This window comes from Cryptomeria japonica, chromosome 2, assembly GCF_030272615.1.
Source record: "Cryptomeria japonica chromosome 2, Sugi_1.0, whole genome shotgun sequence".
NCBI lineage: Eukaryota > Viridiplantae > Streptophyta > Pinopsida > Cupressales > Cupressaceae > Cryptomeria > Cryptomeria japonica.
Genome location: NC_081406.1, coordinates 570,889,477 through 570,961,565, shown reverse-complemented (window position 1 = coordinate 570,961,565; position 72,089 = coordinate 570,889,477). Strand labels below are relative to the sequence as shown.

The following is a 72,089-nucleotide window of genomic DNA, read 5'->3' as shown; positions in this document are numbered from 1 at the left end:
CACCACACCCCTGTCCAAGGAGGGAAAATGGCACCTTGCCCCTGTCCAAGGAGGACAGTGGCACCACGCCCTTATCCTACCCCTTTCTCCAGGGCAGAATGCAGACGGGGTGATGCAGAGGCCAAAAAAGAAGTTGTTTCCGCAAGCCGAACAATCTCTGGTCTCCGATCAGGCTAGAGGATTTGAGTTCGCATGCGTGAGGACCCTAATGCAGTCAAAAATTGCTAGGGTCACAATTTTACGACACTACATTTAGCCCCCACTTAGCGGGAGTATAAGTGTATGCCAATACTGTCAGTAAAGTACAAGGAAACAAGATTGAAAGACTTTTACCACGTCAAGGAGGAAAGATGTGCCAAGCCCCTAGTGGACTTGGCATTTTATGCCTTCGATAGAAAAAGTAAAAGGGAAGATCAAGAAGGGGAGAACCATGACTGCAAGTAGCAAAGTTCCCTTTACTATGAGTCATGAAAGCAAGGATACTAAATATCACAAATCAACAACAAAGTTCACTAAGCAATTCCAAGTATCACAAGAAGGAAAGAATGAGCGGAGTGTATGCCCCCACATTAAAGCGATCACACACGCCTTATCAAGAGCGATTGCTTTAAGGTAGGATACACCCAAGAGAGATAAGAGAGGGAGCACATTATCACAAGGATTTAGCCCCCAATCGAGGAATAAAACCAAGGATAATGAACATAAAACACAAGGTAGTGTCGCTTAAAACACAAGGTAGTGTTGCTTTCCTCGGGGTCAATATGTTGTATGATAACTCATGTATATCATGTATGTATATTCATATAATAATCTTCATTCCCTAAAGAAGGACACTACCTTAGAAGAAAGGGAAGAGAGGATGTCTTTTGAGTCAACATAAAAGAGACCAAGAGAAGATCTCAATGCTTTGCATCGTCCCCAAGTAGACATTAAGGGAACAATAGAAGAACAGTGATATCATAGAAGAATGGTCACAAAAGAGAAAGAAAGGAGAGGGAGAAAGATCTGCATTGCTAATATTGCTAATCTAGCATGACATTCATCTCTCGATCTTGCTGATCACTATTTCGGGAAGGTGAGCAACAAGCCAGAGGAGCGATATCAAGCATAGCAGATGGAGCTATCACAAGATCCAAACAAGGACTATGCTCATGTTGTAAGTCACTTTGTTCGATTCTAGGAGCTAGGATTAGGGTTTGTGAAAACTCATCCAATAAATGTTTGTCCACATCAACATACTCATACTCACTATTAGAAGCATTAGGAGTTGTATTACCATTATGAATAAATTTTTCACCCATTTCTTCATCAAAGTTTAGAGAAAGAGGAGCAAGAACATGAATAGGAGTAAAACCATCACACGTTTTATGCAACTTATGCTTTGGAGATGTAGGTTGAAACATTGCTTAGGAGAAAAGGAAATCATGTCAAATGTCGGAGTTTAAGGAGACTGAGTATTTTGAGGGATAGCTTCACGAGCTTGAACACGATTTCTTCATCGGCGTTCTCTTGCACAACGATTCCGTCGAGTCTTAGTGGAAGGCCGAGAAGGAGGAGGAACACATGAAAAAGTAGGAATGGTTCTCTCCTTGGTAGTTGAAGGTTTAGGTTGAGGTCTTTTTGGTTGAACAATAGGAGAAGCAAGCCTCTTCTCTCGATAAGAGGAAGGAGGTTGAACTGCGCCATAGAAAGGAGAAATATTAGGTGTAGGAAGGAGACCAGGCCCATCATGAGGAGGAGGTATAGGTCTAACCTTAGGGAAGAATATTGTTGTTCTCCTTAAGAGAAGGTAAAGTCACATCCATAGGGGTAGGTGGATAATTTTCCTTAGGAGGGAGATTAGTTCTATTTGAGAGAGGAAGAAGCTCATCTTGAAGAATAATAGGAATATCAAGTGTTGGAGATCTAGGTTGACTTAAGGATAAGATCATATCATTCTTCCATTTTTTATAAGATTGAAAAAGAGCATCGCTCCTTGATGGAAGAGATTGAAATTGTTTAGGCCAAAAGAGATCAATAGGAACACTGAGGCTTCTTTCAAATGGACAAAATAAGCTATGGTTCACGGTTATGATTTCTCCATTGTGAGGAAATTTAAGACACATGTGGATTGGAGAAGCAATAGACTTCATGGAAGATAGCCAAGGATAGCCCAACTTCACATGGAATTGCTCAGAAGAAGGTATGATAACAAAGTTAACATCCATGGATTTAGTATGAACTTCAATAGGAAGGGTGATAGAGCCAATGGTAGGACAAGAGAAGCCATCGAATAACTTCACAACCACATCAAAAGCATCATATAGTGGCTTATGCAATCATAAAGTGAAAAAATACTCTTTAGTTATGACATTAACCATGCAAGAGGGATCAATCAGGGCACCACGACAAGGGATATCCTTAACCTTCGCAACTATGTATAAAGGGCCATCGGGTGCTCTAATGGTCTCACTATTATCAAATTTAATACAAGGATCCTTAGGCATATCTTATTTTTCTACCATATTAACCAATTTTGGAGCCATAGAGGTAAATTCTTCAGTGAATTCTTCAGAAGTGAGAGAATTATGCACAATCTCGATAACATTAGAGGTATGAGATGGCAAGGGATTAGTGAAAATCTTAAGATTTTGATTAAGAGGAGCAACTGATTTATTCCCTTTATCATTCACACCTGCCACAGATATAGTATTATTATCAATCAAGTCTTGAACCTTATTTTTCAATGCAAAACATTTATCAGTATCATGACCAGGTTGACGATGAAATTGACAAAAAAAAATGTTATCAAAATAAGGAGATGCAAGTTTGGAAGAATCAATTTGTTTTATAGGAGGAAATTTGATAACATTTATGTGCAACAACTAAGACATAATACTATGCAAAGATTCATTCAAAGGAGTGAACTGTCTTTCTCTTTGGAAAAATCTAGAAATAGAAGGCACACCTATTGTAGCATTCACATGGTTGTTGTTGATTGGATCATTGAATTTGATGAAGCTTTTTGTTGGTTTGAACTTCACAAACGGTTGTTGAACACTCCCCCCCTTATCATTCAGAGCCATAGGAGTGGATTGCTCCATTTGACTCACAACCAGTTGATATTTGTGGAGTGTTGCGCACAACTGTGGAAAGGAAGTAAACTCAGACAAAAGAAGTTTTTCCCTGATATCTTTATGTAAATTAGAAATAATCTTTTTTTGAATATCATTATCAGATACATGAAAAGAAATTTGAGCACACAAATGTTTATATCTACCAATGAAATCAATCACTTTTTCTTTAACACCTTGTTTACAATGCATTAAATCAGTCAAAGTGATTTTAGGAGCAATGTTGTTTTGAAATTGTTGGATGAAAGAATTTGCTAGTTGTTGAAAGGAAGTGATAGAATAACAAGGCAGAGAGCAATACCATTGTAAGGCCTTATCTCTTAGTGTTCTTATAAACAATGTTGCAAGCAATCGTTGATCATAAGCAAAATCAGTACACAAGGTTTGAAATGTTTTGACATGCGTAAGAGGATCACCTTTTCCATTGTAAAGTTCTAATTGAGGGATCTCCACATGTTTAGGTGGCACGACTTTAACAATATCAAGAGAAAGTGGGCTCGCAACATCAAAGGTGGGCACACTAAACTTGGATTGACTCATAGAAGCAATTTGTTGTTGTAAACAAGACACGGTTTGAGCAAGATTGTTAATTATCATTTGGGTAGAAGAATTGATGTTAGACATAGGTGATTGAGAAGGTGGTGTGATGCTATTGAAAGAAGGCATGGATTGAGAATAAGCTGGTGGGACATTATGACAAGTAGGCATTGGTGATGATTGGGTAGGAAACATGACACTTAAAGGAGGAATAAAGTTGTTGAAGGAATTGTCCCCTTGTGTCACACTGATTGGTTGAGGAATAATAGGAACACTCATGGAAGACATAAGTAACGATGGAGGATAAATGAAGAAGAGGGATTTCCCCATGACCTATGGTTGTAGGAATGACATTTTGAGTTGAAGTAGCCATGATGTTAGATGTGAAAGTAGGAATACTAGTCATAGGAGTAGTCAAAGGAATTGAATGATTGACTTGTGTTGAAGGTTGTGAATAATCTAGGGTTTCAGCACAACTCTTGATAGGCTTGACATTAGAATCAACAATATGTGCAATGCCACGCAATATATCAATTCTACTCTTATCACTTTGAAGCATGCACTTAAGACCTTCAATTAATGAAAGAGCTTCACTATTAGGGTATTCTTGGGACATCCATTATTGAAAGCTATCAAATTGATTGTCTAATGTAGAAAGTTGATCTAAAGAAACCCTATTTAAAGTTTCTTCTTCATTAAAGAATTCATCAATGGGGTTAATAGGCACATGGTTAGGATGAGAAGAACTAGCATGATCCTCATTAAATAAGTCACCCAAATTAGGCTCCACCTCCTCGGTAATTAAACCTTGGGAAACCTTAATTCTAATGCTTCGTTTAACGGGAATAGGATAGGTAGGACTAATAGTGGTAAAACTCATGCACTAGAGGGAAAATTTGAATTTTGAATTATAAAACAAAGCGTACAAAATTGAGTAATGCAAAATTCAAGAAAATAATGATTACATAATTTGAACTTTGTTGGGGGAAGAGGATGACACAATTTCCAAAAATGAAAGGAAATTGGAATTTTAAAATTAGGGCCAAGGGAATACAACTCAATTTTAAAATTTGAATTTTTAAAATCAGGGCAGACTCTAATTAACCTCTTAATTTTAAAAACTTTTTTAAAAGTTACAATGTTGAATTTTGAAGGTATTTCCGATTCTAGAGGGATAAAAAATCGATAAAATCAACTAATCTTCCAGTTTTAGGCTATTAAATACAGTCATAACAATCTCCCAAAATTTCGAGAAAAAAGTCGAGGACTGTGGCGGGAACGCACATGGTCCGACCAACTTTTTTTGAAAATTTCAGGGATGGATATTACGATGATTTTAAAGATAACCCCCCAAAATTGGTGAATTTTATGATCTCTAGATGGGCGAAATGAAGACAAAAAAGTGAAAATAGGACCCTATTAGAGTTTTGAAGAAAAAAAGGAATTGAATTGCAATTTTTAAAAAGGTCAAACCTAATGGATAGGGACACCTTGGAAAATGTTTAGAAATCTGAATGTAAATGAAATTGATTTGAAATTCACACAAAATCCAACGAATTTTAAAAATTAGAGTTTGATGACCTAACCACTTAATTTTGAAATTTGAATTTTGGGAAAAAGCGGGGAAATTGAAAACAAATATGAGAACAATCAGAAATCTAAAAAATTAAATTGAAATCCAATTTTTGCACAAGTTCAAGATAATGTTTGAAAATTAGGGTTTTAACAAGTAACCTCCCAATTTTGTAAATTTTAATTGTAAATTGAACAAGACAATGAGGAAATTGAATTTGACAATCAAGACAATTTTCAGATCTAAGATAACCACAAGCAATGTTTACAAATCACAAGTTCAATTTGAATTTGAAAAACTAGGGTTTTTAATGAATTAACCACTAAGTTTGCAGAAATTTGAAACTTGTAAATGAAAAATATACAATTTTGTTCAAAGCAAAGCGTGCAAGATGTCGGGTTCACCAAAATGTAATGGTGGGAAAATGGTGAATGATAGATCAATAGGAAAACTCCCCTTTCCCTCAAAGAGAGATGAGAGTTTCACTATTGATTATCCTTCAAGCACTTTTCACCATTACATTAGGAAGGGGAGAGGATAATTCACTAGATTTAATCTCTCCACACAAAGATGGTAGATTGAATTCTGAATGAATTGGGAATGTTAAATTGATCCCCTCTTCCTTGTTTGAAATGGAAAGGAATTGATTGAATTATGTAGTGCAAAAGTGATAAAGAATCTATTATAACTTGAGATCGGAATATGGGATGAAGTTGTGCACTTGGATTTGGCAGTAAAATGTTGAGACAAAGTAACCCTGCGAATTTGAGGAAATGTTATCTGAACCGTGGCGGGAATGCACACGGTCCTTCAAAAAATCCGCGAAACGAAAAGGGTTTTTCCGCCTCTACAAATGAAGCCCGAATCTGAAGTACAGCTGTGCACCTGCAACCTACACATAGAAAAGAGAGGAAAATGGGTTGGGATTGGGGGTTTGCCTTTAGGTCAAACCCCACTTTTAGAATTAACCAAGTAATGAAAGAAAGTACTTGCAAGTAGATGTAAATAAAAGACTGAATTGTAAATCACCTCAAGGGAGGTTGTAGTAGCAATGCTGATAGAAGTGCTTGTGTGGAATTGAATGTTGAAATCAATCTCCTCTTTAATGGTTGGATCCTTGACTTGAATGCAACACCTAGCCTTGAAGAGAGACTTGAGAATGCTCAATGCTGGAAAAGAATGCTTGAATGCTCTTGAATGCTTGGTCGCTTGTGAATACTCCAATCTTATCCAAATTCAACTTATGAAAATGAGAGGATGAATTCCCCTTAAATACATGTTAGTGGATTTGATTTTCTTCATGGGTCGAAATTGGGGGAGTTTCCTGCCCGAGGCACAACCCAAAATGCATGCTCTAGGAAGGGTCCTGCCCAAAAATAGAGTAGGGACAGGGGTGCGACTCCCCTGTCCTAGGAGGACAAGGGCACCACGCCCCTGTCCAAGGGGGGACAGTGGTGCCATGCCCCTATCCTACTCCTTTCTCCAGGGGAGAATGCAGACGGGGTGATGCAGAGGCCAAGAAAGAAGCTGTTTCTGTACGCTGAGCAATCTCTAGTCTCCGATCAGGCTAGAGGATTCGAGTTCGCATGCGTGAGCACCCTAATGTAGTAAAAAATTTCTAGGGTCACAATTTTATGACACTATAGGTACAAATGTTTTTTATTTCACAAAAAACTGCTGCAAGTCAAAGCCCTTTGAAGAGCATTAGGGATCAAAAGGGCACAAATTAGTTCTAAAAAACACTCCCTTCTATTACTACTAACTGGCCTCTCTCTCCCATTATTTGGATATGTAAAACTTCAATTTCATTCACAACGAATAAATATGCTTCAAATTATTGATGTTTTATTCATTCCAAGGTCATAAACATTTAGAAGGAAGACACACTTTGTTTGCTTAGAAAGAATGCATTTATAAGAGGTATCTTGCAAATAAAAAAATAATGGCATTTGGTAACAAGAGGAAGGTGTGAAGTTTGAAACATCACATTTGTCACATAATTCGATAAGTTCGATGATAAAAGGATTAAATAATTTGTTTAGAGAAGTCTTAAAAAAAGAGGCTACCAATCTTTGTGATGTGAAAAAATCAATCGACAAGTAGTTCCAAATTTGTTATAAGGTTTGAAAGGGATATTTCAAATTGTACATGTATTGGAGCAATAAGAAAAATAAGGTATTATAAGAAGATATTTTGATCATATTCTGAAAGGTGTATTTTTGAATGAGCCTTACATCTTAAGAATGATTTTTTTTTATTAATTCATCTTATTCATAAACTTTCAAAGCCATCTTTGCTACACTTGATGATACATTCAAAGACTCATTTTGTGTAATAAAGTCACATTGAAGGTTGGAGGCATTAGAGGCTGGAGGATTTTTCAACATCTCAAGTTAGCTTCTCACTTACAAATGGTACTTTGTATGAGAGGCATATGTTCTTTTGCTTTTCTTTTTTATGCTAACAAAATTGGAAAATGCATATATTATGACATTTTCTTTTTGAAGGCAGGTAAGCATTTGGTGTACTCGATATGGATTCTTGCCCAAATAATTCAAGAGTTGTGGGTCTGGGGAATTATACCCTTCTAAGGATCATGAGATAACTTCACGGAGTGATGGATTGTAGCCCAATCATTTGGAAGATCAGTGATTTGGGAGTTCGATGAGGTGGTAATTCAAGAACTTGGGAACTCAACTCGGGATCTACACCATTATTATTTTTCAAAAAAAAAAAAGTTTCTAAATAATATATATTACTTTGTTTTGATTAGCCTATTTTGTCGTGTGGAATGTAAACCTAGGGGGAAGTTGGAATATTAATGTTTACAACAATAAAGTCAACTTAATGACTTGTATTTTTTCAGTAGTTTATTATTGTTACTAAATATTTAGTTACTTTCATGTAGGTTAGTTATTCAAGGAGTTATGATGGAGAGGCCTTATAAAGATTTTATAAAAGTCATATTGTAATACATTGGAAATCAACTCTCAATAATATAATTGATATCATATTTTTACTGTGCAAATGTAGATGGTCATGATTTTTCAATAGAAACAACATTTTTATCTGCCCACAAAAAAGAGAATAGAGGGCCAACAGTCACATTTAAAAAAAACAAAAACTTTAGATTAGACCTATTTGTATGTTTAGTGAAAGTTTAAATTTTAAGGAATGGAAAATATTTTACAATAACATAATGTTGATAAATCTTTGTATAGTGGTTAGCAAATTATTCTTTTTGAAAAAAAATAGGGTTAATAAATACATGTATATTTGTAACGTCTGCAATGAAACTTGCGTTTTACATGATTTTTTTGAGTTTTCTTCTTTGATTACATACAAGCAAAAAATTGAAATTAACTAGTACACCTATATTTTGCAAAATCTATGTAGAAGTTGTCGAGAGATATCAATTTTGAGGTGTGTATTTGACTGAAAAAATAATCTCATAAAAAAAACTTTAAAAAAGATATATATCAACCATTTACATAATTAAATATCACAAATTTGATCATTCAAACCAAGATATGAACATTCATCCATATGTAGACATAGATACAATAAAGCGAATCAATTGTATCATAAAACTTCAAATAAATCATTACAAAATACAATCTACAATAAATGAGTATTTGTACATCAGTTCCTTTGGAATATCCACCTCCCTTGTATGAAAAATATGAAAGTATGAGTAAATCAGACAAACTGTTTCACAGAATGTCCAAAAAGAAATGTCATTTCGTAGAAATGCAATGGTCATAGGATATTCACATAATAGATGTTTAAATGTCAAAATGAAAGTTTTTAAGAAAATCATAAACTGAAATTTCAATTCCTTGCAAATGGTACAACACTTAAAACCTTTTATTTTAACAATCTGGATCAAATAAAGACTCAATATTATAACACAAGCATGCAATACTATTTCTACCCATGATAGCTCTGATTTTTCAATGTTTTTAAAGGTTACACGCATACAACTACTCATAAAATAGTAATAGAATAACCTTACCACATAGATTTAATTTTTTGTATAATTTAGAGATCTCTTACTTGTGCCATATAAACATTTATTGTATTAAATAGTCAAGGTGTTTGCTGAAAATATTGGGTAGAGACTTGGAAGGAAAACCTGGAACAATACTCTTACCTGTGCTGACAAACTCGTAGCTCCATAACAATGGAAGAATTAATTTTTAGGGCACATTGAAATATTCAATATATTAGTGTAGCATCATAAAATTGCGACCTTGCAATTTTCAACCACATTTGAGTCTTCACATTGGTGAAACAAATCCCTAAGCCTGATTGGAGACCTGAGACATGCTCACATTGTCCGAAGTTTGCATTTCCTTGCCCCTCGCACTCTCCTTTGTTGCTTCCTGTCCTGAATTAGGGTAGGATAGTGGCGTGGCGCCCCTATCCTTACCCTATTTTGGGCCCCCTCTGCATTTATCCTTCATTGGGCTTTGCATTTGGAAAGCGGGAAAAGTTTCCCTATGTCGGCCTATGAAAAAAAATCAGTCAATTAACCCTAATTGGCGAGTATATAAGATGCATTCCTCACTCCTATAAGATAAGATAAGTTCAATAAGAATACATGATGTGGAGATTGTGATCCTAAGTGAAATCAAGCATTGAGCGTTCTCAAGTCTCCTTTCAAGGCTAGGTGTTGCATTCAAGTCAAAGATTCAACCATTGAAAAGGAGATCTCTTGTGACATACAATTCTACATATCCTTTCAAACAACTCTTTCAACATTTCAATTGCATCCTCTCTTGAGGTGAATTCCATTTCAGTCATTTACTTTCATTACTTGCAAGTACTTTTCATCATTTGGTTAATTCCAAAACCGGGGTTTGACTTGAAGGCAAACCCCCAATCCCAACAACATTTCCTCTCTTTTCTCTATGTAGGTTGCATGTGCGCAACTATATTTGCAGATTTAGAATCCATTCTCAGAGGCGAAAAAACCCTTTTCAGCGCACGGATTTTTCGGAGGACCGTGTGCACTTTCAACACGGTCCCGACAACTTTTGCCCAAATTTGCAGGGGAGCTTCATCTCGGCCTTTTACTGCTAATTCCAGGTGCACAACTTCATTTCGCACTTCTATCTCAACTTATAATCATTTCTTTGTCGCTTTTACACTTAGTTTTAAATCACATAATTCAAACTATTGCATTCTAAAAGAGGGGTTACTTTCACTTTCTAAAATTCATTGTCAATTCACTTAGCATTCAATCTCTTGAGATTGGATCTAGTGAATCCGCCCCCCCCCCCCCCCCCCCCCTCTTTTAAATGTAATGTGTGTATGAGAGGTTGAGAGAATCTTTTGCGAAACTTTCACTCCTTTCCTTGAGGAGAGAAAAGCTTTCCTCTTGACTTACATCACCCCTTTTCACCACATTACAATTAGTTATTACCCACATTTAATTCCAACGATACTATTCCACCACCCTATCAACACTGCCTCATTTAATTCATCGTTTCCTTTTTAAGGTGTCCAATCTTCTGACACCCAGTAAGTATTGGTAGTGTTTCATAATCTTTTGACACTTGCAAAGGTCGTATATTTCAATTAATGCAACATAGGTTTATTTTTTTTTATTTTTTATTTTTTTTCTATTCGAGGTTTTTTTACAAATCCCATGCAAAATATAACGACCAAGAGTGGGAATGGAGAAAGCAAATGAAATGACATGCAAAATGTGACGAGTGTCTGTGATTTACTATTATTAGGTAAAACCTAATGTAAGCTCATCTAAGATGGTCTCTTGGCTTAACTGCCTGACGCAACCCACCAGGAATGTCTAATGTTTCTGTCCACTCTTCTGCCAACGCTACTATACTGCCAAGTCAGCAGGTCAATTTTTTGTGGAAAGTGTTTTGTGTTTACAGACAACATTGATCCATTGATCCCATTGTAGATCGCCTCTCGGCGACCTAGAATAACCATTAACTACTGTTATGAACCCTGCTGATATGTGTTATAAATTCTATTGGTTAAAGAAGCCAAAAATGAAATGAATTGCAATGTGTACGATACAGACTCAGATCTAACAAATTACATACAGGTATTTGGATCTCTCTATTTGCTGATTATTATTAGCTGAAATGATTCGATTATTCATAAACACAACACTAGAATAGAAATGAATGACATCAATTATTTCAATTAATGAACAACTTTTAGAAAAGTTAAAATACTTTGTTCAAGAATTGCAACTCACTGTTTCAATTCAGTATAGCAGACCCAAATCGCCTATGTTGATCACCAAAACTATGTGGATTAGTTGGCAACTGCAACTGCAATGAGCACCTTGTCACCAAGTGTGAAATTTGCTACTGTCGATCATGGCGTGACTGGAAATAAACATTCAAATATGCTTGATGTAATGTGTATGTCTAGTCCTTTCCTTCAATTCTGATTATGTTGTTGTACTAGAATTAACCGTATTGCTCAAGGAAGGGGCTTCCTTGCAAAATTAGAGTTAGTTGCAGGTCTAAAAATGAATATTGAGATAGCAAAAAATATTGAAATGGATAGTGGGATATGGTGTAAGTTCCCAAAGGAATTTATTAATGCAAATTCTAGCTAATCTGTTCACTCTAATCTGTTGACTAGATTCTCCTTTTGAAGTTGTCAGTCTCCTTATCGGAATAAATCCAAGCTTCTGTAAAATGCTCAACGTCTGGATTCGATTTTGAACTTCCCTTCTCTTCCTTCGACCTTTCTATTCTCATAATAATATTGCTCTCTGCAAAAAGATTCTGATAATAATATTGCTCTTTGTATGGCAAGAAATAATCTAATGCTAGCCTTCTAAAAATGGTCAGTCTTAAATGCCACACACTAATAAATTAAGTCTAGAGAATGTCAATCAATTGTGAGTGTTCAACACTTTTAAGTCTAAAATTGTAAGCTTAATGTGTGATTTAAGTTGTTTCCTAACTAGTATACTCATATTAAGAAAATATATGTAAAATATGTCGAGAGATATCTTATATTAGAAGAGAATCATTGTAAAATAAATGTTCTTCTAAAACACTAAACACCAAGAATATAAATCCATTAAACTGCTGCAAAAAAGTTGTGAATCTAGTTGGAGACAAGTGGCGAGGCTTCTATTTTATTTGGAGTAATAAAACAACACCTCCACAAAAACTAAAACATGGCATATTTCATGCATTTACCTGTCATTTGCATGTCAAATTGTTTCAAAAATGGATTTTTGTTTATGGACATTTTGATGTCATTGTAGATGCCTCTTGGCATAAAAATGTAAGATAAGATAATGTGAGTTCTCTAAAAATGTAGATATGATAATGCAATCTCCCTCTACATGCATTGTATTTGCCAACACATACTTACTGGCAATGTTGAAAAAAATAATTCTATTCTTACTTAGTTTCTTTCCATAAATTCCTTTGATATAATGGTTGCAAATCTTAAATGGTTATTTCCTTATTATTCAAATTTTCCTACATGGTAACAACTGTGTATAACAGAACGACTTAAACCACACACACTAAGCTTACATTTTTAGGCTTAAAATTGTTAAACACTCAAAGTTGACCGACATTTTCTAGGCTTAATATATTGCTTAATGTGCATGGTCACACTAAGAATACACTTCTAGGCTTAAAAATTGTGTTAAACACTTAGAGTTGACTAACATTCTCTAGGCTTAATATGTTGCTTAGTGTGTATGGTTTAAGGCTAGCCATCTACAACGAAGACTCTGCAAAAATGGTTATTGACATTTAAAATGATACATCCTTACTTAAGAAATGGATGTTACTATTGCAGTGGTAAGCCTTCATACCTTTCACATTGGTTACATTGTTTGTTTCTATGTGTATCGACTTACTAGCTGTGGAAAAATGGTTGACTTGGTAGTGCTTACTCAATTGTCGACTCATGGCATGAGAGATTTACAATTACATTCAATATGAACTCACATATGCAGTAATTGATAGTAAGCCTGCATTTAAATACAATTGACTTCTCGATGAAATAAATGTTTTGATATAATAGGCATGATAAAATGGCAATAAAAAATAAATAGATCTCTATATAAAAATTAATTCCAAAATAAATTGGGATGTGACACTATCATGTCGAAATCATTGTAAGAATTGATTATTATAACTTTAACTAGTAGAGGGTTCTCATCCTCCAACCAACATAAGTGAGTTCTTTGGAAGAAATCCAATAGTATATCATTAAATGGTCAAAGTAGGCATATAGAAATAAGAGCTCAAAACATATATTTATAGGCCATCCTTCAATTTTAAGCCTTTTCTCTCCAAAACCAAAACTTTAAATCCCTAGAAAATTTCAAACTTTTTATCAGATCACAAATAAAATATTTAATTTCCTTTTGTCTCCTTGTAACTCCTAAACATCCCCTTGGGCAAGTAATACAAACTCATAAAATTTAAATACATTTGCTTCACTTAGATGACCCCTCTTTAAAAACAATGTTGTGTTACTAAGCCAATATAGGGATATTTTAAAAAGCACTTTATACGACTTAGTGAATGAAATAAAAATACAACTCTTTTAAAAACAATAAAATTCACCAAGTCTAACTGAACCCCATTGCACTGAATTGCAAAAGGAATTGAGACCATGACCAAGTGCTAAAAATAGTACTTACTAAAAATAGCAATATGCCAGAAATAGTAAACTTGCTGGAAACACTAAAAATCACTGAAAGAGTTCATGTCGAGACACTAATTCCCCTAACCACGTTCACTTAGCCTACAAAAACCCTAGAATAGGTTAATAGAAAACTCACATTGAGCTAGGTGTAAAAAGGGGATATGATAATCCTCCCTCCCTAAGATATTTTTTCCTCAATCAATTGCAACCTAGGATGATATAAAATCTGCTCATTCTCACATGTAGCATCATCCATTGGTAAATTCTTCCACTTCACTAGGTATTCCCTAACAATCTTCTTCCACAAGGTACATTCTTTGTAATCAATTAATGCCTCTGGAACTAGTTTTAACTTTCCTTCCTCATTCAAATGTGTCAACTCTATAAAAGGAAACACATTACACCCAAGTGACTTTTTATGGCAAAATACATGGAAGATGTTGTGCACCTTATTGTTTTCAAGTAGGTGAATCTCATAAGGCACCTCTCCAATTCTCCCAATAACTATAAAAGGCCCATAGAAGCAAGGCTTAAGCTTCTTTGATCCACTCTTTTTGAGAGTGGAATACATGTATCTAGATGCAATCTAAGATAAACTATGTCTGCTACCTCAAATGCCCACTCATTACGATGCTAATCAGTGTACAAATTTTGTTGATTCTAAGCATGTTGTATATTATCCCTCAAATATCTCATGGTATCTTGACTCTCCTAAAGATCTCTAGCTCTACTTGCACTCTTCAATCTCCAAATAGAAAATCAATGAAGTTGGGAGCTTCGTAGCAAAACAAAGCCATGAAAGGAGACATCCTGATAGTCATGTGAAAAGTGGAGTTGTAGCAAAACTCCCCTAAATGCAACCATTTAACCCACACTTTTTGTTGCCTTGAAACATAATTGCACAGGTAGCCTTCCACCCACTTATTGATAATCTTTGTTTGTTCGTCAATCTGAGGATGATAACTAGTGTTAGGAGTCAACTCGTTACCAAACAATTTGAACAACTCTTGCCAAAATAAGCTCACAAACCTTTTGTCCCTGTCACTAACATGATAAATCAATGATCAACGAATAGTACCAAACCGGTACTGAGAGGGGGGGGGGTGAATCAGTACAAGCAAAATACTATCAAAAATCGGTTTGTCAGCAAATACTCCAAGTGACTGGCAAGCGGTGACACTGGTTGAAACAAAGTGCAACCGGTAAGACCCTAAACAACTAAAACAATCATAAACCGGTTACTCACTAGGCTTTCCTCTTAGCTCAATACTATAGTACCATTACACCCTCATGCATGAGTAGGTAAACTATCATCAGATCTTCACATAGTTAGTTCAATATGTTTTGTAGACAGGCATAAAACACAGAACCATCATATGCTCAACAGGTAATAACAAAGCATCACAAGATAAAAGCATCACACATGACACACATATTTTTCACATGGAAACCCAACTGGGAAAAAACCACGGTGGGGATGAATACCCACAAGCTACTTTTTGAACTCTTTAGAAGTTCGCTCTGTTAGAAGCCTTGTCCGGTTAAAGATATTACAATAGGTTCTGCTAGGAATCGATCCTGTTAGGGATCACCCGGTTAAGGGATGGCTACAATACCCGGTTAAGGGTTAAACCCGGTTAGGGTTACCTTGTTAGAGGATTTCAAGAACTCAATAGCTAAAGGATCTCCAGAGCTCTATAGATTCCCAGAACTCAATAACTTCGAGTTACCCTGTTAAGGGATTTGTATCAAGCCGGTTAAGGCTACCCTGTTAAGGGATTTCACAACTGTTGAAGTGGTTAAAGATCAACAGGAATTACAATGATCTGGTAACAACACTCAATGCTAATGCAGATCCGTTTTGGCTCCTCTTCACCTTCTGCACATTCACTTTGCAGGTATCTCTTCTCTCCTTTGGTCTGGCAAGAATCGCGTATCACTTTCCTTGGATACACACATACAACTTTTGCCAACAACCTTAGAAAGAAATGCAACATCGACCTTATAGGAAACAAACAGGTCGCTAGCAAAAACCCTAAACCCTAAACTTGATAGGTTAAGCAATTCAAGCAGTTCAATCCTGACCGTTGAATCATATTGCATTAAATGCAACAATCTTGAATCGATCTCAAGACATTCTCCATCATCCATTATCCACCGATTTCATGGTGGTTGATAACCCATCACGCGTTATCACCGTTTGACAAACTTCGCACATTCCCAAGGTGGATAGGGATAGTCTTCTTCATGCAAGATCCTTCACGCGCATAGGGCTTACGTGGCAACACAATCTGTTCTCCGTTAAACTGCTAACTCATCACACAGAGATCACTGATTGAGTCACACAGGCTTGAGGTACTCCAATCGAAAATCCTGAAGTGGAAACTACCTACCAACCGGTATTCATACAATGGTTCCATGTGCTGGTTCCCATAACTACATGTTGGTTCACCTTGAGCAAATATACCGCTTCACTTTGGCATATATACCGGTTCACACATATGCTGGTTCTCTCTTCTCACATATTGACATCAATGACAACATACAATATCATTATGTCCTTATACCGGTTCACATAATGCCAACATAATAATGTTCTTAGGTGTCACATGGAGTCTAAACACCTCTCTAAAGAACAAATTTACCACCTATATTGTTGTATAACCCGTTGAAATAGCAAAAAGTGATCTTGAAACTTGGTCAATCTGCTTACTACCACATAGATACAATCTCTCCCTTGTACCTTGGAAAGCCCTATGATGAAGTCCATTGCCATACTCTCTCACTTTTGACTCCTTATGTCTAAACCCTTTTGCATGCCACTAGTCCCTCATCAATAAAATTACATGTAGCACCTGTATCTCAATGCAACCAATTGTTGTCCATTAAGTAGTCCTTTGATACATAGGGATTCATTTTTTTTTGTAAACTCTGAAGTTGGGAAAGCTTCCCTTCTTTTGCATTATCTTTTGCAACCCCTTTTGTCTAGACTCTTCCTCTTCTTTCTCACCTGAATCAAATTGTTGGTCTGATTTTTTTGATGAAGATTCCTCTACTGAATAGTATTCTATCTTATTTACCTTCTCCTTTAATGCACACTTATGCCCTAGATTCCAAGGATCCTTACAATAGTAGCATTAATTTTTCTTTTTCAAGTCATTCGGTGTATCTCCATCAAGTCTAGTAACTAATTTTTCTTGTTGATTAGTGTCTTTCATGGAATGTTTCTTGTCCTTCTTGTGTGAAAATTAGGGGAAACCCTCTCCAAACTCCTTGCTTTCTTCATCACTCCATGCAAGGTTGGAGTATCATTTGCCTTAATCCACCCCTTAAGTGGCTCCATAAGTCCCTCACTAAACAAGACCACCAATCCCTTTTACGTTATTCCTAAAACCATGACCAGGAGCCTCTAAAATCTAATACATGTATGCATCCACTATACCATATTGCTTCAATTGTGCTAGCTCCTTAAAATGCAACCCAGGGTCCTTCTTCTCAAATCTCTCAATGAGTTTGGTAGTAAACTTATCATAGGTGGTGATTGACTTGTGACCTAAGGTAATGAGAACATGATACCACAATTTGTGTGCAACTCCATCCAAATACAAAGTGGCAAATTCAATTGCCTCATCTTCAACCATAGGTTTAAGAGCTAAATAGTTATCTAACTTATGCACCCAATCTATAGCTAAACTTTTGTCACTACCATCAAAATGATCAAGTTTTAACTTACCAAAAACATATTGTAAGTCTCTAGACTAAACTACTGGTCCTCTATGATCAACTCTTCCTCCACTCCTCTTTTTCTTTGATTCATGAATTCATTGAAGGTTAAATTATTCTTAAGTGGCTCAAGAAGGGTGTCATACTCAGGATAGGCATGCCTTAACTCATACACCAATTATGTTAGAGGAGTCTCATTAACAACTCGAAAGGCCTCTTTTTGTATGAAATTTGGTTAAAAGGGACCATAAAAAGTATTTGACTTTGTTGTTATAAGTTGCCTTCAACTATAATTTGCTAATTAGTGGATTTACTTTCTGCATTGTTTATTTGATTACTCTGTGAATTAATCCGATTGCCTTGTGTGATGTACATTGTCCAATATTTCCCAACAACTAAGACATCATGTTCATCATAGTGTCGAACTTCATTCCAACTCATGTATTTAAGCTCAAAGATCGAGTTCTCTCCTTGCCTCTGTTTTCCATATTCTCCATTATGTTTTCACTATCTCTGGGAGGTTCTTGATGTATGCCTAATATTTCTAAAACAATCTCTCCCTCTGGAACTAGTGGGGGTTGCTAATGATTGTTCCTCTATTCTCTTTAAAAATATCTTCATGCCCTCTCACTCATAGAAAGTATAAATCTGATTGTGAATGGTCAACATGGGTCGGTAGGATGATTTGTGCTCTAATACCACTATAATGGACCATCCTTGATTTTCTTTTGAAAAAATGTGTTTGTTGCAAGTGTTTTATCAATGAAGTGTTTGTTGTTGTTTACTTTTAGTTTGCATTCAAGGCAAGATAACAACAAATAACATGATATATTGCATTTAAGCATAAAAGAAACAATGTTGGTCATTATATTTCTTTATTAAAAATTCATAAGGTAAGTTCATACATTGCAGATCAAATTTTAAAACTTAATTGCAAACCTAGTATTGACTTTAGAACTCAAAAATGAATGCCCATATCTGTTCCCACGTCCAACCACCATAGTCTAATGACAGGGGCACTTTTCATAAAGGTATTCTAAATCATCAGAGACATATAAATTTTCTCCAATATTATTAGACCCAATTCGAATCGTATTAGGCACCCAAAAGAGAAGAAACCAACCAACTAGAATGGAAGTTTTAGATTTGCAACATATTCAAAAACCCAATTCAAGCTGTACAACTTTCCTAGAGATGAGTGATTGGTCTAGAAAATTCAATTGTTCACCAAATGATGCAAACAACCACTCAAATTGAAATATCGAGCAAAGAGGAAGACTCATAAATCATAGCCATCAATCTTTAAAAGAAATGAGAAAACCTGTCTTCAACTACCTAGAAAAAAGCACTTTCCAAAATTTTGAAAATCAACTCTAGCATTCAAAAAATGGAACCATTTACTTCCAAAAATTACACCACATAGCAAAATCCTACACTACAACCCAAATACCTTAAATCTGCATAAAAAACACTGAGGATATATTCATTATTTCAACTCCAAATCATCCTATCATGCCAAAATCACTGTAATAATTGATGATTGTAACTCCAACCAACTAGGGTGGGTCTATCACCGCCAAAACCAGGTAGCCTATAAAGATTTTTCATCCTCCAACCAAAAGAAGTGAACTTTGTAAGAAATATAGTAGCATATCATTAAGTTATCAAAGCAAACATATAGAAATGAGAGTTCAAAACATGATTTTTAAGGTCATCCTTCAATTTGAAGTATTTTCCCTTCAAAACTAAAACTTTAAATCCCTAGAGAAGTTCAAACTTTTTATGAGCTCACAAATAAAATATGTTTTACTTTTGTCTCCTTATAAGCCCCTATACGTCCCCTTATGCAAATAATATAAAGTCATAAAATTTAAATACATTTCCTTCACTTAGATAGCCTCTCTTTCAAAACAACGTTGTGTTACTAGGCCAAGAGGGGATATTTTAAAAAAGCACTTTATAAGATGTTGAATGAAATACAAATACAACTCTTCTAAAAATAAAAAAAATCACCAAGTTTAATTGAACCCCATTGTATTGAATTGAGGAAGGAATTGAGACCATGGCCAAGTGCTAAAAAAGTACTTACTATAAATAGTAGTAATAGTAAACTTGTTGGAAATACTAAAAATCACCGAAAGAGTTCATGTCAGGACACTGAGTCCCCTAACCACATCCTCTTAGCCTATGGAAACCCTAGAATAAGCTAATAGAAAACTCCCGTTGAGCTAGGTGCAAGAAGGGAACATGACAATCTCTTTCTATTTTGGTCAAGTAAATTTATTTTCTGGTCTACTTCTCTTCCCCTAAGTTACCTTTTGAATGTTTATTCACTAAAATCATGGAATGACACAACGTTTTTATTTCTTCCTTATGTGACATATTAGGAGAAATAGGGCATGTCTAGCAAAATTTGTTTCCACATTCCAATTTCTTATGCCTCAATTTTTCATGAGGTCATCATAGGATCTACCCTATTTCTTCTACCAATAAGGGCATCATTCTTTTGTGTCTCATATTTAGACCTCTCTTATACTCTCTTATGTGTTCTAACCATGTTATCAATTAAATTATTATAAGTGCATTGATTTTTATTTATTGAGTTAATGAATACACCTTCTTTACCCATTGTACATACTAATTATGTATCTTGAGAATTTTGCATAGGTAACTATTTGGAGTTTTTAGCTTTCCAAGTATCTTGTTGTGTCCTTACACTAGCTAAAACTTCTTCTTTCCCTTGTTGATTTATAGGTCAGCTTCTTTCTATTTTTTATTCTTTGACTTGCAATCTAGTTGTAGGTTTGATCTTGAATAAATTTTCCACTCTCCAACTAGGAGACACAAACTTTTATTTATTAGCAAATCCTTTTAAATATCAACCAAGGACATTGTCTTCTTGGTTGTGCCAAGATACTTATTCAACTTAAATTTGGTGAATCACTAGGGTCTCTAAATATCCACCATAGTAAGTCTTCCCCAAAAATGGCACAAAAATGTTGGTGCATAGAGTTGTGCCCCTAAATCCCAAAGGTAAGCTTCTCTTGACTATCAAGGTATCAAACTGTAGCAAGATGGGATCAATGTGAGATTAGTGTAAGTGTAAACAAGTGTAAATAACAATTTTCATTACATATCTAATGTTGTTTGTAATGGGAGTTTGCATCGTTACTTGTATCTCCAAAAAGACATAAATGAAGATAGTGAATAACATGAATTATGCAAACTATAATGACTGAAGTTAGATTGTGGCTAATTTTATTAATTGCTTGTTTGGATCCAACAATTTGCATTATAAGTGGCATAAGCCTTTAATAGTCATGATGATTAAATCTCAAACAATAAATGGTGATGCCCCCTTTTTGTTATGCTTTAGTGGCAACAAATGATAAAATTTAACTGCAACTTGCACAAAATGTGTAGGCACACATTTTACAAGGCTTTACCCATGACATTTTTTTGTCTCCAACCCAATTAGTTCACATTTACTAACATGCTCTAAGACTATGTCAAAATGGAAACTTTTCTAATGAAAATTGGTGACAATTAGGATGATGATTGTTTAGATGTAATGCTCGTTAGGAAATTAGGATGAAATTAGGATGAGTAGTTAGTAAATTTAGGTGCTAGTTAGAGTTTTCATGTTGGAGTTAGGATTGTAGCATCTTAGCTACAACACACAATACATGAACCAATGTTCATTTGCTAACCCATGTGTCTAGATGAGAATGGGTTGTGTTCTAGTTTTGCAATTTTTTAGAATTTGGAAACCAAGATAATTTGACACAACTAACCTTGTTTCAAACTAGGAAGCATCTTCTTCCCAAAGAGAGCCTTAAAGAATGCTTGAAGCATGAAAATTGTGTGTTCATTTAAGGACTACAGATATTTAAAGAAACTAGAATGGTGTCCAAATTAGTGATTCTTGAACCTCCTTATTAGCACAAAAAAGTGGAAACATGAATTTTTTGAAAAAATGCTTCAAAGAGATATGTTCTTGTGGATTGCAATGGTTGCACTATACACATGAAATAAATTTTCTAAAAAATCGATAAAAACCTTTGTGCAAATGCAACTGAGGTGAATAATATGAATACAAATAATTTATTAAGGATTAGAAAATATTTCCTTTTAAATTTGATGGTTCATATAAATATGCTTCAAATCATATTATTTTGATAGTAACTATTAATAAGTTGTACAAATAACTATTAAAAAACTATACAAAATTCATTACTACATGCCTTCATTAACATGAATGTTACCATAAAGATGAAACTCTACAACTAATCATATTATTTTATTTATAAACTAATTAAAAAATATTAATTATAATTTTATCTAGCTAATTTAAAAGAATTAGCTATAATTTTATTTGGCAAAAGCAAATACTACTAGCAATTGTACTTTGGTGTGCAATGGGTATGCCGAAAAGGTGTGGAAGGTCGATTAGGGAAAAATTTGGTCTATTTGTGGCATAAATATGGTTAGTACATGAGGTCAATTGGTAGGCCATGATGTTGTTTGTGTAACAAAGGTCTCAATGGAGAAGTGAAAGCATCAAATCAACTATGCATCTGCTTACAAGGATCCAATCATAACTGAAACAAAACCTTTAAATCAAGAAGATAATCAAGTTTCATTACCAACAAGTTCATGTTATGTTAGAGAGAGAGAGAGAGAGAGAGAGAGAGAGAGAGAGAGAGAGAGAGAGAGAGAGAGAGAGAGAGAGAGAGAGAGAGAGAGAGAGAGAACAATATGTGAATGTAGAGGGGAAGAGATACATGGAGATAAAGATACAGAAAGAAGGTGACAAAGGCAAGTAATGGAGAGAAAGCTTTAGACTTTAGAGCGCAAGAGAGAGAGATAGAGAGGGGAAAAGATAGAGAGATACAATTGATACAAGGTGGGAGAAACATGGAGTGTGTGTATATACTTGCATTAGAGAGAGAAGTAGAGAGATATAAAAAGAGGGAGTGATAGAGAGAGGGAGAGATAAGATAGAAAACGAGAGAGAGAGGGATAAAAAAGAGTGAGAGTAGATACAACTTGTAAAATATAAAGGGGTGAGAGAGAGGGACAAATGGAAGGAGAGAGAAAGGGTGATAGGGAGAAATAGAGATAGAAAGAGTATGATAGTGAGAGAGGGGAGATATAGATATTGAAAAATTGAAAAATAAAGATATAGGAAGTGATATATGGAGAGGTAGAAAGAGGTATAGAGATAGTAGGAGAGATGAAGGAAGATGAGTGTATAAGATCTAGAGATAGAGATAAGGAAGGAGAAATAGGGAGTGTGTGTCTGTGGGTTAATTCACAATAATGGTTCCCACTTTTTTGCCACTTTTGACACTGAGATGTACATTTTTAAAATAATCTTCAACTTCTGAGAACTATAACTTTTAAACTATTAAAAATTTGAAGATGATGTAAATTAGTGATTTCTAGCATTTTGTTTGTAGATTCTATATACATTTTTTTCAAATTTTTTTTGAAGGATTTTGAATTTTTTTTTCCATCTCCCTCGAAAAGTAGTTTTTTACAACAAACTACATTTTTAAGAGTGATGCGCCTCCTGAAATGTAAAACTTTTTTTCTATTAATGATAAAAACTCAATTCTTTCGAATTTTGGTTTGTAACATCAATATCCAGGGCTTGCATTTGGTTTTATAGTGATATGTTCAATATTTTTCATTTTATAAAGTTTTGAAGTTCGACTAGTCATAATTCAGACATAGGTTTACGTTTGAACACATAACTTGTTCTATATAAATCAAAATTCCATATTTTTTTTGGTTAGAAAGAAGACATCAATACTAGGGGCATAGATATTTTTCAGATTTTTTTAAAATTAGTTTCTTATTTTTCTCAATGCATTGAACAGAGAAGTTCATGTTCGGTGAAAAACCAATTTTCCATAAAATTAAAAAAAAAAGAACATAATTCAAAATATAACAAAATTATACTCGTTGGAAAGCTTGCTCCGAGTACTACCATCTAATATTTTTGGGTTATCAAGATTATTTCATTCGTGCTTTGAACCAGAGCTCCAAAGTCATTAATTCTTCAGAACTCTGAAATTTTTTGGGAGAAACCTCTAATTGGAGGGTTCGGATGAACAATACTTCGAGCGAATAAGGTTCGCTCGAACCGTAAGGGGTTCAAGCGAACCCCCATTCGCTCAAACCAATGGGCTTGATTTTAGCCCGTACTTTTTTTTAACGGTCATGTTCGAACGAACCCGACCATTTTTAACTGTGGGGTTTCGTTCGAACTCTGGCTGATGCATTTTTTAATTTTTTTTTCATTTGTGGAGTCGTATAAATGTCCATAATTTTTTTAATTTTTTATCACACAAATGATTAAAATAATTCGCATTTTTGGATGAGAGAAGACATTTGAAAATTATTTTGAGGGCAATAATTTGAAGGTTTTTTGTAAAAGCATGGGGAACAAGAAGAGAAGGCAAAATAAGACTTCAAGGAATTATTCTCCCGAAACAGAAGAAAGATATCGAGAACAAAGAAGACAAAAATATCACAATGCAAGTATGTATTTTTAATTTTATTTCGATTTAATTTAATATGTATTACGTAACAATTAATTAGTTCAATATTTTTTATCTAATATTTTTAATGAAAATTAATTTAAAAAATCTTAATTAAATTAATTGGAAATAATAGGATTAAAAATAATCTTGTTTTAATTAGAAAGCATAATTAATTTGAGATAATACATTTGTATTTGCAAATTTCAAATTCTATCAACTTGCTTGTTGTGTAATTGCATTTTTCTCCTATATAATTAAGTCCATTTATAATAGATAAGACCTATTAAGTCATAAAATTAATAAGACCTATTATGTCATAATTTGTAGGTTCTAAATTATATATATTGAATATTTAATCTACATGTACAAGTAATTTCATGTGATAGGTCCTTTAATATGACATAATATATCTGTCTTAAGGGGAGTTAAGTATATTAATTGTGTAATGTTTTTTCATACGTGGTCATATCGATTTTAATAATAAGGCCTATTAGGACTATTACAATGATTATAGGTCTTAAATGTGACATAAATTTATAAGGTCTATTAAACATGTTGATTAATTTAGGTGAACTATTTATATGACTTCATGTACATGCAAAAACATTTCAGATTAGGAGGTCTATTATGCAATAATAGGTCTTAAATATACACAGATGTGACAAATTATAGTCCACCTACATTATGGTCCATAACAAATTAATATGAGGTCACCTTTATTGTATGCATGCATCAAAATATTTCTACTTTTAATTTTCAAAATTGGAATTTCTAATTTATCAAAATTTTATTTTATGTGTTAAATTAGTGCTCAAAATTAGAGATTGAACTTTAATCCTAACCTAAGAACAAATTGAACTTTAAACCTAAACAGGTAATTTAATTAGAGTTATAACAATAAGGTCCTGAAAGTAATTAAATTTAATAAACCAATTTGAATGGGCTAATTTTAACATGTAAAGCTTTAAGTCAAATTCACCCCTATTCTTAAACCTAATTGAATAATCTCTGATTAATTCAAGAACCTTACACAAACTCTTAAATTATGTGCAGAACGGGCCGGAGAAGAAGGGAGTTCTGAAGCAAGAGTCGAGGCAAACAAACCTGTTGAAAAACACAATATAGTTGATGAACATAGGGAGGAGATTGTCCAAGTTGAACCAATGGAGACCTTTGAAGGAGAGGGGTCGGGCTCCTTACCTCCTACCACTGATATGAATGAGCATATTGTGGATCTAGCTAAATAGGTGAAGAGAAATATTTCTTATAAAAATTTAGATCATTTACTTGAAATGGATGTGGATGAGTTGAAGTGTCTCAATGAAGAACCTAGACATACTAAAAGGAGGTCAATGAATAAAAGTGGAAAAGAAATAATGTCTCATTTCAACAATCTTGATACTACACTAGAAAAAGCTCAATTGTTATCAATTGTACTTACTCATAAAGACTTAATAGATCCAATGAAATTGTTGGGTATAGATACAACAAGTCAAAATAGGAAAACTTCTCAGCTACAAAAATCTATTGTTGATAATGTTAAGAAAGGTTTGGTGAACATTGGTAAAAAATCTCGAAAACTAGATAAGACCATTTCAAGAAGAGTGATGTTGACATCTTTAGTAAATGAAAGATTGCCTCAAAAAAGACAAATCTCTTCATTGTCATCTGAGTTTGGTTTTAGTAGGACAATATCTAAATATGTTAAAAGGAGAAAGAGTTTGGATGATACTACCTCAGAAGGGAATTGGGCAATTATGTGTAGAGCTCCTCGCTCTGATAGAATTGAAGATGTTGTTAGGAACTTTGTGACAAGTTTTTGGAATGATAATACTCGTCCTTCATCAAATAGTAGAGATGTTATCAAGCAAAGGATTGGTCCCGATCGTTATGATCTCCATGTAAAACATTGGATAGACACAACAAAACATGAATTGTATGTATTGTTTACTAAAACAAACCCTCATATAAAGATTGGACAAACCATGTTTGAACGGTTAAGACCATATTATGTGAAGTTAAACAAAGTTTTCGAAACTTGTTGTTGTCATTATCACATTGAATTTGACTTGTACTATCAGGTGTTTCGAAAGATTAGAGAAGATAGTGATGGTTTTGAAAATGCTCCTCCTAAACGAACAAGTCAATTCATAGCATCCATCTTATGTGATAAATCAGATGATAATGCAACCGGTCAAATAAATTGCATAAGAGGAATTTGTGGAACATGTGGGGACTTGGCTAAATTGCCTTTGAGAGATGAAGATACTGATACGAGGAAGATGGTAAATTGCAAGAGTTACAAGTACAAAAAAATTGAAACAAAATTTGGAAAGGAATCTACAAGGCTAGATTATGTAGAAGAGGAAATACCTATTGGAACATTTATGGAAAATTTTCGTAAGTTGATAAAACCATACATATGCCATGGTTTTTTTGCCAAGTGGCAAGCAGAACAATTTAAAAGATTAAGAGACACTTTCCCACTTGGAACTATTCTATTTGTAGTTGACTTCACAGATAATTACTCTTTTGCACATCAAAAAGAGATTCAATCAGAGTATTACTTTTCAAAGCAAATCACTATTTTGGTGTATGTGTGTTATCGACATGCACAGATGAATTTGGATGGTGTTGATAGTACATTTGAAAATCATGTCATTAAGAAAGAGTACCACTTCTATATCAGTGATGATAAGGAGCATGCCACACTTTTTGTACAACATTGCTTTAAGAAGTTTTTTTGAATATTTGAAAGATAGAGGCATAACAATAGTTAAACATTTTGTTTGGTTTGATGGATGTGCAACACAATTTAAATCTTCGAGGCCATTTTATGCACTATGTAGATATCATTGAAATGACAAAATACCACATGTTTGGAGTTTTTTTGAGAGTGGTCATGGAAAGGGTGAACATGATGGTGCAAGAGCTTGTATCAAACGTGCTCTAAGAAAGCATCAAATAAAGTACATAGGAGAATGTATAGAAGATGCACATGATGTTGTTGAATGGTGTAAGAAACACTTTGAGCAACCTAATTATCCTGGGGAATCATCATCAAGAACATACAAACCCATTCCATATAGAGTGTTTTGGGAGATAACCGGTACGTGTTCTCTTTTAGTATTTTATTTAAGTTTTTTTAATTTAAAAAAAAATGTTCCTAGTTCAAATGTTTCAATTTAACAACTTGATCTACATGTACATTCTTGTACACATGTACATTTTGTAGATGTGGATAGAAAATCAATGCATGGATGCAAGAGTGTGGAGAGGACAAGATCTTTGCATTGTGTCATGAGTACAGATAATCGCCCATGGATATTATACACTAGGGATTATTCATGTTTTTGTTCTGAATGCATTTTCGAAAACTATGTTGATTGCAAGAACCAAGAGCTTGGCTATGTTAGTGAATGGAAAATGGTGCCACTAGATGTTTCTGACACGTACGAGGATTCAAATGAGGATGAAAACTTTGAAGACATTCCTTTGATTTATGGTGATTACAATCATATTTCAGGATTGACTAAAAAAGGTACATACATGACGTACACATGTAAATATTTCCTTAAAAATGACATATAACTTAGAATTTATTTAACTTGTGTTAAATTACAGGAGATATTTTTGCAGTTATAGCAGAAGATGGAAATATAGAAGGTGTTAGTTATTATTTATTGCGTTGCACATAAGAGAGAAAGAATTTATCGAAATATGAGATGAGTGATGGAATGTCATTTCCCACAGGTTTGAGTTCTGATTTGAATATGTACATGTACAAATCGCTTACGTGGAAATTTTTAATTTCTCACGTTTCTTATATACATGTACATGCAGGATCAGTTGTAGTGCAAGGGACATATTTCAAACAAGTTAAAATTGTTCAACATGGGATTCATTTCACTGAATACCAAATTGACAACAAGGTATATCAGTATAGTCACTTGGTCATTGTTGTTGGCCTAATTCTTCAAAGAGTTCCACGTCGAGGGCGGTCTCAAAAGTGGAGACTAGATAGTGAAGATCATGACAAAATATTAAGTGTTATTGAAGAGCGTTCTGAACCACTTGATGTGGTATGAACTATATATATATTTAGTAATCCAAAGTACACATGTGGTTCAGCCCACATGAATTGAATTAATACTCAAGATAAATTCTAGATCTCTTAACTTGTTTTGAAACTAAAGGATAAATATTTTTTAAGTTTAAATACATTATATCAAATTAGGATGTATGCAAAGTTAATTCAAGTACATGTACATGTTTAAATGCATGTTTAATTTGTATGTATAAGGTACTGTATCTAATTCTAAATGCATCTAATTTGTAAGGACCACTAGTTAAAATAATTTAATAAAAAAATGCATATTTAAATTAGAATGTAATATGTACATTTGTAAAATTGATATAATATGGAATTAGGACATGTACATGTTGTCAACTATTTAACTACAATATACATACCTAGAAGCTCACATACCATGTGAACTATTCAATACATGACCTATTAAGTTTAGTTTGTTCATTTCATACATACTCTTTTGTTTGAACACGTTCTTTTAAATTTTAATGCATATCTACTTGTATTTCTAACATGTGCACGTGATATATATAATCTAGTCCAGTCCATCGAACATAAAGTACATATATAATCTAACATGTATGTACATGTGCACATGGAATATATAATCTAACACATGTACATGTGCATGAAATATATATAATCTCTAGTCTAAACTTCATATCACATGATGCAGTGGAAATATATATAATCTGATCAAACACAACGGAGATATAAAGTATAATCTAGTCTAAGCTTCATTGTACATGCATGTGGAATATACAATCTAATCAAACATGTATTTAAATCTAATCTAATCAAACATGTATAAATCTAATATAATCAAACATGTATAAATCTAATCTAATCAAACATGTATAAATCTAATATAATCAAACATGTATAATCTGATCAAACACAAACCAGGTATAAAGTATAATCTAGTCTAAACTCCATGTACATGCATGAATATATATATAATATGAAAGTCTATAAAAAGATAAATGTAAATGAGCTATAAAGTCTGGAGCAAATCAATAGGGATCATGTCGGCTACGAATTGAGCGACCATCTGAGGGGGAGTCCTACAAAAGTAGAATTTATTTAAATATTAAATATAATATATCTATCTCTCTAGACGTGCATGTACATCAAATCCAAGTAGAGTTAAATAAAAATTTAAATATAAATTGTAACGTGCATGTATACATACATGTACATATATGTACCAAAAACCATAACTAACCTGTACACTAACATCATCTAAAGAATCTCTCCTATGCACATGCTCAGAGCTCAAGGAAGGAGTGACATGAGCTAACTGTCAATTTAAGGATTAGTCCACAATCAATTTAAATGATCTACAAATTAAAACTTAGAACTCTAGATTATTTATTAAACATTATATATATATATATATATATATATATATATAGAGAGAGAGAGAGAGAGAGAGAGAGAGAGAGAGAGAGAGAGAGAGAGATCTATCCTACAAATTTGCAACATGTATACATATCTTCTAAAAATTTAAATGCACATGTACATGTACATACTTGTGTATCACCTGGAGTAGGCTGTATAGTCTGATCCTATCCTGTGATCATATCAACAACATCACTTGTGCGTGCATATCTCTCTCTAGCTGTATGTATCACTGAGGAGTGCAAGGGGCTAACTAGATGAGTGGGCATCATGGATGAAGTGTCTGACTGTAGTAGCATGTCCATAAATCCAATATGGCTCAAATCTCTTAGCTGATCCTCAAATGAGTCCAAACCCTCATCTGTGATATGGACCTGATCAGCTCGTATCTCCTCCTCAAATGAATCCAAGTGACCCTCATCTGTGATATGGACCTGATCAACTCATAGCTCCTCCTCTGCAGCCACATAGTGATCTGTAGGTGGGTCAATGCCTGGAGCATGCGTAGAGTGATGAGAATGATGTGACTGCCTTGGGGTATGCGTCGATGCTGCTGTAGCCTGACCATCTCTGAGAATCTCCTCTCTAACATCAGCCAATGGTATCCCAAGTCGAGATGAAATAAAACTATAAGCATGTAGTAGGTCCTCGGCTAAATACTGTGACATTTGTACATGTCTACTACCTCCGACTATAGCTGCTACCTCATCTGGGGAGGGGATGCTAGCAGAAATATACCGATCATCTGAATCTAAAGCCCCCTATGACTAGAAGATGCATGATCTGTGGATGATCACGAACGTGGTTGACTCATCATATATCTGCCCACCCTGTCAGAAGATATGGTGGTTGTTGCTGATGTAATCTGTCCAATCCTATCAATTGCTTCTCTCTGAGAAGCAATCACAACATGATCCGCTATGGGTGCCATGGCTGGGACTACTGCAGGAAATCTCTAGCCAACAAGGTCCCTATGTCTAAGCGGAGCTCTATCATGCCTACGATATGCATCTCTATCAGCAATCCTGCCCCTCCCCTATCCATAATATCCTAGAATATCAAGGTAGTTTGGTTTCATCTGACAATGAACCTTAGCATATACCTGCTGTGCAAAGTATAATGGTATCTGGTCGTTATTATGATAACAACCATGGGCAGCTAAGAAGCGTGGGTAAATCAGTGATGCAACCTGTGTGTCGATACATCTAGTAACCTGATATCCCCTCACCTTACTCTTCTCTTGATATTGTGGAAAGCATCTCTCCTTGATGGTCTCCTTCAAGACCACCCCCACCACATCAGCAAAAGAATGAGGACCCCTCACCTCACTCCTCAACTGTCTATATATAGCCTCTATAACCTCAGGTGAGAATGAGGTATGAGAAACTAAGCGGTCCCTTAATGTCCGCAAACTATCAAAAATGGACGTGCATGTACTCTTGTACACGCCATCAGTACGAGGGTCATTTAATATGGCCCTCAACCTATGCAACTCCCGATCACTGTACTGAAAAATAGTAGCAATGTCGGGCAAGGGGGGATCCTACTGTGGAGGATCAACATCATCAATGTGTGGCTCCTGATGTGGAGCTTGCGCAGGTGGATCCTGATCAGGAGCCTACGAAGGTATATCCTGGGATGCCATCTATCTAGGTACATGTCATAAAGTTAAAATAAATACATAAGCAGAGAGAGAGAGATCATTTTCATGAGAGAGAGAGAGAGAGAGCATTTTCATTTTCAAAAAATACATGTAAAAATTTCAAATATTTCAATGAGAGAGAGATAACATATATTTCAGATCTAGAGATAACATATATTTTAGAGAGATAGAGAGATCTAACACGTGTATATTTAAATCTTTGACATACATAAAAAATTCAAGAACGTGATATATAACATTTGGGCCTGGATATGATTATATTTGGGCCCATATGATTATAAAAGTATCAAATCTGCAATATGTGATCTTAATGGGAATGTCATACGACCCCTTAAGACACTATGTGATGGAGTAAGGGGTATGTCGTTCACACTAGGCTTTTATAAGGGGTCATATGCGATTCTAAGGGGTCATGCATATGTTAGGACACTATATGATCCTAAGGGGAATGCCATATGTACAGTAGGATGTTATAAGGGGTCATATGACCCCTTAGGACACATAGGACCCTTTAAGACACCTTGTGATGAACTAAGGGGTATGTCGTTCACACTAGGATTTTATAAGGGGTCATATACGGTTCTAATGGGTCAGGACCACATATGACCCCTTAGGACACTATATGATCCTAAGGGGAATGTCATGTGTATAATAGGATGTTATAAGGGGTCATATGTGACCTACTAAGGGGTCACGCATGTGTTATAACACATGCATGACCCCTCAAGACCACATATGACCCCTTAGGACACATAGAAAATGTCATATGTATAGTAGGATGTTATAAGGGGTCATATGTGACCTACTAAGGGGTCACACATGTGTCAATGCATGCGTGACCCCTTAGGACCACATACGACCCTTTAAGACGCTATGTGATGAACTAAGGGGTATGTCGTTCACACTAGGATTTTATAAGGGGTCATATGCGGTTCTAATGGGTTAGGACCACACATGACCCCTTAGGACACTATATGATCCTAAGGGGAATGTCATATGTACAGTAGGATGTTATAAGGGGTCATATGTGACCTACTAAGGGGTCACGCATGTGCTATAACACATGCGTGACCCCTCAAGACCACATATGACCCCTTAGGACACATAGGAAATGTCATATGTACAGTAGGAATGTCATATGTACAGTAGGATGTTATAAGGGGAATGTCATATGTATAGTAGGAATGTCATATGTGATCCTAAGGGGAATGTCATATGTACACTAGGATGTTATAAGGGGTCCTATGTGACCTACTAAGGGGTCACGCATGTGTTAATGCATGCGTGACCCCTTGGGACCACATACAACCCCTTAAGACACTATGTGATGGACTAAGGGGTATGTCGTTCACACTAGGATTTTATAAAGGATCATATGCGGTTCTAATGGGTCACACATGTGTTAAGACACTATTTGATGGACTAAGGGGTATGTCGTTCACACTACAATTTTATAAGGGGTCATATGCGGTTCTAAGGGGTCACACATGTGTTAACACATGTGTGACCCCTTAGGACCACGTATGATCCCTTAGGACACTATGTGATCCTAAAGGGAATGCCATATGTACACTAGTATGTTATATGTGATCCTCTTTGACCTCCTCAGGGAACGTATAGTGTCATCAGGGCATATGTGGTCTTAAGGGGTCACGTTGTGCATGTAATAGGATGTGAAAATGGGTCACATTGTAGAGGATTTGTTTTGTCTAATTTGTTTAAATTTGTTATCTAAATTTTCTAATGTTTATTTAAATTAAAATTTATTAATTTTTCTAATGTTTAATTTATTATATTTACGTTTGCGACATTTTTCTATTTTTTTTTTTTGCTAATGTTTTTCTAAGTTCTGATTTACTACCTTAGTTTTCTATGTTTTTCATAACAATTTTTTAAAATGTTGAAAAAAATATACATATATACAATTATGTAATTTTAAAAACAAATTGACACATTTCAATCAAAACATTAAATTATCAAACATTTTTCTAAAATAATGAAAAACAATAAATTATCAAACATTTTTCTAAAATGTTGAAAAACAATAACTATATACAATTATTTAATTAAAAAAATAAATTAACAAACAAATTATTTATTAATTTAATAAAAAAAGACATTATTAAACCAAACAAAGGGTTATTTTGTGCACCTGATATAATAAAGGTCGAAAACTGAAATATGAAAAACGCTAGCTGCTACAGACAAAGCTCGGTGATGTGATGCTGACGACTGGTTCGATCCAACCCCCACCAGACAGAAAAAGACAACTTTGATAATGACCCTTTAACTGTCACTTTCGCTATTTATAAATGTTTTAAAAAACCCTAACTGAAAAAGGGTTTGAGCGAAGAGGGGGTTCGCTCGAACCCAAAAGTCACCCGCGGTTCAAGCGAACCCAGGTCCGCAACGTGGTTCGCTCGAATTCCCAGGGGTAGTTCGAGCGAAGACCCCTATTTCGCTCGAACACCTAGAAAATTGAACTTCCCACTTTTGCCAAATTCCTTCGTTGGCAAAAGTGAGAACTAGCTTTGTGAATTCACCCCTGTGTGAGTGAGAGAGATATTGAGATATAGATAAGGAGGGAGAAATAGGGAATGTGTTTGTGACCTTGAAATAAATATGGAGATAGATATAAAGAGGAAGAAAGATGTATAGATAGATAGAGAGGGGGAGAGGTGATATAGAAGTAGAGAGATATAAAAAGAGGAGTGAGGGGGAGAGAGAGGGAGAGATAGATATAGTGGGAAGGATAGAGTGGGAAAAGAAAGAGATACAAGGAGAGGTAAGGAGATATAGATAGGGGAGAGAGATAGAGATGGAGATCATAATCATATGACATGCTACCCTTAGTATAGCTCGCCAAAGGAAAATACTATCCTTAAATTATTGGCATGGAACGAGTAATCAAAAGTTAGTTGCTCTCTTGCTCTAAATGTTTAATTTGGGTTTTAAGTTGACATTTTTTATATTTTTATATAAATTAAAATAAAATTTGAATATAATTATTCTAAAACAAATAAATTTTTTAATAAGACAAAAATATAAATTAAAATAATTCTAATATCTTATTATTATTATTATTTGTAATTTCATAAAAAGACATAAATAATTAAAATAAAATTTTAGCTTGATAAAAAATTAATGCGAAATAAAAAATTAATGCGAAGAAGTAGAAGAATTACAATACATTAAAAAACAACATAAAATATCTAATAAAATAAGGTAAGATTAATCAATATTCTTATCTAAAAAAATAGTAATAAAGAAAGATTTTAATTCAAAATATATTATTTCACAATAATTAATTTTTTTTTTTGATCGGTAATAGTTATATTTTATTTATTTAAACTAAAACGTACATATGCATCAAACTTTCAAAAAGTAAAACCACTCCCTCAAACCACCCCCAACCCCCATCCAATCCTATTGTCTAATACCATGGTATTCCAAGATGTTTACTACTCAGACCCTACCCCACCCCCACATGATCTGAAATAGAAATCAAAATTACATCTTGCCAAACGCTGGCCATTAAGTTTACCGCTTAACAAAAATTAAAGTTTTAAGTTTATCAACTGAAAAGAAAACATCTAGATAAAAAAGATGTGCCCAGAGGTACCCTAATTCAGTGAGATCCTCTTCTTCCCGCTGAGGCGTGTGAATCTCCAGTCCTTCCTTCTGCATCCTCGGCCACCGATTCTCATGCAATCGGTCTCTCTGTCTCACCCCCGCTCCTACCCGCCGCACCACCAACTGCCTCTTGTTTTGCCAATTCCGCTGATAATTTTCGCGTAATCGACCTCCTATATCTCAACTCCTCCGCCACTCTCTCCCCACCTTCTTGCTGAATTTCATCTTCAATATCCATAATCTGGATGAAGATTGTCAACCCTTCCCATCCTCGCTTTGCATCATCTTTAAAGTAGACTCTAGCTTCCTCACGATGACGAAGGAATTGAATTCGTGAGTGCCTCACCCACAACTCCTCATTCTCCTCAGGGATGCTTTTAGCAAGGTTAAAACCCCATTCTGGCACAACCCATTCCAGCAAGGACTCCAAATTTAACAAATACTCTTTTGGAATGATTTTCTTCAACACTTTTCTCACCTCCTCACAAGTTTATCCTAGCTCCAGTCCCCACGCCATGATAAGCGAGTAAATATCTGCTTTGCATCTATCGGTGGTCGATAACCGCCACCTCTTTGCCCAAAACCAGTTAAATTGCCTTTAGAAACAATGGATCTTTTGCCAGGAACATCTTCTCAAGCTTCTCAGGGGGATGGGTCCTCAAAAAGCTGGCATAAGTTTGGAAGATTGCAGGGTGAAATCGGCTTCCATTTCAGTGCTCACTGAAGAAATGCGAAGAATTCCAATTTAATCTGTCAAAAATTGGCTTCACCAACTTACCGACTCTCCTCATTAAATGTGTAGATATTTCAAAATTAGTATTAATATAAATTTACATATACAATTAAAATTAATTTTATAATCTTACATCCTTTCCTTTTGAACCTTTGACTCAAAATCCCTTCAACATAACTAACTCATTCAAACTCAAACCTTACAAAAGATCATTCATTCAAACCCTAACTCCCTTCCTAGAAAAACATGTTAAATGCATTTGACCTTTTTAATTTGAAGGCCCTATTTCTCTCTGGAAAACTGTTAAATGCATTTGACCACTTCAATTTGTAGGAACCAAACAAGTAAATCCCTAGGAATTTGCAAAATTTCGCTGACATCTTTAACTTCAATCAATCCTCTCACATTATCCTTTGTATAGTTAAGGTCTCTAAAATCCTGGCGCAAGGGCATGCATGCCCGGAAGAAGAAAATGACCATGGTAACAAATTACAAGTCAAGGGAAGAACACAGGTGTTGACTTTTTTTTTACAGTGTGCTACGCATAAACATGTTGGGTTGCTGTCCCTTTCACTGAAAAAACTTTCCCTTCATCATAAACAGTCAAGAATTGACTGAGAAACCAAAGATTCTAGAAACAATCAAAGTGAAATCATTTCATTTTAATTAGTCCATAAAGCTGTACTAATTTTGGAGTCTTGAATCTAGATGCTAATGATTTCATTTTCAAAAATATACAGCCCGGCCAATTGCCCGAATGAACAGACTTCCATCTTGTTCTATTGAACGGTGAACTGTTATGAAAGTTGTATATGTGGGTGTCTGTAAAATCCAGTTTATCAAATGAACAGACAACCCTATTGTTCTGTTGATCTCTGCCGAGGAGTGGCGAAAAAGTCTTTCTGTGATTTGGGTATCAGGATTGGGTTTTTTGAACGAAGGAAGTTGCTGCTTGTTCTATTAATCTGTGCTGAGAATTCATAAAAGCCGTCTATTTGGGTATTGGTAAAAAGTATTCCAAGTAAACAGATTTTTTGCTTGTCCTCCTGATCTCTGCGGATAATCGTTTGATAATTTTTTATTTAGGTATCAGACAAAAAGCCATGGGATCTTTTAAGGGGCACGCTCTTCCTGGAAGCATGTTTATATTGGTTGGGTTGTGGCATCTTTGGAGTTGTATAACGAAATATGTTTCCAATCCAAAGTTTCACAGGGTCAGGATATGGCATCCCTTGCCTGGAGTTAGTGGACATCTCAAGTATTTGGAGATATACTTTATTATAATTGGCTCTTTTGTGGATATGAGCATTGAGTTCTTCTATTCTACCCACTTGAAATTTTTTGTTAATGGGCTTCTAAATCCATCACACATGAATGATTTTGAACATGCAGGCATGCTCTTGATGTTCTTCATTTTTGGAATTGCCGTGCTGGTCAGTGAGAGAACAAGGTACTCTTATAATCCTCAGTTTTCAATGTTTAGTGCAGATTTTTTTTATTTTTTTTGTTTATATATACCGTATTAGGATACTTTATCTCAGTGGTTCATGCTGTGGGGTTCTTTAATTTTCTTTTAAACTTCTACTGGTTTTGAAGATTTAGATTGGAACTAATTTTCTGTGATCTGAATCTACACGTTGATTTCTTTCTCTAACATGCTGTATGTTTCTGATTGTTTTCTATTTTTTCTTGATTTGTAAGGTTTTTTTTTTGTAATATGAAAATATTTTATTGACCTGCACCAACATTCAAATAGTCTGCCTCTCTTATTCGTTCTGTGGGACAACAATTAGTTTTGGGGTATTTATTATGTTTTTGGGATAAGGTGTTGGGTATTGACATCATGGTCACCTTTAGGCAAGTGTTAACTTTTAGTCAAGCATTGTCCTAAATCTAGATCTATTGTTATTCATGGCGTTTTACCAAATCTGCCCTGGAGGTTTTTCCTGGTTTTGGAGAAATTTAAACGCAGGTGCTGCTGCCTCTTCCCTTAGTCATGCATATGAAAATTGGGAGGCACCAAGATTAAGGGGGTTAATGCTCTGATTGTGATTGATGAACGCCTTACTTTTTCTAAGCCAAAACCTAATTATATTTAGAGTAGAATCTTTCTTCGCTTGTTGAACAGATTCCAGTATTGATGGAAGCTTTGAACCCGGAGCACAATTTACCCGAAAGGAATATAGTATACAGTTAATCTGGGTCCTCCTTTTGGTCATTATGTCCATTTGCTTTTATATGGGTAGTCTTTCATAGGAGTAATCTTGGTAAGTCTTACATTTCAATACGAACTGAATTAACATCTAAACGTGTTTCCGGAAAAACTGGTTTGGGCTGCTCTTTGAAGCATCTTTTAAGATTTTTTCTTTTAAGCTTGATGCCTTACCAGTTCTTGGATTTATCATGAAATCAGAAATACTGGTTGGCTATTTTATGTTTCTATTTGCAAGAAGTATTATTATTGTAATTGAGCAATCCTAAAGTTAAATGGCTAGCGTAAATTCTCTTCTTTGTTCTAATAATTTGAAATCGAAAGCTATTCGGTGCACATCATTGTGCTTTATTGTTCTTCCTCGTTAACATTCAGATATGATTTTGAGTCTTAATTCTTATTTTATAAAATATAAAGGTCACTACCTTTTTGAAGCAGATTACTGGGCACACAACTGCACCGTACAGTATGTGTAGATTTCTTCTAAATATTATCAGGATGAATCTACACCATTCTATACAGTGTACGGTTGTGCCCAGCTAGACAATATCTCAGTATGGAAGTTTTATCATATTTTCTGGTTATTTGGATTTTGTTCTTCATCTATACTTTGAGCATGTCTCCAATCCTTGTTGCTTTTATTTATGAGCTAATTGTGTTAAATCAAAATGGCTGTGTTGTAACAGGTATCTACCCCTTCCAGATGGGGCACTAGAACTAATAGTAGCAACAGCATTTTGTGCTGAATATCTCTTGTTTGCCTTCCATTCTACTAGTCATGCTGGTCTTGAAGGTCGCTATCATCAACTTTTAGTGCTGCTTGTGGGTCTCTGCATTATTTCTGCAGTATTAGGAGCAGCCTTTCGCACCAGCTTTGTGGTGGATTTGTTGAGTGGTATGGCAATTACAGCGCAGGGTATATGGTTTTATCAGATTGCTTTTGTATTGTATGGTCCAATGATTCCAAATGGATGCAGACTGAAGGCTGGAGAAATATCATGTCACTCCAGGGAGTCTGAAATTCGAGGACAATTCTTGGCAAATTTTCAACTTAGTATGATAGTGCTATTGCTGATAGCAGTTGTGGTGTTTTTGTTTGGATTTGCAGCATCTCGTGGTGGCCATTCAAGTTTATATAAGTCCAACAATGAATCACAAGACACAAAATTGAATCAAAATGGTGTGAAACTACGTGGTTAAGCTTTTAGAAAATAACATATATGGTTTTGTGGATGTCATTGTATATACATCCCTAAGATCGTTGCCTCCTAGATGTTCTGTTTCTATTATGTAAGAATTACGATCTTACCTTGAAAAGCAGATCAGTTATTTCAATTGAATTTCTCTATCGCTCAGCTCTGCCATTATCATTGCACCTTAAGCTTTTTTTGACCTTTGTCTGCATCTTCCGTTTTCCCTTTTTCAGTTTCATCTCTGAGTATTAGATATCTTAATTAATTTAAGTAGGTCTAGGACTCCAAGAGCAACTGAAAAAAGTTTTTTGGCTTGCAAGTTTGCTCTTGCATATGTATATATATATATACATTTTGCTTGAAGTTCTGACCATGCCATTTATTTTCTTTTTTTATTTCCTTTCATTTGTCAGCCATACAAATAAGTTAAGTACACCGTTATTGAGTTTGTGATAAAGTCAAATAACATTTCTGTATACAAGGGAGTTTGGGATTACAAGCTATCTTTTATTTAAAAATCAATATATCAGTAAACTGGAAAACCTTTTACTTTTGGAAGTGAGTACCTGTGCTGGCTTTAATGAATTGGAATGGAAGGCTATGTTTGCAGCCTTGTTTTGTTTGAACATCCTGCCATTAGTAGGGTTCATGGTCAGGTATGTCTCGGAGGTATTCATCTTGCTCTTTCAGTGTTGGAAAGGTCCTTCTGAACTTAAGAGTACTCCTAATCACAGTGAGAATCACTTTTTATCTAAGAATCTTCATCTTAGAGATGAGCATTTTTGTGAACAGTAAAAGCTTTTTAGTTTCTGCCTTAAGCTTAGAATTGAAATGTATATTTTTAATCTGTATTTCCCTAATGAATATTCACATCTACTTGTATGAAAGCTTTGCCAATCCACAAGCAGGCTTCCATTGACATGTTAGCTTCCGCCGTTATTTGGTACTAACATTGTCAGCAGTTTGGGCTATTCTCTCTAACTTGTGGTTGTTATCCATGTGATATGCCAGCTGTTTATTACAGGGGCATATCCCTATCATGAGATTTTGTTTCCGTATTAAGGCTGAAGTCCCATTGAGGGGGCTACCGCAGCTATTCTTTTGCTGCAGGTGGTCCCATGTAACATATTTGAAATTAAAAATTGTTAGAAACAGACTATTTCCTTGATATGCAGAGTGGGCAATTTTTCAGGAAGTCTTTTAGCTACAGCAAGAGGTGGGGGGCTGAAAATCTGTAGTGCCTGCTTCAGTTTTTTAGTGAAAATGTTTTCAGGATGGTAGCTCCCTACAGGCTGATAATTTTCTTATAATTTCGAGATCAGTTTATTTCTATCCCTGTTCGGAAAATGTTGTAGCAAGGAAGGAATTATGACGGACAGAGAGCCATTCTACTGTGAAGTCACTCCTAAAATTTGCAACTGCACTTTTTAAGAAGTTTTGCGGTTGACCCCTCACGTGACCACTGGGTAATACTCTCCTTTCCATCAGGGATACTGTCTGCATTCAATTAATACTCTCCTTTCCATCAGGGATACTGTCTGCATTCAACTATCTTTGTAAGAGAGCTTTGACCTATTCAACAGTTGATGACAACATCTAGAGCCTAGAGACATTTGATCTGAGATTTCTTTTAATTAATGCAAGATGATTGTTTTCTTCCTTTTATGATTTATCTCATTATGATTTCTTATATACGCTATTTATCTCTTAGAGTACTGTGTCTTATGAATTTGATGAATCTCAACAGCTTTTAGGGCCATATCTGTATGCATGCTTGTAAAATCTTAATTTTGGTGATGCCAGTAAGCTGTTTAGTCAGATGTCAGACCTGATTTATCGTGGAATTTTTTGCTTGTATCAGGTGGCAATGGCTACTATGAAATTCAGAGAGATCTTAAATTTCATGTTTATGTTCGTGAATGATATTTAAGGTCCTGTTTTCTCTGTACTTCCACTGTTTTTATGGTTTGAATTTTTATTATTATTTTAAGAATAAAGGAGGGGTAAAAATTTATTAAAGACAAGAAGAAGTACAAAGCAAGGACTTTTCATAGCCCTATCAAGCTCAACTAAGTGAAGCAAATGCTGAGACAAATCAGGGGGTAACCGACCCCAATCCACAACGAATCATGAATATGATCAGAGGCCCACTTGGCCAAACAATCAGCAACCTCATTCCAGTCTCTAGGAATATGGGTAAAAGAATCAGACTCCAGAGAAGCACAGAGGTTGAGAATCTGATCAACAATCAAAGCCAAATGCCAACTAACCTCATCTAAATGCCGCCTATTCAACAAGTTGACCACCACCTGAGAGTCAAACTCACATATAATCCTGCGCCATCCCAATTTACTGGCATACTCCAGAGCTAATAAAATGGCCTGAGCCTCCATTAAATTATTAGTATGAAGACCCATATAAACAGAAAGGATAAACTGAACAACTGTAGAACTATCTCGACCCACACCACCAATTCCAGCATGACCAGGGTTTCCACGGGAAGAGCCATCCATATTAATTTTAAGAACTCCCTGAAGAGGAGGAGCCCATCTTCCCTCTGTTCACTTTCGGAGTAGGGTGTCTACATCTATTGCGCATGAACTGTTGCTGTAGAGGAGGTAGATGAAGACGATTAAAACACCCAACATCACAAGGATCCACCGATTCAGTCATATCACATTTAGCCACAACAGTTTCTCCTAGAGAATGCAAGATCTTCCAGCACAAGTGACGGGCCACCAACCACACATCCTGAAAAAGCTGACGATTTCTCTCCAACCAAAGGTTCCAAATAATGAAGGATGGTCCAATAGCCCAAGCAGCTTGAAGGAAGGAAGTAGAAACAGGGGCCCTGCCACATCGATCCACAAACTCAATACACGAAGAAACATGCCTACAAGGCAAATTCCACACCCTCCACCAAAACTGCCAAATCTCCCTAGCATAAGAACACTGGAAGAAGAGATGAGAGACACTTTTCGCAGCATCACAACAGAGCACACACATTGAGGGACCATTGAAACCACGCTTGCACAAATTATCCCAAGTGAGACACCGGGTTTGAGCTACCAACCACAAGAAGAAATTACACTTGGGCCAAGACAACTTATGCCAAACTTGCTTCCACCGCGAGACCTCAATATCCCCAAACAACTGCCTATCCAGCTGTTTATAACCAGCAGACACAGAGTACTTCCCAGACACATCAGGACCATTCCAGGCCAAAACATCAGAGCCCCGCAAAGAATTACAAACACAGGAAGCCAGAAGCTGAACAAGCTCACGCCTATTTAAGGTGTAAACATGTCCTGCAAACACACAGTTTAAGATAACTTGTGTTCTAGGTTATTTGGCAGCTCTAATCTGAAAATTTTCTTTTCATTCTTACATCCAAAATTTATCCATTCTTTCTCTAATGAGAGACTGAGAGCAGGAGATGATGCTAAATCCCAATTTACATACATGAACTTGTGTTATTCAATTGTTTGGAAGTTCATACAGTTTAATCCATAACTGTTCCAGGCTGAAGTAGTCTGAGTGTTACCCTCATTTTCAGTTGAAAGCTTTCATCATTAGGCTAAGAACATGAAGCAGAATGTCTCATTTCCCAGATTGATGTGTTCCCTCTATCTGGTACTAACATTGCCAGTGAGTTGTGGGCCTTGTCTAGCTTGTGGTTCAATATATGATATCCGATAATTTACAAGCTATTTGAACAGTGCATTATCCTTGTAAATAGTATTTCTTCACATGTTAATACTCTCTCTGAAGGAGAAGCATAACATTCATGATGGAATGGGGCGAGACAACCAGAAACTAACAACAGTGGCAATTGATGCCTAAGGAGCATTTTTATTTACGTAGAACTCAACGCCTTGCTTTGTGCAAATTTTTCTGACCTTATTATTCTACTCAATGGTTTCTGCTTTAATTATGGCTTTGTAGTTACAAATGAGTCGCTTTGATTCCAGCTAATAAGATTTTGTATAGTCCAAAGCGATGTCTGATGGATAGCATGTGTATGTTTATATGTGAGGCGGGGTTGAAATTATCTTGTTGCAATATCTATTGTGATATTTTTAGCTCTCTTTTTCTGGCAAAATTCTCATATTTCATTGTCGTTTTCAACTATTCTTCAATGATAAGTAGCTAATTGATCACTTTTGTTGAGAAAGTCCGATGGGACAGCAAGTCAAAGTTTATTATATTGTATCAGTAGAATAGAGCCAACGAGATCCAACTTTGATTTCACTCTGTAAAATCTTTGGGCCCCCCTTTTCAGGGTGTAGGACCGTTTGGATGCTCTGTTTGTCCTCTCTTAGGCCCTTCTTCCCTTCTGCCCATGGTAATGATGTTTACTAGTCCCACCTGCTCTCTAATGTCTATTCTTGAGCTCTCAGGGCCCCCTTTAAGCCCCTTCCGTATTGATGTTTATTCTTGAGCTCCTGGTGTGCCCTTTAAGCCCTTTTTCTGTGTCATTTTTGGACTATGGTAACAACCTTTTGTTCGTCTCATCAAGCCCATCTCTTGGGAGCATCATTTGACACAGATTAATTTGGCAAGGACTGAGCATTCAATTTGCTTATCGATTGAGATTTGGAGTTTTATATCAAAGCAATTGCAAATCTTACAATTTTTATGCTGAATATATTGAGGCTGTTTGCACAAATTTCTGTCATTTGAAACCCTTAGCATAAGTTTGACTCTTGCGCAATGAGAAATGTTTAGAAATGGGTAAACTTGTACTAAATTAGGATTGACAGATCCTTCTGCCCCTAGAATAATATCAATTTGCGGGGGTTTAAACCCACTTTTTCTCTAACAAAATGAGTTTAAAGGCTAAAAATGCAAAAAGGAACAACTCAGAAGCGAAATGGAATCTCTAAAAATTGCAGTTGCAAACCAAACATAAGCATGGAAAATGAAAATTCTTTGCCACCATGGATTGGATGGAAAATGTATAAACAGTCACAATATGCTAAAGGCTAGTGAAATCCTCGTTTGTCCCCAAACCACAACTCAAGTAATAGACTTTGGGAAAATGCTGGTAGACTCAAAGTTCTTGACCTCTACAGATTGCATATCCATGATCAGCAATTTGACCAAGAGTAGAAGCAAATTCACAATTTAACAATAAAGTGAATATTAATTCGTTTAAACCAATTAACCCATCATTTATAAGCTTCAGCCACAATGTATGAATGCAATTCCATCGAGAATTTTAACTAATCTTCAAATAACAATTGAAATTCTATATTCATTAACAAAACTAAGAGCATTCAAAAACCAATCAGTACAACAGTGTGCAGGACCAATATTGGGTGAAGAGGAGAACTCTAAATTATAAAATTATGAAAACAAAGCTCCACTTGAAGTGATAGAAACTCATTCCTAGTCATATTTTCATATAAAATAAGCTTTTTCTTTTGATATTAGTAAAATAATTCATATTTGAAATACATTGAAGAAGACCTTTATCATTTGCCAATTAGATTTTTAAATGTGTTGCTTGTTTGTTCTATCACGATTAATAAAGAAATTTATTTTCAGTGTTTTCATCTTGCATCTCGGCAAGTAGCTTTAAATTTAAGTTTCTATTTTTTTTATTTCCCACTGCATTGCGATCTTCTAGCTTTTATAAGGTTTTCTGTAAATTTACAAAAAGTTTTTGTTTTTAGAATAAGATGCTTTTAGAGATTAAATTTATAATAAGTTTTTGTTTTTAGAATAAGATGCTTTTAGAGATTAAATTTATAAAAAGTTTTTGTTTTTAGAATAAGATGCTTTGTCTTCTATTTTATTTAGCTTTATGAAATTTAAAGTTTTGTTTTTTCTTTTATTTTTCACCATGTTCTAGATTCTTTAATTTTTTCTAGGGTTTAGTATATTTAGAGAGATTCTAAATTTAAAAAAAAAATGATTCTTAAAAATCTGATTTTTTTTCTTATTTGATTTCTAATTTTATTTTTTTGGACAAAAGCTTACTTTGTTAATTTGATGTCCCAATCGAATTGGATGTGTGTAAAGCTTAAGATCGTGTAGGTGTAAAAGAGATCTTGGCTGTATAAATTATGGTAGCAAAAAAAGACAAAACATAAAAGAATAGTGATTTGAGGATTTTAGTGCTCTTGCTTTGGTGATTGAAGTGATCTAAACATGTGAAAGGTTAAGTGGTGTAATGCCTCAAGTGCTTCAATTGTGTTGATTTGCACTTGTCATAGGTACTTGATGAAAAATTTTCCTAGCTGATATATCCACTTTCAATGTGTTTCAAATGTTGTAGTTATGACTAGTCTCGTTTTCACTGAGTGTGACCACCTAGATGGTGCTTCCAACTTTACACCTTGGAAGTGTGGGTCACTAATACTTATAGAGGAAGTTGTCCCTTGTTATTTGTGAAAATTAAGGTTTTGTCTCTTACTGTTGCTATTCAATTGGCCAAATGTTGGTTCGAAATAATGCCCTAGTAATTGAGACACTTGTCCTTGACCTTAGGGTGCAATTCTTTGCATCACATGGTTACTAATTCATTAACAAAAGCTCATTTACTTGTCAGCACATGAATGTATAGCTTGAAATGGGTCTGCACTATATGTGCACCAAGAAACTCATAAGGAACACTAATTTCAACTTGAAGTAACTTAATGAGGAATTCATGGAAAGCATCAAATTCTAGTGTTATTTACTAATACCAATCTAATCTACTACATGTGAAACCTATAACTCTTACAGAAAATAAACTAACCAGCTCGTGATCATAAAACTCCGTTTTCCTTTGGTTGCAGGAACAAACATAGAATGAAGTTTTTGTGGCTGTAGGACAATCAACTGAAAGATTGAATTGACAAAAATAAACTCACTGATAAACTTACTTAGTAAGTAGCAAAGCAATAAAGATGGAACGCTCCCCAAGTGCCCCCCCTAGATGAGCTTCTAGAATCTTAACCAGGCCTAAGAACTATAATAGCATCTTTAACACATTTATTTCTTTTGACAACAATGATAACATAAATGAAATCTCTTGCTCTTTATTCAAACTGTAAACAAAGTACACTAAGTTTGGAAAAGATAAAATTGCATTATATACTCCATCCTTAGCTAATGGATTTATAAGAGATTCTATAACTAACTTACTACACAGCCGATCCACTCCCAACAAACTAGGAGGACAACTTTTTGTTGGCTGTTCGATGGGTCAGCGCCTCTTGTGGATTCGTGACATGGCTTTCTCCCGCCTCCCGTGGTTCCTTAACTCTGGCCGCACGCCCGTTCACTGACAGTTCAAGCTTTTGGTGTAACGACGACGGTGATTCCAACAAATGGTATCAGAGCGCTAGGTCACGGGTTCGAATCTTTGGAGTTGCCCCTGGAATCCTCAATAGTCGCTGAGGGGGGATTGTTGGCCGTTCGACGGGTCAACGCCTCCTGTGGATTCGTGACATGGCTTTTTCCCACCTCTCGTGGTTCCTTAACTCTGGCCACACGCCTGTTCACTGACAGTTCAAGCTTTTGGTGTAATGGTAGCGGTGATTCCAACACTTTTATTGAAAATAAATACATAGAATGATGAATCATTCCAAGACTTAGTCTTATGCACAAATATAGAACAAGGTTCCCTCTAGATTTCCTCAACATTCCAACACACGTTTTGAAGCAAACAACTGCCTCAACCACAACTAGGAGCCTTGTCATAGTCATCAGCTACCAGCTTGACCGGTTCAACAATCCTATTTGATCATGACTGCAATTCTTCGAAACAACAACATATGTCCTTTGTTGACCCAGTCTCCTTACTAGCTGTATAAACCAAGGTTAACACACACAACATATATTTGCATAATACTACCCTTAATCAACATTCAATCAAGCATTCCCTTATCATTAATATAGATTTCGTATATCATTTATATGGTTGCTCAACAAATAACAAAGTTCACATGTTAAACATAAAAAGGCTTATATCTATCAAAACCATAATGTCTGAGTCATGAAATGACAATCCTAACTTAATGTAAAATTCACATAAAATGACCAAAAACGTGACTCATCACTCCCCCCAACCTAACTAATGCTTGTCCTCAAGCATTGGCATGCTCTTCTAGTGTTTCAACTCTGAAATCAATGAATTTTGTCTCCCCTGTAGCTTGAACAAGTGGATCCCAATAAAAGTCCTGGGTCTCTTCAATTTCCTTCCATCGAGAGTCCTCAACTTCTTTTTCGTAGGTTTGGAGATCCCTCCAATTTGGAATAAGCCACAACAACAATGAAGGGTGAAATGTAAGCGAAATCCATCTCTCCTGCAATGCTCTACCTAACTTAATATAACTTACTTCTCTTTTCAACATTGCATGGCAATTCTAAAGAGAGTGAGGTTGCCACTGCTTTAATTCATCTGGAAATCCATTCCATCTTTGAGCAAGATATCCAAACACCATGCGTGCTGAAGTTTTGGCCATTGTTTCATATTCTTGGTATACTTGTTCCCTTCTTGACAAAACAATGTCCCTGCTTTTCTTGTCACATAAAATCTAGTTCCACTAGCATAACACATTATCTGAATCAGACGTCTCGACTCACAATTCCAATGGGGTAGTTAACTCCAAATCTCTATATTTCCTAAATTGTTGTCCCCAATTATTTTGATTCTGTATGTAGGACATAAATGCCTTGAGCTGAACATCACCAATATATAGCAGAGGATTCCAATGGGTATCAACAGGAACGACATAATTGTGCAGATATAATTCACAAAGCAAATTCTTGTCAACAAAGCTCGCAGTCCCATATGTGCACATAAAAATTCTTTTGGAGTTAAAAGAGAAGAACGTAAAACAAAAAATTCTCTTGATAGCTGATATGAAAGGTATAATTCTTTTAAATGCAGATAATATATCTATGGCAGAGGTCTACATTGAACAATTTGAGGAACTAATTCCATGACCTCTCCTATACTGGTTTTTAGTTTCAAAATTTCTATATCCTTCCTATTGATTTCATTATGTAATTTTTCCTTCTGTCTTCTCCAGTTTTCCCATTCCTCTTGAATAGATTGATGCATTTGAAACAACAACTCTAGCCATAAGAATGATGAAGGAATTGGCAGGTTCATCCTAATTTCTGCTTGACTCGTAGAAGTCATCTCTGCTGCAGCTATTGCAAGCTTATCTAAACCAACCATTTCTTCAGTTCTTGATTGATTTCTACCTTTAAATGGTGCATTTAGTTCAACTGACAATTTTATCTCCTCATTTCCTTCCATGCATACATTCTCTGATGGGGGATCAACATGGAAAGATGGAGAGGTTTGCATCCTGGATGGTGATTTATCATACATCATTTTTACCAATTTGCCTATAGAGTCACTGTCTGACCCGGTTTCACTTTCTATGACCACTTGCTACTGAGCTATCTTCACTTTCCCCTTAGTTTTGACTACATTTCTGGTTCTGCACCTTAAAGGTAGAGCAGAGGTTTCGGGTAACATTATTTTTGCTTTGGCTGCAGGAGGAACTACAGGGAAGGGTTTCATTTTATTTACCTTAGGTTCTTGAGAACTACTCTTCTCAACATCAAATACCCTTTTCTTAGTGTTTTCCTCTCGTTTCCTAACTACTTTCTTTACCTGCACTTGGTCTTCTACAACCCTTTTTTCTGCTTCCTACAAGGGGCTGAGGGAACTAGGGTTTGCGTTTCTTCTATATTTTCAAGGTTTGCTCTTCCCTCTTCAAGAAAAGATTGCTCATCATGAGTTTTTGAAGAGGAGGCTTCTAATGCTGATGTTTGACTTTTTCATCCTAGAAGCAGTGGTTCAAGATACAAGCCCTAAATTATGAATTCTTTCACCCTTGAGGAAACTGTCCCAAGATAACCCAAGATTCGTTTCTTGCAAACTTCTTTCTACCAATAATTTAATCAAACAATGGTGGGTAACATAATTTTCTCTACCTCTTTGCATTTATGTAGCCATCTTTTTCAGCATGTGGTATAGGACACTTGGAACATTCATGTGTTTGCCATGGCAGAGATGAGAGAGCAACTTAAATTGCACAACATGAAGTGTAGATTGTTGACCCTCACAAGTAAGATACTTGATAATGTATACTGCTCTAGGAACCCATTCTTCTGGCAAAGATATTCTACTTGTGCCCTGCCTACTAACTCTCAACAAAGGATCTCCAAGAAGTGTGAATTCGGCCCTTGCTGACTGTGCATCAAATGTGTCTAAACACTTCTCTTCAACTGCTGGTAGCCGAGTTACCTTTGCTATCCGTTCCTTTGTGGCTACTATCTAGATTCCTCGTACCATGGCTTCTCCGTATTAAAATATAGATGCAAATTTATAGGTTACTTCATTGTCAAAGCTCTCAAGTTTGAGAAAATAATCCAGCCATCCATTTGCTCGAAACACAGGTTCACACTCACCATCTGAAAGGAGTTCATGATCTATAGGTTCATGCCTAATAGGTGGTCCTCCCATCTCTACAACTATAAGCCTTTCTCAAAATAGAGCAATTTCCTTCTAACAGAAGCTTACCAAGTTTTGCTACCTTACTACCTGCAACCTTTACATTCTACGGAGTTAATTATAACACTTATGTTGTCACACATATGAACTGAAGATACAGGGTGTCGTGAAGGATAATTTGAAAGAAAACTTGATTCTAGGCTTAAGATAGTTCATAAAAAAAAAACTTTTGCATGCAATATGCAAACTGTTGTATATGCCTTCACAAAGCCTTTTTGTAATATAATAACCCCTCCATCTGAAAGGAGTTCATGATCTACAGGTTCATGCTTAATAGGTGGTCCTCCCATCTCTGCAACAAAGCAATTTTCTTCTAACTAAAGCTTACCAAGTTTTGCTACCTTACTACCCGCAACCTTTACATTCTATGGAGTTAATTATAACACCTATGTTGTCACACATATGAACTAAAGACACAGGGTGGCGTGAAGGAAAATTTGAAAGAAAACATGATTCTAGGCTTAGGATAGTTCATAAAAAGGAAAAACTTTTGCACGCAATATGCAAATTGTTGTATATGCCTTCATAAAGCCTTTTTGTAATATAATAACCCCTCCCCACAACCAAAAATGTCACATGGGTCCACACATGGGAAGGGATATATATATATATATATATATATATATATATATATATATATATATATATATATATATATATAAAATTAGGTTGGGAAATAAATGATAATAAATAATGATAATAGGGAATAGCTGAAATTAAATGCGATTAAAAGTAATAATTACAAAGATATGCACATGTACTTGAGGTAGGGTAATATAAGAAGCAATAAGTACCAGTGTTGATGTGATAATTAAGAAGTGTGCAATGCAACAACTGATCCAAAGAAATCAAGAAATATGGGTACGGATGGAAAGCGAAAGATAGAGATGATGTGGAGTGACGAAGAAAGATGAAGGAAAGTGTTTTCATGCGTCCATGAAAACTTTATTAGGAAGATGTAAAGTTAAAACTTTATTTAGCACGTGGCAAACTAGGAATCCCACCAAATGTTGCTGTAGCAAATTTGAAATTTGAATTGGTCGTGAATTACTGCAGGAATTCTTGTTTAGAACTAGGCAATGATAAGCCGATGGCCATTTACCAACAACTTAAAATGGACTGGATCTATTGTGGTGAGTCGCATAGCACCATTGCCAAAGACTTCAATAATCTCATGTGGCCCCATCGACTGTGTCTGCAACTTCCCTTGACTATCTTGATATTTAGAGTCGTATAACAATGCCCAATCTCCAGGGGCAAATTTCTTGTTCTTGATATGCCTATCATGCCATTTAACACGCTGCTGTTGAATGAGCTATGTGTGATGAAGAGCTTGTTTCGTATATTCATCAAGGGTATTAAGCTACATGATGCACTCTTGTTGAGCCTTAGCAATGTGTATATCTAGATCAAGAGTTTTTCGTAGAGTTTTGTACTCAAATTCAATCGGAAGAACTGTGGTTTTTCCATAAAGAAGTTCAAATGGTGTAAAGCCAGTGGTTGTCTTCCATGTGATTCTATAAGCCCAGACCGCCTCAGGTAATTGAGATGCCCAATCCTTCTTATGAAGAGCCATAATTTTTTGTAAGAATGCTCTTAATTTCCATGTTTGTTACCTTTGCCTGGCCATTGGCTTGGGGATGGTATGGAGTGGATTTCTTATGGTAAATATTATATTCATTCGTCACGGTTGTTATTGAAGTAGAAGTGAATTGTGGTCCTTGATCAGTGACCAATTCCCTAGGGATGCCATATCTAGTAAAAATTTCTTCATAAAGGAACTCTGCTACCTTATTATCCCTAGCATGCTTCATAGCTCTAACCTCTACCCATTTGGTAACATAATCAGCACAAACAAGGATGTAAGATTTACCATTGGAAGGCAGACCAATAGGAGCAATAAAGTCCATTCCTCATTTGTCAAATGGAGTGACGACTACTTGTGACTGCAGAGGCATCTCATTAGACTTAGTTGGCCTCCCCATTCGTTGACATTTTTCACACTTCCTTGTATACTTGATGGCATCCTTGTGAAGCGTTGGCCAATAATACCCAGTGTTTAGTATCTTCATGGATGTCCTTTTTGCAGCAAAATGTCCACCAAATGGTTCATCATGGCAGGCATGCCAAATATCATATGTTTCATCTTCTCTAACACATCTACGTATCACATTGTCAAGTTGAGTGTAGTATAAACATCTTGAAATACAAGAATATGGAACACTCTTTTCAACTAGTAATCTTTTCTCCTTGGGGGAGAAGTATGGAGGAATTTTACATGAAACAAAATAATTGGCTATGTCTGCATACCATGGGGTATAAATGGCAAACCAGTGCTCATCCAAAAATGAGTCATAAATGACAGGTTCGTTGCTAAATGTGGTAAGCCTTGAAAGAAAATATGCTACTACATTGGCCTTCCCTGGTTTTTCCACTATGGTGATATCAAAATCTTGTAGAAGTAACAACTACCTAGTTAACCTGCTTGCAACCAGAGGTCTATTCATGAGATATTTGATGGTTGTGTGGTTAGTATGAACAAACACTGTATAGATAGTGATATAATGCTTGAATTTATTTAGGGCATAGACCACTGCTAACATTTTTTTTTTCGTTACTATGTATTTCAACTTAGCTCCCTGCAGGTTTTTACTGATAAAATATATGGCATGCTCACCGACTCCTTCCTTCTGACCCAAGACTGCTCCACTGCATAGTCAGAGGCATCTGTGTGGACATGAAATGGAAGTTCCCAATTAGGTCCCTGCAAAACATGTGTTTTAGTCAAAGCATCTTTGAGTGTGGAGAATGCTTGATCACAAGAATCTGTCCAATTGAATTTGACATCTTTGGTTAATAAGTCATATAATGGTCCAACTATCTTGCTAAAATCTTGAATGAATCTCCTGTAATAATCTTCATGCCCTAGGAAGCTCCTTACTTCTTTTTGTTTTGTAGGCACATCAAGATTTTTGATGACTTCTATTTTATCAGGGTCCACTTTGATGCCTAATTGAGATATATGATGGCCCAAAACTATACCTTCTGTCATCATCATGAAACACTTCTCATTGTTTTAGGATAGATGATGATCTTCAGACCTTTGTAAGACCTTTTCCAAATTGGATAGGGATTCATCAAATGTGTTTCCATAGGTTGTGAAGTCATCCATGTATATTTCCATATAGTTATGAGAAATATCAAAGAAAATGCTAATAATTGCTCTTTGAAATGTTGCAGGTGCATTGCATAGTCCAAAAGAAAGAACTGAATAAGCATAAGTACCCCAATGGCAGGTGGAGGTAGTTTTCTCTTGATCTTCAGGGGCAATCCTGATCTGGTTATATCCACTAAATCCATCAAGAAAAGAAAAGTACTACTTCCCTGCTAAATTATCTAATACTTGGTCAATGAAAGGTAGCGGAAAGTGATCCTTCTTAGTGGCTGCATTCATCTCCCTATAATCACCACAAACTCTCTACTTGCCTCCTTTCTTGGGTACAATAACCAAGGGAGATACCCACTGGCCATCAAATATATAATAAATAAATCCCGCATCTAATAATTTCTACAACTCTTGTTTAACAATCTCTTTTATTGCAGGGTTTACTTTCCTTCGAGGTTGCCAGACTTGTCTACAATCCTTGTTGATGTAAATTCTATGTGTACAGAGCATAGGATCCAATCCCTTCATGTCATGATAATCCCAAGCAAACAAATGTTGGTGGGATTTTACAAGTATTGCCAAAGACTCATGCTGTGACCCAATAAATTTATTGTTGATATTTAGGAATCCTCCTAGAGAAACCTCTAATTGCCCAATCAGTTCTATCATAGATGTTGGACTAATAGTTGAGGTCTTGACTTTGGATGGTAGAAAAGTATGTAACCATTGTGATTGGTTTTGGAATTCATTAGTAGAGGATGATGATAACAACATTTGCAAGTCTGTTTCAGCTCCCAACTCATAATTATTCTGAATAATTTGAGAAAAAATTTCATCCTCTTGCAATTGCAAGAAAGAACTTCTACCAATCATCATTAATGATTGAAGATAATTAACCTCCTCAACATCATCACCCAAATCAGGCCAAACTGGAGTATCATTTTCTTCATTAGGCTTAGCTAGTGGAAAAAGGATTAGCTTCTTAGTGGTATTACCATTTGAAATGGTCATATCTCTAGACCTACAATCTATATAGGTATCTGTAGTAGCCAACCATGGCCTCCCCAATATAACATGATATCCCCCTAGAGTAGCTTTAGGTGATAGAATCATGAAATCCATTGGATACTCCCAAGAATCCAAGGTGACAATAAGGTCTTCAACAACTCCATCTTGTGTAACTGTTGAACTATCAACTAGTTGCAACACAATGGGTGTATGCTTTAGGTTTGTGATGCTTAAATTCTGCATTGGACTTTTAGTCATTACATTTATTGTAGCCCCCAAGTCTGTAAGAGCATTTTTAACCAAAACCTCATTAATTGTTACTTCTACCATTGGGCTGCTAGGGTCAAAATACTTAGGAATTACTACTTTTTCCAACATAATATCTGCTAATTGGCCCGTTACATCAATAGTCTAGAGGTCTTTTCTTTTCCTGCCTGGTTTCTTTAGGCACATTTCCCTTATGGATTTACTGTAGATGGGTATATCTTTGATGGCTTGAAATAAGGGTATTTTGACACAAACATGTTTAAGCCGATCTAGAAAATCAAAGGTTGGTACTGCTTCAGGCTCTTTTATTGCTAATCTCTGAAGAAATGGGAGTTCTTGCTTATTTGTTTGTGATGGCTCAGGTTGGCCTATTGGATTTGACTTGGTGGCTTGAGGGTAAACATTTTCTATCTGATCCTCCTGTTATGAGGAAAGTTCAATGATGATAGGAGAATGGGGGGTCCTCAAGTATTTTCTTGAGCATAATTGCATGTTACTAATATTCACAACATAGGCAGGGTATTGGATAGGATTAGTAGTAAATGCCTATTGTTGCGGTTTACTGTTAGGATTTGGTACAAGTTGTGCTGGTAATTGAGTGGGTCTAGGAGTACTTGCATTTGGGCTAGTTTGTGGCAATAGGGCTTGTTGAGGTGGAGGAACATGTGGTTGCATGTAGCCAATAGATTGGTTTGGCCATTGCCGCCCTCCTCTCCATTGAGGTAACGACTGCCAGTTCCTCTGAGGAGGTTGCCAATTACCTTGAGGTGGATGTGTGCTCATATTCTGGTAACTTAGCCATGAAGGTTGCTAGTTTCCCCAATAATTGTGTGCAACATTCGGATTTGCATAAGGAATGTTAAAAGAAAGAGGATCTTGAGGCATACCTTGCCTAGGAGCCCATGGTCTCCTTTGTGCCACAAAGAAGACTTTTCCTTCCTCATCCTCTATTGATCAAAATTCTGGATACTCACGCTTGCTCTCAATGCTTGTGTAAAGCGGAAAATCGCGGTCGAACCCTAGTTGGTCTCCCCTCTTCTAACTCCGAGGAGAGAGAAGGGAGGTTCGCTAGGATTCGATGGGTTTTCACTTAGGGGGAAGACTTTACATTCAAAAGAGGGGTTGAAACCCACGAGATCCAATCCCACGCAATGCAAGATTGGATGCTAAATGAGTTTCAAGGGTTCGGAAAGCAAGGCTACCCTCTTTTGTAAAGAATGTTGATTAAGGAAATTGAGCTAAGAATGCATAGAAAGTCATAAAGATTCGCTTATAAACTGAGTTCGGGTTATAGGATGAAGCTGCGGACCTGGAATTAGCAGTAAAATGTCGATACGGCGCTGTCCTGCAAATTTGGGCAAAAGTTGTTGGGACGATGGCGCCCGGCGCCACGGTCCTCCGAAAAATCCGCGAAACGAAGGGGGATCTGTTCGTCTCTGCACAAGGATTCCAGATCTTCAATTTCAGCCGCGTACCTGCAACCTACACACAGAAAAGCGAAGACGATGGGGGGTTAGGGATTAGGGGTTTGCCTTTAGGTCAAACCCCGGTTTTGGAATTAACCAAGAAATGAGCAAGAGCTGCAAATGTAAATGACTGTAATGTAAAACAAGTACTAATACCTTGTTCTAAGGATGTTTGTATCCTTATGTGCGAAGGTTTAGATGTTGTATGTTGTAGTATGTAGCATGTAATAAGTAATCTCCTCTTCAATGGTTGAATCCTTGACTTGAATGCAACACTTAGCCTTGAATGGAGACTTGAAATGATCAATTGCTTGAAGGAATGCTTGAATGCTTGAATGCTTGAGTATAGTTTCCACGCCTTTTCCATCATATCGAATGAAAGAGGAAAATGTCATTTATATACTTGTCAATTAGGGCTGATAGACTGATTTTCCCGACCTTAGGCCGACCAGGGAAGTATATTTCCAAATTGCAATAAAAAAGACCCGATATCACTTAGGAAACCGGGCCCAAAATAGGACCCAGGGACCAGGGCGCTGGGCGCTCTGGTCCCACCTCCCGGGACATCAGGGTGCAAGGAGGTTCAGGCCAGGGTGCTTGAAAAATGCAGTTTTCAGTGTCGTGAGCGAGTTTTGGGGTCTCCATTCAGGTTGCATGTTGCGTCGCCATCGTGAAGACCGAAATGCAGTCGAAATTGCAAGTGTCGCAATTTTAGGACGCTACATTTAGCCCCCACTTTAGCGGGAGTATGTATGCTCATACTTCCGGTAAAGTACAAGGAAACAACGTTGAAAGACTTTCACCACGTCAAAGAGGCAAGATACACCAAGCCCCCAGTGGACTAAGGATCTTACAACTTCGATTGACAAAGTAAAAGGGAAGATCACGAGGAAGAACCATGACTGTCAGTAGTAAGGTTCCCTCACTATGAGTCATGCAAAAGAAATACCAAAAATCTTCAAGACAAAGCTAAGTTTGCCAAGAAATTTTCAAGTATCTTTGAAAGGATAGACAGGGTGTATGCCCCCCTACGTTAAAGCGATCGCACACGCCTCAACGGGGGTGATTGTTTTAACGTAGTGATACACATAAGAAATGAGAAAGGAAAGGAGCACGTTATCGCAAGGATTTAGCCCCCAAGTGTGAGATAAACCCAAGGATAATAGACACAAAACACAAAGCACGAGGTGACTTCGCTTTCCTCGGGGTCAGTATGCTGTATGATAATTCATGTATATATATCATATGGATGTATGCATAATTGTTCTTCATTCCCCAATCAAGGAAGGTCACCTAGAAGAAGGGAACACATGTGTCTTTTGAGTCAACATGAGAGAGATCGAGAGATCTCAATGCTTTGCATCGTCCTCAAGTAGACAACACTAAGGACGACAAATAGAAGAATGAAAATAACATATAGAAGAAGTAACAAAAGAGAGGGGGAGAGAGTCTGCTATGCTAATGTAACTAGTCTAGCATGTCATCTACCCCCCGATCTTGCTGATCAATGTTTCGGGAAGGCAGGGAACACGCTAGAGGAGGAACATCCAACACAGCAGATGGAGCTATCACAAGATCCAAACAAGGGCTATGTTCATGTTCCAAGCCACATTGTTCTTGTCTAGGAGCTAGGATAAGTGCTTTAGAAAATTCATTAGATAAATGGTTATCAACATCAACAAGTTCATATTCACTATCAGAAGCAAGAGGAGTAACATTTTCATCATGCATAACATTTTCATCTATATCATCATCAAGATTTATAAAAATAGGATCTTTAACTCGCACAGGATCAAGACCATCATGCATCTTATGTTTAGGAGATTTAGGCTCAATATCCGGCTGAGGAGAAAATGGAATAATGCTTGTTGAAGGTGTTTTTGGAGATTGTAAAGTTTGAGAAGCAGCTGCTTGAGCCCTAAGACGACGCTTTCGTCGACGTTCCCGTGCAGAACGATTACGTCTAGTCTTAGTAGGAAGTGGAGAAGATAGAGGAGGAGGAATGTTCTCATCCTTATCACTTGGATGTTTAGGTTGTGGTCTCTTAGGCTGGATAATAGGAGAAGAAGAAGGTCTCTTCTCTCTATAAAAGGAAGGAGAAGGAACTGCTCCATATAAAGGAGGAATTTTTGGTTTAGGAAGAAGACCAAGTCCATCATGACGAGGAGGGATAGGTCTACTCTTAGGAAGTTTATTAGGTATAGACATAGTCACATTCATAGGGATGGGTTGGGAATCTTCTTGAGGAAGGACATTAGTTTTGTCTTTCAAAGGAAGAATTTCCTTCTCAAGAATGATAGGAATGTCAAGTTTAGGTGCTCTAGGTTCACTTAGAGATAGGATCATATCTGTTTTCCACTTTTGATAAGATTTGAAAAGATGATCACTTCGCGGAGGAAGAGATTGGAATTGTTTAGGCCAAAAGTAATCAAGAGGAACGCTAGAAGTTCTTTCAGCTGGTTTAAAGAGACTATGATTGACAGTAACAACTTCACCATTATGGGGAAATTTCAAACACTTATGAATAGGAGAAGCAATAGCTTTCATGGAAGATAGCCAAGGATAGCCAAGCTTCACACGAAATTGTTCGGAAGATGGAATAATAGCAAAGTTCACATCAAGGGATTTGTTATGGACCTCAATAGGCAATGCAATAGAACCAATTGCAGGAGAAGAAAATGCATCAAATAATTTCACAATCACATCTGTTTTGTCATAGATCACTTGATTCAATTGCAAAGTAAAAAGAAATTCTTCAGTAATAACATTAACCATGCACGAAGGATCAATAAGCACTCCACGGCAAAGCATATTCTTGACTTTTGCAACTATGTATAAAGGACCATCAGGTGCCCTAATGGTTTCACTAGAATCAAATGTGATGGAAGATTCTTTAGGGTTTTCTTGCTGCTCTACAAAGTTAATCACATTCGGAGTCATAGACACAAGACCATCAGATGAGAAAGAGGAATCATTAGCCTCAATCGCATTAGAGGTATGAGAAGGTAATGGATCAGTAAAAATCTGAAGATTTTGGTTAGGAGGAGCTACAGATGTGTTGCCTTTATCATTCACTCCAGAAACAAAAATAGTATTATTATCAATCAAATCTTGAATTTTACCCTTTAAAGAAATTTTTTTTTCAGTATCATGCCCAGGCTGACGATGAAAGTGACAAAAAGCTTTGTGATCAAAATAAGGTGAAGTAATCTTTGCAGGATCAATTTGTCTTATAGGAGGAAGGGTAAGCACATTTTGTCCCAATAACTTATTCATAATATCATGCAATGATTCATTCAAAGGAGTATACTTTCTTTCTTTCTTGAAAAATTTAGAAATAGGAGGCACACCTGATGCTGCATTCACATTGTTGTTGATGATGTTTTCATTGAATTTGATAGAATCTCTGTTCGGTTTAAACTTCCCAAATGGTTGTTGACTGCTATCACCCTTATCACTCGGAGCCATAGGATGTGATTGTTCCATTTGACTCACAGTCAGTTGATAATTGTGAAGAGTGGCACACAACTGTTGGAAAGAAGTAAACTCAGAAAACAGAAGTTTGTCTCGAATATCTTTTTGTAAATTAGAAATAAAGATTCTTTGAATATCGTTATCAGGCACTGGAAAAGAAATTTGAGCATACAAATGCTTATATCTACCAATGAAATCAGTCACTTTTTCTTTAACACCTTGTTTACAATGCATTAAATCAATCAAAGTAACTTTAGGACTTATATTGTTTTGAAATTGTTGAATGAAAGCATTTGCAAGTTGTTCAAAAGAATTAATAGAATAAGAAGGCAACGAGCAATACCATTGTAGGGCTTTGTCTCTTAATGTTCTGGTGAATAGTTTTGCAAGCAACCTTGGGTCGTAAGCAAAATCAGTACAAATTGTTTGAAAAGTCTTAACATGTGTTAGAGGATCTCCTTTACCATTATAAAGCTCCAGATGCGGGATTTCAACATGTTTAGGAGGAATAGCTCGAACAATGTCAAGAGAAAGTGGGCTCGCAACATCAAATGTGGGCACACTAAACTTAGATTGATTCATAGAGGCAATTTGTTGCTGTAAAGAAGAGACAGTTTGTGCAAGATTATTAATGGTAGCTTCAGTCGAAGAGTTCATATTAGGTGTGTTAGATTGAGATGGAGGTGTGATGTTATTGAAAGATGGTAAAGAGTAAGGTGGTGGGACCCTATGATAGTCAACCATAGGGGATGATTGGATAGGAGGAACACTACAAGGAGGAATGGAATGGTTAAATGAATTGCCCCCTTGCGTCATGTTCATTTGTGAAGATGTAATAGGAACACTTATTGAAGGAATGAATGAAGAAGTCGGATTGAATGAAGGAATAGGGTTAATTGAAGAAGGAGGATTGCCCCCATGACTGGTAATCACAGGAGGAATGTCTTGTATAGAGGTAGCCATGATGTTTGATGTAAAGGTACGTAAACTAGCAATAGAAGTGGTCAAAGGAATAGAATGATTGACTTGTGTAGGAGGTTGTGTATAACCTAAAGATTCAACACAACTCTTCATAGGCATCACATTCGAATCCACAATGTGTGCGATACCACGTAAAACATCAATTCCATTCTTATCACTTTGAAGCATATGTTTTAGACCCTCAATTAAAGGAAGAGCTTGACTATCGGGATACTCATGAGACATCCATTGGTGAAAATCGTCAAATTGGTTATCCAATTTGGAAAGTTGTTCAACTGAAACTTCATGGAGAGCTTCTTCATCATTAGGAGGATTAGAGGAATTACCCATGTCCTCGTTAAAAAGACTACTCAAATTAGGTTCCATCTCCTCAGTAGTTAAACCTCGGAAAGACTTAATTCTACGGCTTCGTCTAACGGGAATAGTGTAAGTAGGGCTTATTGTTGTAAAACTCATGCACTAGAGAGAGAGAAAAGATTTTGATTTTAGAGGTAGCAATTTTCAGTAAAACCAGCCAATCTTCCAGATTTAAGCTGTTAAATGCAATCACAACAGTCTCCCGAAATTTCGAAAAAAATGTTCGGGACCGTGGCGCTCGGAGTGCAACACGGTCCTTGCAACTTTTTTCAAAATTTGCAGAGATGAAAGGTATGATGATTTTAGAGCTAATCTGAAAAAATTGAGTGATTTTACGATCTGTAGATAGGCCAAATTAAAGTTGCAATCTCAAAATTGAACCCTATCAAGATTGTCGAAAAATGCAAAATTTGAATTTTGAAAAAGAGAGGGAAACTGAAATTTTGAATTTTATGATTTTAGAGGGAATGTCAAGAGCAATGCAAATTTTGAAATTTAAAAATTGATTCAATTTCACGCAAAATTCAATTTTGAAAGCGGAAATCAAAGTTGTTGTAATTAGGCACTTAATTTCAAAAGTCACAAAATGCAAATATTTGAATAAAGCACTGAAATTTCGAATGAATGCAAATACAATTTTCAGATCTAAGACAGTAAGAACACAATTTTGACACAAAATTTCAGTTTCGATAATTTTTGAATGATTAGGAGCCTTAGACCAAGCAATCACAAGACCAACTTTGACTGTAATTTTGAAAGTGTTATAATTGACAAAATCAGCCAAAATTCTGGATTTTAGCAGGAAAATACAGCAAGATCTCGCTCCCGAAATTTTGAAAAAAATGTCGGGGACGATGGCGCTCGGAGTGCAACACGGTCCTCGCAACTTTTTTCCAAATTTTCAGGGATGAAAGATATTGTGATTTTATTGCAGAATCCAAAGTTACAGCTGATTTGGAGATGTTTTGATCGGTCAAATTGTCGGACAAAGGTTGAATCAAGAGGGTTTCAAAAATTAGGGTTTTGACTTTTAACCACTTAATTTTCAGAATTAAAGCACAAATATGAATTGATAATTTGTAATAGAAGGACAGATCTGAAACAAGCATTAACATTTAGACATTTCGCAAGTTTAATTATTAAAAAGAAATTTTAGGGTTTTAATGCAATCACCTCTAAAACTTTGCAAAAGATCAAACATGGAAATGTAATCAATTTTTTCAGATCTAAGCATGAAAAATCAGAAAGGATGTTCACGTCGGGTTCACCAAAATGTAAAGCGGAAAATCGCGGTCGAACCCTAGTTGGTCTCCCCTCTTCTAACTCCGAGGAGAGAGAAGGGAGGTTCGCTAGGATTCGATGGGTTTTCACTTAGGGGGAAGACTTTACATTCAAAAGAGGGGTTGAAACCCACGAGATCCAATCCCACGCAATGCAAGATTGGATGCTAAATGAGTTTCAAGGGTTCGGAAAGCAAGGCTACCCTCTTTTGTAAAGAATGTTGATTAAGGAAATTGAGCTAAGAATGCATAGAAAGTCATAAAGATTCACTTATAAACTGAGTTCGGGTTATAGGATGAAGCTGCGGACCTGGAATTAGCAGTAAAATGTCGATACGGTGCTGTCCTGCAAATTTGGGCAAAAGTTGTCGGGACGATGGCGCCCGGCGCCACGGTCCTCCGAAAAATCCGCGAAACGAAGGGGGATCTGTTCGTCTCTGCACAAGGATTCCAGATCTTCAATTTCAGCCGCGTACCTGCAACCTACACACAGAAAAGAGAAGACGATGGGGGGTTAGGGATTAGGGGTTTGCCTTTAGGTCAAACCCCGGTTTTGGAATTAACCAAGAAATGAGCAAGAGCTGTAAATGTAAATGACTGTAATGTAAAACAAGTACTAATACCTTGTTCTAAGGATGTTTGTATCCTTATGTGCGAAGGTTTAGATGTTGTATGTTGTAGTATGTAGCATGTAATAAGTAATCTCCTCTTCAATGGTTGAATCCTTGACTTGAATGCAACACTTAGCCTTGAATGGAGACTTGAAATGATCAATTGCTTGAAGGAATGCTTGAATGCTTGAATGCTTGAGTATAGTTTCCACGCCTTTTCCATCATATCGAATGAAAGAGGAAAATGTCATTTATATACTTGTCAATTAGGGCTGATAGACTGATTTTCCCAACCTTAGGCCGACCAGGGAAGTATATTTCCAAATTGCAATCAAAAAGATCCGATATCACTTAGGAAACCGGGCCCAAAATAGGACCCAGGGACCAGGGCGCTGGGCGCCCTGGTCCTGAGGGACCAGGGCGCTGGGCGCTCTGGTCCCACCTCCCGGGACATCAGGGTGCAAGGAGGTTCAGGCCAGGGTGCTTGAAAAATGCAGTTTTCAGTGTCGTGAGCGAGTTTTGGGGTCTCCATTCAGGTTGCGTGTTGCGTCGCCATCGTGAAGACCGAAATGGAGTCGAAATTGCAAGTGTCGCAATTTTAGGACGCTACAGCTTGAAATGTTTTTACATCTGCAATCCCTCTTTTTCTGCCTGCAATGAGGGTAGTATTCTGCTAACATAGCTTCCGCTTTGGCATGCTTCTTATTGGATTGAAGTGTATTTAGTTGTGTTGCCAAATTGTTGATAATGTCTTTTTTGAAATCCTTCAGCAAATGAGTTATTTCCATCCCGGAAACTGTTGAAGTTGTTTTTGCTGATGTAGCTCCGGTTCTATCATGTTTTCCCTTCTTAATGGAAGCTCTAGAGTACCTTTGACAAATAGTCCCAATTTCGTCCCATTCAACTTGAGTGATATCACCTTTTCCCATAAGATCAAGTGCTTCTATGCAGTCATCATTGATTCCTCTTAGAAAAATCAATTTCAGTGATTCATCACTTAAAGTGTTGTGCTTGGACTTTTTGACACTAAACAAGAACCTTTCAAGATAATTCTCCAGACTCTCATCCTCCTTTTGTGCCATTTTGAAGATGTCATCACCATGTCGATCAATTCCTCTGCAACACTCCTTGTATTTCTCCAAGAATTTTGTCTTCATTTCATCCCACGTAGTTATTGCATCCCTACCTAAGCTCATAAACCACCTAAGAGCAATTTTTTTCAATGTGGCAGGGAATAACTTGAGTTTATGGGCATCAATGGTATAATCATAACTTCTGCAGAGGATATCAAATTCAAACAAGAAGGTGTCTGGGTCTTTTGTGACTAGGACATAGAATTTGGGAAGAGAGGAGGCTGAAATATTTTTAAGGTTCACATTGTCATGTTGATCAGGAATAGGGAATTCAAAAGTAGGATTAGGGGGTTGGTGCATTACCTCCTCCACTAGGAGCCACCATTGAACCTTGATAAACAACCAGAGATTGAATGTTTTCCTCAAGGGGTTCAAGTAAGAAATTAAGGTCTCCTACAAGTTCAAATGAGGCAGGATTATGATTCACAAAGATTTCACCAAAAGGATTTATTTTTGGGGCTTGATAAGGATTAAGCCTTGATGCAACTGATTCACCTTCAAGATTAGACCGATAAGGAAGGAATCTTCCTAGAGCATCCCTCCTTCGTTCCTTATGCATGCAAATTTATCTCAATTACCAATGTTCCTACACAAATTGATGGGTAATAGATGTGTATCCTTATTTCTAAATGATTCAAAAAGTGACTGAACTTTTTAATAACATCAAACTGGAAGCCTAGAAATTCTAAATCCTATATTCCCAATAAGTTCCTAGTTTGAAACCATCCTCGACAACAACGCCAAAAATGTTGTTTAGAAATAATGCCCTAGTAATTGAGACACATGTCCTTGACCTAAGGGTGCAATTCTCTGCATCACATGGTTACTAATTCATTAACAAAAGCTCATTTACTTGTCAACACATGAATGTATAGCTTGAAATGGGTCTACATTATATGTGCACCAAGAAACTCATAAGGAACACTAATTTCAACTTGAAGTAACTTAATGAGGAATTCATGAAAAGCATTGAATTCTAGTACTATTTACTGATACCAATCTAATATACTACATGTGAAACCCATAACTCTTACAGAAAATAAACTAACCAGCTCGTGATCATAAAACTCTGTTTTCCTTTGGCTGTAGGAACAAACATAGAATGAATTTTCTGTGGCTGTAGGACAATCAACTGAAAGATTGAATTGATAGAAATAAACTAACTGATAAACTTACTTAGTAAGCAACAAAACAATAAAGATGGAACACTCCCCAAGTGGGCCCCCCTAGATGAGCTTCTAGAATCTTAACCAGGCCTAAGAACTATAATAGCATCTTTAACACATTGATTTTTTTTGACAACAATGATAACATAAATGAAATCTCTTGATCTATTCAAACTGTAAACAAAGTACACTAAGTTTGAAAAAGATAAAATTGCATTACATACTCCATCCTTTACCAATGGATTTATAAGAGATTCTATAACTAACTTACTACATAGTCGATCCACTCCCAAAAAACTAGGACAACTTTTATTGAAAATAAATACATAGAATGATGAATCATTCCAAGACTCAGTCTCATGCACAAATATAGGACAAGGTTCCTTGTAGATTTCCTCAACAATCCAACACACGTCTGGAAGCAAACAACTGCCGCACTACAACTAGGAGTCTTGTCATAGCCATCAACTACTGGCTTGACTGGTTCATCAATCCTATTTGATCGCAACTGCAATTCTTCGAAACAACAACATATGTCCTTTGTTGACCCAGTCTCCTTACTAGCTGCATAAACCAAGGTTAACATGCGCAACATATATTTTCATAATACTACCTTTAATCAACATTCAATCAAGCATTCCCTTATCATTAATGTAGATTTCGTATATCATTTATAAAGTTGTTCAACATATATCAAAGTTCATAGGTTAAACGTAAAAAGGCTTATATCTATCACAATCATAATGTCTGAGTCGTGAAATGACAATCCTAACTTAATGTAAAGTTCATTTAAAATGACCAAAAAGGTGACTTATCATCAAACATAAAAAAATGGCCAAAGTGAAGAAAATCATCTTAATTTGAGCGAAGAATTATTTGACCCATCACATCATAAAGAAGACAACAAAGGTGATGCATGATACCTTGCTCACTTTGTTTTAAAGGGTGAACATCTCTTGAAAGATGTTGCAAAAGGACAAACTTAAAACTACATATATGAGTGATACAAACGTAGAGACCACTTATCTTACAAAGATCATTAATCTTTGTGACTAGTTTGTTGCAATTAAGGTAAAGGTGGATGAATATGAGTGAATTATCATAATTATAAATCTCTCTATTGGTATTGTGTTGTCATTGATGTCAACCGGTATAGAAGGGATACCGGTATAAGAGATGTATGTGATGCACTATCATGGATGCATTAAGGATGAGATATCTTTGATATCACCTTGTGTTGCAGTGCACCGGTAAGGTAAGGGAGAGAATGTCATTCAGTAGAATGACCTTTGGAGTCATCGGTATACAAGTCAGTGTTTGACTTGTGTGGAAGAGATGGGTAGGTTATCAGTACAGTCTGTCATCAGTAAAGAGAATATGTCAACTGGTAAGTGATGTGTTGACATGGAGAAGACAAATCAACCTAGTGAGTGGTTGTTAACCAACAAGCTTATAACAAGTGTACAAGAAGGATGTACATGTTACCAATATGTTGTGTGGATGCAAAACAACAAGACTCCCACCAGATGATGATGGAGTCACCATGTGAAGAGATGATTGAAAGTGAGTGTGCCAAACTGGATCACATGTGCCTATTTGAAGGCTGCACAAACAGGGAAGCCACATGAGTACATTACAGGATGTAAATGACAAGGACTCACTCCCACTTGTAAGTGGAGATTGTCTCCTATTATGCAAAGTATGCATATTAGTTCTGTGAGATAAGACAAAAGTAGAAGGTAGGTGAATGAAGACTCACACCAGATCTATCAGTGAATCAAAGGGATGCCTCAAGTGCATGAAATCGGGGATATGCACTGGACCAACATAGAAGGCATGTTAAGCCATCGAGACATAAAAGGAAGAGTAGAGAAGTGATGAGTTTGTCACCTTAATAAATCGACCGAGTTGATGTTTAGACTGATGATGGTGAAAGGCATAATAACAGTTGTAGAGAGAGAGTGCAACCGGTATGCAGATGCCTTAGATGGTATTAGTCGAGGGTTGATGACATGGTGTCATCGGGATGGCTACCGGTGAGCATGAGAACCAGTAAGGAAGCAAAGAGCATGAGAACCAGTAAGGAAGCAAAGAGGCTAAGTGATGCGCTCCTACTTGATGAGAATGAGCATTCTATGGATTGACATGTCTGGCGACTAGTTAAGGTGTTCCATTGATAGATCAACAATGTGCAGACATGAAGGGTAACCAGTAAAGTGTGAGATACCGGTAGAGTTAGTGAATCAGTAGAAAAGAAGGACTAGTTGAGTGTTTGGTCAATGATCCTGTCTAAACCAACATAGAGGTCCGAGCTAAGGTGGATGTCGATAAAGGTGCCACATGGAGTCAAGGTGGTGGACATGCATGCAACGGTAGATGGAGTGTGCACCGACGAGGTTGTTGTAGAGTTGGTCGATATAAATTGTAGACCCCATAAATTATGGGATGTGTTGCAGAGGTGTGCGGCTCGAGGAAGGTCGAACAAAGTTGATCGATGCAGAGTGTCCAAGTGCAGAATGAGCTTGGTGATGCAATTTGCAGAACCATTTATGGTGATTGATCTTGTGTCTCGCCGACTGACTGTCCGTGTTTGCTAAACATAGCAAATGTGTATTGGAAGGCATGTTAATGGTGGTGATGTGAAAATAGATGTCTTGGAGCTCAGATTGAATGAGATCTTATTGGATTCGATATGCCTCTCGATTAGTGGAAGAAACCCTAAGGCACCAAGTTTGAATTTTTCTTTTGGCAGAAAGTCTATATACAAATATGCGGGCAAAAGACATATTTGATGATGCCTCAGAGAGATATGTTGCCAAGTGATGCACAAGGACGAATAGAGAAGTAGATGAAGTGTGATATCTATAGAGGATCATAGAGATCGAGCAACAAGGATACAACTGGTAATAGGTTTTGGCGAAGGTTTAACCAGTGAGGTTAAAGCGACCGACAAGTTGTTGAATGAGAGAGGGTTGCTGCATGTTGAGAGAAGATCAGTCAAGTAATCAACGAGTATCAATGAAGAGATTGAGTGTGTGTGAGTGAGAAACTGGTTGACGAGTTCAACTAAAAATAGTGAGGCAACTGGTAGTCAGCCATTGAATCTGACAAAGGGGGAAACCGATGGTGACCAAACCGGTAATGAAGAGTTGCAGAAGAGTGCAGAATAGACAAGCAAAGAACCAACATAAGTCAATATCGGTGGAGAGCAGCAGAGCAGTTGAGAGAAGAGGCAATTGACAAAGAGAACTGACAAAGAAGGAGAAGAGACTAAACCAATAAGGTTGTAGCAGGAGATAAGGTTGCAGGAGGGAGAGGATGAGAGAGAGAATCAACAGTGAACTAGATAGAAGACCTAATAGAGAGATTTGAAGAAGAGTTACAAAATCCATTTGTAACAAGGCTATTAATCTGTAAATGATTATGTTTTGTATTCACTGAGTTGGAGCTTGGTGTAGGGGTTGTAGCTCCTTAGGTTGGTGCTCCTTGGGTTGGTGCCCTAACCAGTGTAATCATAGATTCATTGTGAGGCTAGATTGGAGCAGTAGTCTCCAGCAACATTTCTCACCGAGGTTTTTCCCATCTTGGGTTTTCCTCGTATATGCTGGTATTATGTGATGTCCCTTTTTATGTGAATGCATTTGTTCTTAGTCTCCCCACTAACCGGTAAGTTTGCATTGAGTTAGATCTGATAACCGGTATACACATAGGATAGTTAAAGAGAAAAAGATTGAGAACCACTGATTCACCCGAGATCTGATAACCGGTATACACATAGGATAGTTAAAGAGAAAAAGATTGAGAACCACTGATTCACCCCCCTCTTAGTGGTGCATTGTGCCTAACACTCTCTTCATTAAGTGACCCATGTGTTAAAGGTGTTTGCATTTGTGAAATGCTTACACTTTTGAGGAACTTTGGATGATTTTATCTAAGAGGAAAATATATTAAAGACTATTTTAACCAAAGTAGAAGAGAATCCTAATGAACCCTTGTTGGAAAGATGAGAAAATATGGAAAGAAATGACTCATGATATGTCAAAAGGGAAAGGACTATAATTCTTCTTAACGAGGAAAGAAAGACTTAAGCCATATCAAGTTTTGCAAATGCACAAAGAATGACCACTATGCTTATCAATATCCTAAGAAGAAAGTAAAAGTTAAATAGTATAGAATTAATTTGTAGGGAGTGCAAAAGCTTCAATAGTCCACAAATTCCTTTTTTTTTTTCTCATTCTGCATATCTTGAAGGTCTATGATACCCATTTTATTGAACTTGTCAGTCATAGAGATATTTTGTAATATTGCCCATGTAAAAGTTCATTCTTTAGTAAACACAATTTATTCCAACACAGATGAATAGGGATCACTATACCTCCCTGATCCAAAACTCTTTCTATATGGTTATATCCATATTTAGTATTGTATTGTCCACTCTTCGAACGATTTCATATTTATAACATCCTTCCCCTCCCAAAAGACAAAGACCCTATTGGAGAGGGTGGCCTTAATTTGATCTATTTCTATCGTTGGTAAATCCAAAGAGTTGAAATCTTTCCATGTCCACCCAAGAGTTATGTTCCCTGTCAAAGACTGCACATAGTGCTAAATAAGTAGCACCAAATAGATAACAAATCACAATATGAAATTTTCTTACACAAGTAAGACTTCACAATTTCATGAATTGTAAAGATGCTACAATCAACTATCTTCAACTCAAGGTTATCAAAGGACATGTATGTATTAAATATAATTTCTTTGAAGAGATCAACCTTCTCTTAGTGGTAGTGATCTCCTTTAGGACAGGTGGAGGATTAGTTAGAGTAAATTGTAATGAACTAGAGGAGTTGTTAATCATGAAGGGTCATGCAATTGGCAAAGAGACACTTTCCATTTCAATGGTCACAACTTTGAAGGAATCTCATAACCCTCCAACATCGATGGAGAAATATAAGAGGACAACACCCAACATTCAAGGAAAGCATCAAAGTAGATTAGAACTCATATGAAGATGAACAAATCATATTCAGATATGTGCTACTCTAATTCTCTATGGTATGTAGGGGTGACCCCACAATAGTGGGTTACATTTTTTTGCCAACTTTGACACAACAATATTCATTTTCTGAAAAAACTTCAGATTTAGACATCTATTACTTCTAAACCGTAAGGAACTTGTAGATGATGTGAACTCTAGTGATTTATGTCATTTTGTATGTAGATTCTAAAAATATTTTTTGATCTTTTGGAATCAATTTGCTTTCATTTTTCTATCTCCCTCAAAAACTAGTTTTTTTTCAAAAAATAACATTTTTAAAGAGGGATACTCACTCTATATACATAACCTTTTTTATATAATAGATATGAATGCGATTATTTTGAATTTAATTTTGTAACATCCATATATAGAGTTTACAATTGGTTTTGTAACATTATTTTCAATATTTCATATTGTATTAAGATTCAAAGTCGAGTTAACTATAATTTTGACATATGTCCATTTGATATTACATAACTTCTTGTATGTGCAACGAAAATCAATTTATTTATTTTGTTGGAAAGAAGACTTCAATACCTAGTGCATAAATATTTTTTAGAATTTTTTGGGTGACGTTTGTATGCGAGAAAAGCGGGGCTATGAAACTCAAAATGTGAAAAATGGAGCTCCAAGAGGCTTGTCCACACACCCACAAGACTTCTTGGTGCAAGCTATGGAGTCATGAAGGATGACTCAACTTCCCAAGGTTGGTTCTATGGTTCTCTATCTCACAAGGTCCCTCAAACCAATGCCTTTGCTCTCAGATCACTGAGCAAAGTGGTTTAGGGATGACAAATGCAAGAACGAGGGATGCTTTTGATTGATTTTACCATGAGAATGCATCCTATCCATGCGTGATCCTACAAATGCAATAAACTAGATTATAAGATGACAAGATTAGTAGTAATACTATCCTAACATGATATACTAGTTATATGATTTAAGCTAATGATAAAAGGATGTAGTCTAAAATGTTTATTAGGTTAATTCCTTTTGCAAAGAGAGACTAGATGTGCTAAAATTGAGCATAAATGAGATACTAAAGCTTGCATGAATTTTAGATAATAGATTTCTTAGATTCATCTATCGCCAAAAGGAGGAAGGAGAGCTCTATTTATAGAAAAAATAGGGCAGTGGATGGTCAGGATTGAAAGAGTTAATCAAGGGTCAAGATTGAAAGTTGTCAATCCATGTTTACAATTCTCACCAATGAAATGGTGACAATTGTAAACATAAGGTTGGTTGAGAGGAGATGTAAGAAGCATTAAATGCTTGAGAAGACCTCATTGTTACCCTAGGGGGTAAGGGTTAAGGTTAGGTTAAGAGTATCCATTGGATAAAGCTTTTACCCAAAGGATAAACTCTTGTGCAAAGGTTAAAGGAGTAACCATGGTCAAAGCAATAAATGCTTGATGAGACCCTTGGGTTAGATGGGGGTTAGGTTAGGCAAAAAGTCTCTAACCATGCCACTAAGGGTTAGTTAACCATTAATGGTTTGAAGACCTTGGGGATAAATTTGTAAGAGTCCTTCCAAATTTGGGGGCATTCAACAGGTTATCTTGTTGAATGGATAAAGGTTTTAATGCATTTTGAAGACTTTCCTCCAAATTTGAGAAGTGACCTCCTCAAATTTAGGGAAAAGAGATACTTGATGGGTTAGGGTTAATTGATTAGGGTTAGATGGATTCTAGAAGAAATTAGGAATAGGGTTTAGGATGCAAGTGGGAGATGTAAGAAAATGCAAGTGGGTGAGGGAAAATAGAATTAATTAAAATAAATTGCTTTATTTCAATTTGGTTGCAAGTTGGGGATTTTTAAATAAATTAGATTTATTTAATTGGGGTAAACTATTTAATTAAATGTGAATTTAATTAAAAAGTAGAGAGAAAGGTTTTAATTAAATAAAATGATTTATTCAATTAAATGATGCAAAAAGGGCTTAAGTGAATTTAACTAAACAAATTGAACGATTTACTTATTTAAATAGAGGAATGTGGGTGATTTAATTAAATAGAGGAATGAACATAAAATATCCATTTAGGAATATGGTCATTTTTATACGTCTACATTTTGCCCCTCTTTGAAGTGATGTGTGTGCACATGTTAATTCAAAGAAAATGATGTGTCATTATGATTTGTTTGTGATCAATTTTTATGTCGTGCCCCAGATTTGATAAACAATGTTGATAATGCCCCCTCGGGAGATGAATCAAAATTTTTGAAAAATTTATTTGAGTTAGATAATTTTGATAGCGTTGTAAATTTTGGTCTATGTTGAATGCGAAAATTGATTCATCTCTCGAGCATGAGACACCACGAGCGATTTTCGCATTCCTCCATGTAACCTTAATTTTGATTTACCCTATATAAAGGGAAAAAGTGATTTCTTTTGTCTCATTTGTGCGTGTTGACTTTGGTGAAAGTGACACTTGGAGAGAAGTCAACATGCCGATTCCGTATTCTTCTCATCGATTCGAGCGCATTAGGAGGTATCAGAGGCCTACCGCGTATGGACCACCAGT

At 36.1% G+C, this 72,089-nt stretch overlaps 2 protein-coding genes across 2 annotated transcripts; one reads left to right on the top strand and one right to left on the bottom strand.

Moving 5' to 3' along the window:
• The first annotated feature begins 35,996 nt into the window (after nt 1–35,996).
• LOC131043542 (uncharacterized) lies at nt 35,997–39,237 on the top strand. Its single transcript, XM_057976755.2, has 2 exons — nt 35,997–37,140; nt 38,589–39,237. The coding sequence occupies exons 1-2, from the start codon at nt 36,794–36,796 to the stop codon at nt 39,100–39,102; spliced, it is 861 nt and encodes a 286-aa protein (XP_057832738.1). The 5' UTR covers nt 35,997–36,793; the 3' UTR covers nt 39,103–39,237.
• A 1,927-nt stretch (nt 39,238–41,164) lies between these two features.
• On the bottom strand, nt 41,165–41,608 carry LOC131043536 (uncharacterized). Its single transcript, XM_057976747.2, has one exon. It carries the CDS (start codon nt 41,606–41,608, stop codon nt 41,165–41,167), a length of 444 nt encoding a protein of 147 aa, XP_057832730.2.
• Nucleotides 41,609–72,089: the final 30,481 nt, after the last annotated feature.

Coding starts and splice junctions, on each gene's coding strand:
- LOC131043542 (XM_057976755.2), top strand. CDS start 36,794: ATGGGATCTTTTAAGGGGCACGCTCTTCCTGGAAGCATGTTTATATTG. Junction 37,141..38,588: donor CTGGTCAGTGAGAGAACAAG/GTACTCTTATAA, acceptor GTGTTGTAACAG/GTATCTACCCCTTCCAGATG.
- LOC131043536 (XM_057976747.2), bottom strand. CDS start 41,608: ATGGATGGCTCTTCCCGTGGAAACCCTGGTCATGCTGGAATTGGTGGT.